Genomic DNA, 72,089 nt, shown 5'->3' with positions numbered 1-72,089 from the left:
AGGGGTTGGTCTGATGGGTGTGAGATGGAAGATGTTACAACACTATTCCTGTGTGTGTGATTGTACTTTGTCACTGTATGACAAGAGACGTCTAATTTGTTTCATTTTGATTGAAATCTAGAATATACGAGGTCTGTGATAAAAGTAACGGTCCTTATTTTTTTTTTCAAAAACCATATGGATTTGAATCACGTGTGATTACATCAGACATGCTTGAACCCTCGTGGGCATGCGAGAGTTTTTTCACGCCTGTCGGTTACGTCATTCGCCTGTGGGCAGTCTTTGAGTGAGGAGTCGTCCACCCGCTCATCGATTTTTCATTGTTTAGGAATGGCTCAGAGACTGCTGCTTTGTTTGATCAAAATTTTTTCAAAAATTGTAAGGCACAACTGAATGGACACCATTCGATAAATTCAGCTGGTTTTCAGTAAAAATTTTAACGGCTGATGAGAGATTTTGGTCTGGTAGTGTCGCTTTAAGGACGGCCCACGGCGCCTGACGGCGATCTGCGCTTCGAGGTGGCAGCGTCTCACCGTTTCCAGTTGAAAACTTCCACATTTCAGGGTCTGTTGACCCAGTAAGTCGTCAGAGAACAGAGAACTTTCAGAAGAAGTCGGCATGAGGAGTTTATTCGGACATTCCATTGTTAACGGACATTTTGTAATGAAAGAACGTGCGGGCAGAGTCGCATGTTGGGCCGGACCCGACCGCGGGGGGTTGCGACAGGAAAAACACCTTCATGGAAACCTTAACGGGCAAGTTGGAACATGCCCAAGCTGTTAAACAATTCCTCAGTTACTCACTTGTTGAAAGCCATCAAAAGCCACCTGAATTTTACAAATGGTTTTCAACACGGAGGTGTTTTTCCTGTCGCGGGAAGTCCTTAAAGCGACAGAAACACCCCATAATCTCTCATCAGCCGTTAAACTTTTCTGCAGCGGCTATTCAGACAAAGAGATTCTGACCGGCGGGGTGGAGCACTCCTCACTCAAGGCCTGCCCACAGGCGAATGACGTCACCAATGCGTGAAAAAACTCACGCATGCGCACGAGGGTTCAAGCTTGTCTGACGTAAAAACATATGAATCAAATCCATTTATTTTTTGAAAAAAATAAAAAGGACCGCTTTTTTCATCACAGACCTCGTAAGTTGCGTCCAGCAGACAATTGCACCCTTAATGAAAATCATCTTTTTCAACAATCACTGATGCAAAAATGTGCATGCACATTATTACTAAAATTAAGCTTAAATTTTCTAGGCAGTTTTGTGCTTTGTCTGAATGTCACATGTTGACAAAATGTTCACAGCAGTTATAAGCAACCTTAAGTTGTATGTACGGTATGATGATCATTAAAAAAGCAACCGTTTTTAATTTAAGGGCTCATGTTGTGCAAAACTGTATTACAGTTCCTGCAAATCAGCCTCAAAACCCCACAGTTCTAGAAACACTCCGAATGTCAGGGAAATTTACACCTAAAATGTTACAGACATCCATATCTGAACTCATGCTTTCTCTGTGATATTGTCTGTGGAAGAGAGATGGGGGGAAAATATGTTACTTCAGTGTTTATGGAGTATTTTTGGTAACACCAAATTTTGGTGCTTTGGCTAACTATGTAAAACCAGCTGTCAAGAATTTGGGAGTGATATTTTATAGCTGTTTGAGGTTCGATCAACAGATAAATTCTGTTGTCAAAGCTAGTTTTTTCCAACTTCGCCTTTTGGCTAAAATAAAGCACTTTCTCAGTAGACATGATCTTGAGACGGCCATTCATGCTTTCATCAGCTCCAGACTTGATTATTGTAATGCACTTTATTCGGGCATTAATCAGTCGTCTCTTGCACGTCTCCAGTTGGTGTTATGTGTCGACGCGGATTGAGGTTCGAACCTGCGTCAGACAGGACCCAGCGCTAAAAATAACCAGAAAGCGGTTCCAAACAAAAACTATTTATTATACACCTGTGTTTAAATGTGTAAAAACATAAAAAACAACGTCCCTCTGGTGGAGTGATCCGCGGCTCGCTCTCCAGCTCCCGCAAGGATTAAAGCCGGCGCTCCTGGACTTCCTACCACTGCCAAACACCCCCCAGGTGGACACGACAAACTGATTCTCTGTGAAGCAAAGAGACGGTGAGGTAAGTCAACAGATACAACTATATCTTCCAATAAACACACGCTGCCAGCAACACACTCAGGTCAGTGTCCTTTTTTTTACTTTATGCAAATGAGCAGCTTCTCACAACAAGTGGAGGATCACTTATCCTTCACGCCACAGCAGTGAGAAGCAAACTACGCAATTCTCTTTACAATTCCAGTATACTGTGTAACAAAACACCAAGTTACTATCAACAAGTACCTAAACACTTAATTACCTTTCGTGTGTGCTGACAGCATGTGTCCTCACCCCTCCCTGCTTCACGGGCTCGATGTGTCAAACCCAGGCGCGGTCCTCAGCGTCTCACAAACGAACGTCACAAGGTCGAGTTCCCGGCAGTTCTGCTTGAATCACACATGACTTAAATGCAGAACGCCATCCAATTATCTGCTTCAGCTGCAAGTCGTCCAGGTTGCACGTGAGCACCAAGCACAGGTGCTTTCCATGATGTTGATGAGGGTGAAGACTCTTCAGCCAGCACCTTCTTCACAGACAAATCAGCCCTCATGCCACCTGGAGAGCAAAGAAAAGAAAAGAACACCAAAACATCCAGCCACGCCCCCCCCAACACACAACAGTTGGTGCAGAATGCTGCTGCTCATCTTTTGACAAACACTTTTAGACGTGAGCATATTATGACCGTCCTGTACTCACTCCACTGGCTTCCAGTTCGTTTTAGAATTGATTTTAAAATTTTAATGTTTGTTTTTAAAGCTATTTATGGCCTTGCACCTCCCTACTTGTCTGAAATTTTAACTTTGCGCACCTACAGTAGGACATTAAGGGCGTCTGGCCAGCTTTACTTAGATGTTCCAAGGTCAAGATATAAACGCTGGGGTGATCATACTTTCGCGGTAGCTGGCCCGAGACTGTGGAATGAGCTACCTCTTGAGTTACGTACTATTCCTGACCTAGCACTTTTTAAATCTAAGTTAAAGACTTATTTATTTAAACTGGCTTTTAACACTTAGTGGGGAGGTGACATGTTCTGTTATTTTTATGTTCTTTTTTATGTGTTGTTTTAAAATTTTATTTTATATGTGTTTTATTTTTGTAAATTTGTGTTTTAAATGTTAAGCACTTTGGACACCAGTCGGTGCTGTAAAGCGCTTTATAAATAAATGTTGATTGATTGATTGATTGATTGATATTTTTGGCTACAAATTTTCATGTTTTTAAGACACACAGTTTCCCATATTGTCTTGGTGAAAAATTCAATACATTCATATAAAAATACTGACACATCTTACAGTGTTAAAATAGTTACAACTGAGTAATTGTACCCTAAGCAATTAGCTGCACCCATTACTTTAGATGAGCTTAAAAAGATGGTCTCTGAGATGAGGCATGGTAAGGCACCTGGATGGGATGGTATACCACATGAGTTCTACCTCACTTTCTGGGATCTGATGGGCCCCCTGTTACACTCAATAATTCTACATTCAGTAGAGGAAGGTTGTTTTTCTAGGGACATCAATTCAGCTCTCATCTCTTTGTTACTTAAGAAAGGTAAGAACCCGACTGAATGTGGTAGCTATAGACCGTTAAGTTTGCTCTGTGCAGACCTTAAAATCAATGTCAAGATGTTAGCCTGCCGGTTACAGAACTACATGACATTTCTGGTTCATTGCAATTTATTAGACAATCTCAAAATATTTCCCCTATTTTTATTAGTAGTACAGCTCCCCACTTAAATTTATATGCAGATGATGTGCTCCTTTTTCTGCAAAATCCTTCTGTTTCAGTCCCGCACCTTTTAAGCACTGTGGAGGACTTTGAGAATCTTTCCGGCTTCAAAGTCAACTGGTCAAAATCTGCCTATCTGCCTCTTACTGATGTTGCTAGAGCAGCTACCCTCCCTACTAACATCCCCATGATTGAGCATTTCAAATATCTTGGCATTGAAATATTTCCCACTATTAACCAGATTATAAAGTATAATTACTCTAAATTGTTTGAAAGTGTTCTTCGGGACCTCAACAGACGGTCTGGTTTACCTAACTCACTACAGGCCTGGTCTTCAATTATTAAAATGAATATATTACCAAGGGTTAATTTTATCAGTTCAATGCTCCCTGTGTCTCCCCCTGTTGGTTACTGGCAGAAACTTCAGTCAGCAACATACAGATTTATCTGGAACAATAAGCGGTCAAGGTTAAAGATGTCCACTGCTCAAAGGATGAATAAGGCAGGCGGTTTGGCGTTTCCAAATTTTAAATTATATTTTTATGCATTTTCACGACAACCTCTAATCACTTGGTTTGACCCAAAGGCGAAGGTTTCTTGGCGGTCTTTGGAGGAGGCACTCGTGTCTCCCCATAGGTTCCAAGATATTGTCTACGCTAACATTTCTGTTAAGCAATGCCAGTTGCGGTTTGGCCCCCTGATCACGCACGTTATTCAGGTATGGTGTGACATTCAGAAATCTTGTGCTGTGAGATGCGAGTGGCACTGTAACACCCCGCTGTTTAAAAATAATAAACTGCTGATAGGATGTCGGCCTATCTTTTTTCCTCAGCGGGAAAAGAGAGGCATTCATACCTAAGGTGATATTTTTAACACTACTGGTCTGCGGTCTTTTCGGGATCTTTCAAACTGGTATGGGCTCCCTGGTACCTCTTTCTTCTTTTATCTTCAACTCCGGACAGCATTGAAAGCTTATGGGGTACCTTGGGATAGACCGTTACAGTGACACCCATTTCATAATTTTTTTTTTATGATAAGGATACGTCAAGGGGTTTTGTCACTCAGTTCTATCATCAATTACTTGAGTCCTCTTATACCAATCTTAAATGAATGAATGAATGAATGAATGAATGAATGAAAACTGTTTATTTCGAACATTTGATACAACAACAATTACAAGATAGATCAGTGAAGACAACAACAAAAAAGTTCCTACTGTGTACCCAACATGTCCGAAAAGGGGTAGGGTGAAGCATCAGCTTATTTTTCCCTACCCCTTCTTCCCCACAACCAGTGATACCCTTTGCCACATATACACATAGATTCCTACACATATATTTACAAGCCGAAGCAAAAAACAAAAACACCCTAACCCTCATTACCCTTCCTCCTCCCTATACCTAGAAAAAAACATATTTTTGTACCGCTGTTTGAACTGGTTCATGCTTGGACATTGCTTGAGCCCCACTCCCAATCTGTTCCACATCCTCACCCCACAGACAGAAATACAGAAACCTTTTAATGTTGTTCGTGCCCAATGATGCTTTAAATTAAATTTCCCCCTCAGACTGCAATCCCCTGATCTGTTAAAAAACATATTTTTAATATTTGCTGGAAGTAAATTGTTTATTGCTTTATACATGATTTGTACTGTTTGAAAATGAACCAAGTCTGTGAATTTTAAGAATTTGGATTGTAAAAATAGTGGATTTGTATGATCTCTATAGCCAGTATTATGAATAATTCTTATAGCTCTTTTCTGCATTACTGATAGTGATTGTGTTGTACCTTTATAAGTATTACCCCATACCTCTGCACAGTACTGTAAATATGGTAAAACCAGTGAGCAGTAAAGAATGCGGAGTGAGTTGTGGTCCAGAATATGTTTCGCTTTGTTTAGAACTGAAATGCTTCTTGACAGTTTACTTTGTATATGTTTTATATGAGTCTTCCAGTTTATCTTATCATCTATTATCACCCCCAGAAACTTATTTTCATGTACCCTTTCAATATCTACCCCCTCGACTTGTAACTGAACCTGTATGTCTGTATTACAATAGCCAAATAACATGTATTTTGTTTTACTTAAGTTTAATGATAATTTGTTTCTGTCAAACCATATTTTCAATTTTCCCATTTCTATACTGATCCTCCTCAGTAACTCCTGCAAATCCCCCCCTGAACAAAAAATGCTTGTGTCATCTGCAAATAATACTAATTTTAATATTTTGTAAACATTGACAATATCATTTATATAAATTAGAAAGAGTTTTGGACCCAATACTGACCCCTGTGGGACGCCACAAGCATTGTCCAAGCATGATGACGTATATTCCCCCAACTTCACAAACTGTTTTCTGTTACTTAAGTAGCTTCTCACCCAGTGCAACACCAACCCCCTAATCCCATACTGTTCAAGTTTATTGATTAATATGTCATGATTGATTGTATCAAAAGCCTTTTTAAGGTCTATAAATATTACAACTGAATGTAATTTGTGGTCTATGGCGTTTGTAATCTCCTCAACTGATTCTATTAATGCAAGTGATGTTGAACTATGTGCTCTGAATCCATATCGACTATCAGTAAGTAATTTATGTTTATTTATGAATTTGTCTAATCTATTATTGAATAACTTTTCTAATAATTTGGAAAATTGTGGAAACAAGGAAACAGGTCTATAATTTGTGAAGTGGTGTCTATCCCCAGTCTTATACAGCGGCACAACCTTAGCTATTTTCATTTGATTGGGAAATTTACCGGTTTGAAATGATAAGTTACAGATGTATGTTAATGGTTCTACAATCCATTCAATGACCTGTTTTACCACCAAAATATCAATTTCATTTAAATCGGTAGATGTTTTATATTTACAATTATTCACAATGTCTATAATTCTTTTCCATCCACTGCTGTGAGGAACATTGAACAGGGATTTCTTTCTATGAGATTATTATCCCAATCCTCAGGTTGGGAATCGGGAATTTTTTCTGCCAAGCTTGGTCCAATATTTACAAAAAAATTATTAAAACCGTTGACTACCTCATCCTTATTTTCCTTCTTGACATTATTATCAATGAAATACTGAGGGTAACTCTGTTTTTTATTACCATTTTTGATAATGCTATTTAATATATCCCATATTCCTTTAATATTGTTTTTGTTATTATATAATATGTTACTATAATATTCCTTCCTACATACCTGTATAATATTAGTTAATCTATTTTTGTATTTCTTATATCTATTTTCTGCCTCTTTAGTCTTTAGTTTTATGAATTCTCTATACAGTGTATTTTTCTTATTACATGCATTTCGTAACCCTTTCATCATCCATGGTTGAGCTTGGATTTTTTGTTTTCTGTAGTCTTGTTTAATTGGACAATTTTTTATCATATAATGATGTAAATATTTGTAAAAAAGTTTCATATGCACTATCAACATCACTTTCACTGTATACCTTTTCCCAGTTTTGCTCCTGTAAATCCTTCTTTAGTGTGTTCATGTTTTCCTCTGTCCGCACTCGCCTGTATTTTATTTTCTCCTCTGGCTGATTCCGCCGATGGTTTCTATTATAACCGATGAAAACTGGTAGATGATTACTAATGTCATTGATTAATAATCCGCTCACAGTGTTATTCTCAATATCATTGCTGAATATATTATCAATTAAGGTAGCACTATGGGATGTAATTCTGCTTGGCCTGGTGATTTTTGGATATAAACTCATACTGTACATTATACTGATAAATTCATCTGTTATTTTATGCTTATTTGGATTGAGCAGATCAATATTTAAGTCACCACAAATGAACACAGTTTTTTGATTAGTTTTTGAGAACATTTTTCCCATACAGTCAGTGAATGTTTCAATACTAGATCCTGGTGCTCTATATATACAGCTGACTAATACATTTTTGCTTTTTTCTTCACATATTTCAATAGTTATACATTCTAATAAGTTATCAATCACAGTTGTCATATTGTCTACTATTTTATAATCCATGTTCTTATCCACATACACAGCCACTCCTCCTCCACTCTTATTCTTTCTGTTTACACAGTTAAATTCATATCCATCCAGTTCAAAATCCATTCCTTTATCTTCATTGATCCATGTTTCTGATATAGCAATTATGTTAAATATTTTTTTAAATTGACTTAAATATTCTTTAATGTTGTTAAAGTTTGCATATAGACTTCTGCTGTTGAAATGGATTATTGATAATTTGTTATCCGTTTTAATGATCCGATTAAACTGTTCATCTGTATAATAGCAACAACTGTCATTGATATTTGAGAAGAAATTATTGTCCAGGTCTATATCATGCTCCAAGTCCAGTACATTGTGGTCTGTGTATTTAAATGTTCTCAGTTCTACTTCTCCATGATCAGCAATCCTTTGAGTTATATCCTTCTTGTCTCCAGATGTAGATGAATAGGTAGTAGATGAATAGGTTCCTCTGGTCTGTGTCATGGTGTTGTGATGTGTTTGTGTCCTCATACCTTATTGGTCGTATTTGTCCAGTTCCTCGATGATCCTGATTACCATAACCTTCGCTTGTTCTGGTGTTCCATTCAATTTGATAAATGTTTTGCAGTTGGATGTCCATGTCTGTTGAATTTTTCCCTGCTTTTTTAAGAAACGAGCTTTCCTGGCGATGTCTGCGTTTCTTTTGGTCAGATGTTCATTGATGAATACGTTTGTTCCTTTGAGTTTCCATCTCTGTTTTAACAATGCCATTTTATGTTTTCTGTTGACAAACCTCATTATAACTGCTCGCTTGTCTCCATCCTCTCTCCTGGGCAGGGGGTGGCACGCTTCAATGTTATTACAGTCCATTTGAATACCTTTAGATTGCAGGAAGTCAGCCACCTGTTGTTCCACTGAGCTGGCCTCCTGCTTGCTGGCCTCCCCTCCGCTGTCTTCTGACACCGCCCGTGCGTAGGATCGAGGTTTAATATGAATTCCTGTAATAATAACGTCGTTCATCCTTGTGTACTGTTCCAACTCCGCAACACGGTTCTCCAGGTACACCAGACGCCGGTCTTTCTCGGCATTCTGGATCCGGAGAGCCTTCACTTCTTCCACCAGCTCCATAATGGATTTCTGCTGCATTTTAGATTGCAGCAGAGATTTCCTCAGACAAAAAGTCCAGGGACTTCTTGATATCGTCTCCCTCCTCCGCCGTCAGTGCCTTCTTCCGACCCATGGTCAGATAACTCCGCGCTGGCGCCTCGGGCCTCGGTAAAGCCGCGCCGGTGGAACTGCACTGACGCCTCGGGCCTCGGTGAAGCCGCACCGGTGGAACTGCGCTGACGCCTCGGGCTTCAGGTGGAGCCGCGCCGGTGGAACTGCGCTGGCGCCTCGGGCCTTGGTGGAGCCGCGCCAGTGGAACTGCGCTGACGCCTCGGGCTTCAGGTGGAGTCGCGCCGGTGGAGCCACGCCGGTGGAACAGCGCTGACGCCTCGGGCTTCAGGTGGAGCCGCGCCGGTGGATGTGCGCTGGCGCCTCAGGCCTCGGTGGAGCCGCGCCGGTGGAAAACAATCCTGCTGTGGATCAGCGAACTTCACACTAATAATGTGATTATTAACTGTCAGATGACAATGTAAAACCTCTTAATCATTCTAAAGTTGATTGTAAGCAGAAACAAGGCAGTTTAAGCGCAAACGGGGCGATAATCTCTTAATTGCTGCTAGCGCTCAGTCATGACGCTCCGACTGGTTCGCCTTCCACTGGACTCTGTTTGGAGAAGGGATATCCCAGAACTTCACCCTGAGTTTGACTGGGATTTGGTTTGGTATTATATACAGCTCTCCTCACATATTCCAGATCACCAACAAATTCATTTCAATTTTGCTCATAGAACTTATCTGACTCTCAGAAGGTTGCACATGATGGGTCTTTTACCAGATTCTTGCTGTACCTTATGTCCACTTGGTGTGCCTGGTACAATTATTCATATGTTCTGGGCGTGTCCGCCTGTAGCGTCTTTCTGGAAGAAGGTCTCCCGCCAGTTATCTGATATATTCGGTTTGAATGTTCCTCTATCTATACCTGTTTTACTGTTAAATGAGTTATCCAAAATGTCTGTCCCTCTGCATGAAAAGAAACCTATTCTGGCTGGGCTTACAACGGCTAAAAAACTGGTTGCCTCAAGATGGAAATGCCCAGATAAACTGTCTCTGACCAATTGGTTTCTTACATTCCTTGATGTCATCTACCTAGAGGTGTCCACTGCCCTTGTGATTGTGTGATGGAGTCTAAGATTGCTTTATGGTTGTTAGCAACTGAGCAATTGAAAAAGCGAGTATAGATCACTCAACGGTCCTGGGGTGGGTGGGGTGGTAAGGGGTGCGTGTTTGTTGCAAGGTAATTTTTGATTTTTATTTTTTTTTGGGGGGGGGGGGGGGGTGTTGTTTTGTTTTCTTTTATGTATGTATATATTTTGATAATTGATGATACATACGCATTTACCATTGGCTATTGTAATAGATTTGACTTATTACAACGTTTTTTTCTTTCTGCCTCCAAGATAATATAATTTAATAAATAATAAAATCCAAAAAAAAAAAAACTGAGTAATAGTACCCATGGGAAGAAAGATACTAGGGAGGGTAAGTAAAGTGAGGATGTTGTAACTTTTTTAGGCGATAATTTACTGGTAAACAACACAATTCCTTGCCTGGTGGAAATTTGACCTTTCACCCCAATGACCTTGTTCTTCAATCAAATGGCTGACCTTTGGTTGACATTACCAGGGCATTTCAGAAATCCAGCTACCATATTTTCCAGACTATAAATCGCACCAGAGTTTAAGTCGCATTTGTCAAGAAAGGCGCATCATGAAGACTGCCAAAGTCACATTCATTTTTTAAATATATTCAAGACAAACTAGTCTATAGAACACAGGCTAAATATATTTAATGTTGTGTTCCTTGTTTCACTGTACTTTTTGACATAGCCTCTTCAGATTACAAGTCACAGGACCTTCCAAATTAGTTAAAACAAACACACGATTTATGGTGCAGAAAATGTGGTACATGTGTGCCAAGTTTGGTCCAAATAGGGTTGAAAATCAAAGCCATCTTGTGTAATCCTGGGGTCAACCTCATTCACAGACCAAGTTTGTCAGAAATTGGCCAATACACGTGGAAGAAGTAGACCAACAACAGACAGACAGATTTAGCCGCATGTTCTCCTTGAATTGCTGGCTGTCTGAGTGGTGTCCAAAAAATGAGGTGGGCTTCATAGATAATTGGCAAAGCTTCTGCGGAAAACATAGTCTTGTTAGGAGAGACGGCATCCATCCCACTTTGGATGGAGCAGCTCTCATCTCTAGAAATCTGGCCAATTTTATTAAACCCTCCAATTCATGACTATCCAGGGTTAGGACCAGGAAGCAGAGTTGTAGTCTTACACACCTCTCTGTAGCTTCTCTCCCCCTGCCATCCCCCCAATACCCCATCCCCATAGAGACAGTGCCTGCTCCCAGACTACCAATAACCAGTAAAAATGTATTTAAGCATAAAAATTTAAAAAGAAAAAATGATATACCACCTTCAACTGCACCACAGACTAAAACAGTTAAATGTGGTTTATTAAATATTAGGTCTCTCTCTTCTAAGTCCCTGTTAGTAAATGATATAATAATTGATCAACATATTGATTTATTCTGCTTTACAGAAACCTGGTTACAGCAGGATGAATATGTTAGTTTAAATGAGCCAACACCCCCGAGTCACACTAACTGTCAGAATGCTCGAAGCACGGGTCGATGAGGAGGATTAGCAGCATTCTTCCACTCCAGCTTAGCCCACCCACCACTTTAACCACACTTTAGATCTTGTTCTGACATATGGCATAGAAATTGAAGACTTAACAGTATTCCCTGAAAACCCTTTTTGTCTGATCATTTCTTAATAACATTTACATTTACTTTAATGGACTACCCAACAGTGGGGAATAAGTTTCATTACAGTACAAATTTTTCTGAAAGGACTGTAACTAGGTTTAAGGATATGATTCCTTCTTTGTTATGTTCTTCAATGCCATATACCAACACAGTGCAGAGTAGCTACCTAAACTCTGTGAGTGAGATAGATTATCTCCTCAATAGCTTTACATCCTCATTGAGCACAACTTTGGATGCTGTAGCTCCTCTGAAAAAGAGAGCCTTTAATCAGACTCCATGGTATAACCCACAAACTCGCAGCTTAAAGCAGATAACCCATAAGCTGGAGAGGAAATGGCATCTCACTAATTTAGAAGATCTTCATTTAGCCTGGAAAAAGAGTCTATTGCTCTATAAAAAAGCCCTCCGTAAAGCTAGGACATCTTACTATTCATCACTAATTGAAGAAAATAAGAACAACCCCAGGTTTCTTTTCAGCACTGAAGCCAGTCTGACAAAGAGTCAGAGCTCTATTGAGCCGAATATTCCTTTAACTTTAACTAGTAATGACTTCATGACTTTCTTTGCAAATAAAATTTTAACTATTAGAGAAAAAATTCTTCATAACCATCCCAAAGACAAATCTTTATGTTCGGCTGCTTTCAGTGATGCTGGTATTTGGTTAGATTCTTTCTCTCTGATTGTTCTGTCTGAGTTACTTTCATTAGTCACTTCCTCCAAACCATCAACATGTCTATTAGACCCCATTCCTACCAGGCTGCTCAAGGAAGCCCTACCATTAATTAATGCTTTGATCTTAAATATAACCAATCTATCTTTATTAGTTGGCTATGTACCACAGGCTTTTAAGGTGGCAGTAATTAAACCATTACTTAAAAAGCCATCACTTGACCCAGCTATCTTAGCTAATTATAGGCCAATCTCCAACCTTCTTTTTCTCTCAAAAATTCTTGAAAGGGTAGTTGTAAAACAGCTAACTGATCATCTGCAGAGGAATGGTCTATTTGAAGAGTTTCAGTCAGGTTTTAGAATTCATCATAGTACAGAAACAGCATTAGTGAAGGTTACAAATGATCTTCTTATGGCCTCAGACAGTGGACTCATCTCTGTGCTTGTCCTGTTAGACCTCAGTGCAGCTTTTGATACTGTTGACCATAAAATTTTATTACAGAGATTAGAGCATGCCATAGATATTAAAGGCACTGCGCTGCAGTGGTTTGAATCATATTTATCTAATAGATTACAATTTGTTCATGTAAATGGGGAGTCTTCTTCACGGACTAAGGTTAATTATGGAGTTCCACAAGGTTCTGTGCTAGGATCGATTTTATTCACTTTATACATGCTTCCCTTAGGCAGTATTATTAGAAAGCATTGCTTAAATTTTCATTGTTACGCAGATGATACCCAGCTTTATCTATCAGGACACACACCAATTAGTTAATCTGCAGGAATGTCTTTCAGACATAAAGACATGGATGACTTCTAATTTCCTGCTTTTAAATTCAGATAAAACTGAAGTTATTGTACTTGGCCCCACAAATCTTAGAAACATGGTGTCTAACCAGATCCTTACTCTGGATGGCATTACCCTGACCTCTAGTAATACTGTGAGAAATCTTGGAGTCGTTTTTGATCAGGATATGTCCTTCAATGTGCATATTAAGCAAATATGTAGGACTGCTTTTTTGCATTTGCGCAATATCTCTAAAATTAGAAAGGTCTTGTCTCAGAGTGATGCTGAAAAGCTAATTCATGCATTTATTTCTTCTAGGCTGGACTATTGTAATTCATTATTATCAGGTTGTCCTAAAAGTTCCCTGAAAAGCCTTCAGTTAATTCAAAATGCTGCAGCTACAGTACTGACGGGGACTAGAAGGAGAGAGCATATTTCACCCATATTGGCCTCTCTTCATTGGCTCCCTGTTAATTCCAGAATAGAGTTTAAAATTCTTCTTCTTACTTATAAGGTTTTGAATAATCAGGTCCCATCTTGTCTTAGGGACCTCATAGTACCATATCACCCCAATAGAGCGCTTCGCTCTCAGACTGCAGGCTTACTTGTAGTTCCTAGGGTTTTTAAGAGTAGAATGGGAGGCAGAGCCTTCAGCTTTCAGGCTCCTCTCCTCTGGAACTAGCTCCCAATTTGGATTAGGGAGACAGACACCCTCTCTACTTTTAAGATTAAGCTTAAAACTTTCCTTTTTGCTAAAGCTTAAAGTTAGGGTTGGATCAGGTGACCCTGACCCATCCCTTAGTTATGCTGCTATAGACTTAGACTGCTGGGGGGGTTCCCATGATGCATTGTTTCTTTTTATTCACCTCTTTTTGCTCTGTATGCACCACTCTGCATTTAATCATTAGTGATTGATCTCTGCTCTCTTCCACAGCATGTCTTTTTCCTGATTCTCTCCCCTCAGCCCCAACCAGTCCCAGCAGATGACTGCCCGTCCCTGAGCCTGGTTCTGCTGGAGGTTTCTTCCTGTTAAAAGGGAGTTTTTCCTTCCCACTGTCGCCAAGTGCTTGCTCACAGGGGGTTGTTTTGACCGTTGGGGTTTTTCTGTAATTATTGTATGGCTTTTGCCTTACAATATAAAGCGCCTTGGGGCAACTGTTTGTTGTGATTTGGCACTATATAAATAAAATTGATTTGATTTGATTTTATAACTTTCACCACAGACCACAGAGCTTTGCCATATTTGACCTCAGCTGGTTAATTTTAGAACCAATCTACATAATTTTGAATGAAAATCAAGATATATCCCACTGACCCCAATTTTCTTATTCTCAATGATTTGAACAAACCCTGTAAGGGCAACTTTGGTGGCGACACTTTATCCAACATAAGTTGCCCCAGTGTGACTTATCCATCTAAAAGGTTTGATAGAAACTGGCCAAAGGATCTTGGATGAGTAGAAGAACAAACAGACAAACAAATGTTGGAAAACAGATTCATACCCTGTATCTTAATGGTGTAGATACACCTGCTGTCTGTAGACATGAGAATGTGTACTGAGAGGCAATCACTCTCTTGGCTGCTTAATCCTGGTGGAGCAGGATGTCCTGGCTGTGAGTGCGTTGATACCAGGTGTACTGGATGCTAGTGCCCTTTGAACAGCTGCAGCGCACAGTCACATTCTGCCCCTGGCATGTGGGCCTGTCCACCAGAGAGCTTAAAGGCCAAATTCTGGGTTTGGACACAGGAACTGGTGACAACACATGTGAAGTCAGTCTTCAAGCAGGATAAAGGGAATGAATCTTGTAAAGGTTTGTGTGGTGTTCTTACCATCAGTGATAATCACGCTAACAGAAGTCCCACTGTCGGCATATATTTTGTCAATTCCAACCCAGTAGATTCCAGAGTCGTCTAACTGAAGATGTGTGATTTTCACAAACAGTCCTTGTCGTCCTGCATCTATAACGTGTGACCTGTGCGCAGCTTCAGACTTGGTAATTCTTTTTGAATCTGCTAAAACCTCACAGAACATCCAGGAGTCCCCTCGGCACCAGTACTTTTTACTGAACAGATAGCGGGAACTGTCATACTTGCAGAAAAGAATCAGTTCTTCTCCAGTACTTGCCTGGATCTTTGTCCGATCACATTGGAGCTGGAGACTTGCTGCTGAAAGAGAGTCTCATTAGTCTCATTATTTGCTTATTTCTCCCTCACCACTGCACAATACTGATAAACGATTCAAGGAATCTGGAGGAGGGCATCATAGTGACTTGGTTCGCACTGTTGCCTCAGAGCAAGAAAGTCATGGGATCGCTTTCTGCCTGTGGCCTTTCTGTGTGGAGTTTGCATGTTGTTCCCATGTCTGCGTGGGTTCCCTCCAGGTGCTCCACCTTTCTCCGACATCCAACGACATGCAGGTTAGTTGAACCAGACTCGTTAAGTATGCATGCAGGTATGAATGTGTTTGTCTGTTTATATGTGGTGCTGCATAGACTGGGGTCCTGTCCAGGTTGCACCCTGCATCATGCTCTGTGACTGCTAGGATGGGCTCCACCCCCACTGTATCCCCTTGACCCATAATTGTCATAAATGGGTGGAAAAAATGAATGAATGGAATTTCACTGCGTTTTTTTTTTCCCTCAAAATTCTATTCACTACACCCATAATGACAACATAAAAAAGTTTTTTGTTTTTTTTTTTAGAAATTTTTGCAAATTTGTTTAAAAAAAATAAGAAATCACACGGACAGAAGTATTCACACCCTTAAAACAGTACTTTGTTGATGCACCTTTGGCAGCAATTACAGCCTCAAGTCTTCTTGAATATGACACCACAAGCCTGGTGCACCTATCTTTGCAGCACCTCTCAAGCTCCATCAGGTTGGATGGGGAGCGTCAGTGCATAGCTATTATCAGATTTCTCCAGAGATGTTCAATCGGATTCAGGTCTGGACTCTGGCTGGACCACTCAAGGACATTCACAAAGTTGTCCTGAAGCCACTCCTTTGATATCTTGGCTGTGTGTTTAGGGAAATTGTCCTGCTGAAAGATGAACCATCACCCCAGTCTGAAGTCAAGAGCACTCTGGAGCAGGTTTTCATCCAGGATGTCTCTGTACATTGCTGTATTCATCTTTCCCTCAATGCTGACTAGTCTCCCAGTTCCTATCAGTGAAAAACATCCCCACAGCATGATGCTGCCACCACCATGCTTTGCTGTAGGGATGATACCTGGTTTCCTCCAAACACGACACCTGGCATTCACACCAAAGAGTTCAATCTTTGTCTCATCACACCAGAGAATTTTGTTTCTCATGGTCTGAGAGTCCTTCAGGTGCCTTTTGGCAAACTGCTGGCAGACTGCCATGTGCCTTTTACTAAGTCTTACATCTGGCCATTGTACCATGCAGGCCTACTTGGTGGATTTCTCCAGAAATTTTTGAAAATTCTTGAAAGTTCTCCTCTTTCCACAGACAAATACTGGAGCTCTGACAAAGTGACCACCAGGTTCTTGGCCACCTCCCTGACTAAGGCCCTTCTCCCTAATTTTCAGTTTAGATGGGTGGCCAAGTGGTTAATGCACTTGGTTTCAGTTCGGAAGGTTCTGGGTTCAAATCCCACCCCTGCCACATTTCTCCATGTAATGTGGAGTTGCGTCAGGAAGGGCATCCGGCGTAAAACCTGTGCCAAATCAACATGCAGATCCACCTTGGATTTGCTGTGGCGACCCCGAGTGCAAACAAGGGAGCAGCCGAAGGGACTTACTATGGGTGGCCAGCTCTAGGAAGAACCGTGGTGGATCCAAACGTCTTCTAGTTTGTGGATGATGGAGGTCACTGAGGTCATTGGGACCTTCAAAGCAGCACAAATGTTTTTGTACCCTTCCCCAGATTTGTGCCTCGAGTCAGTTCTCTCTTGGAGGTCTAAAGACAATTCCTTTGACTTCATGCTTGGTTTGTGCTCTGACATGCACTGTCAACTGTGGGACCTTATATGTAGACAGGTGTGTATCTTTCCAAATCATGTCTAATCACCTGGACTCACCCCAGGTGGACTCCACTTATGCTCTAGAACAGGGGTGGCCAAGTTCGGTCCTCGAGAGCCACCTTCCTGACACTCTTAGTTGTATCCCTGCTCCAACACACCTGAATCAAATGAAAGGCTCATTAAAAGTCTGCTAATGAGTCTTTCATTTCAACTAAGAAACCACACGTACTTATGTACGTGTGGTTTCTTAGTTTTTTATTTATTTATTTTAATAAATTTGCAAAAATCTAAAAAAAAAAAACTTTTTCACATTGTCATTATGGGGTATTGTGTGTATAATTTTGAGGAAAAAAATGAATTTCATCCATTTTGGAACATAATAAAATATGGAAAAATTGAAGCATTGTGAATACTTTCTGGATGCACTCATCCCAAACCCGCCTGCTGTTAATCAGTGAAATCACCTGGTGGTGGTTACAAAGAAATGTGCACCCTGTCTGCTCTTTCTGGAGTCAAGTTGATGCCTATGCACAGGCCAAATCATAGTAGCACTTAATCTGTCTGTTTTTTGATGCAACAGCATCTCCCAGAGACCACAAATTACACTCAACAAAAATATAAACGCAACACTTTTGGTTTTGCTCCCATTTTGTATGAGATGAACTCAAAGATCTAAAACGTTTTCCACATACACAATATCACCATTTCCCTCAAATATTGTTCACAAACCAGTCGAAATCTGTGATAGTGAGCACTTCTCCTTTGCTGAGATAATCCATCCCACCTCACAGGTGTGCCATATCAAGATGCTGATTAGACACCATGATTAGTGCACAGGTGTGCCTTAGACTGTCCACAATAAAAGGCCACTCTGAAAGGTGCAGTTTTGTTTTATTGGGGGGGGATACCAGTCAGTATCTGGTGTGACCACCATTTGCCTCATGCAGTGCAACACATCTCCTTCGCATAGAGTTGATCAGGTTGTCAATTGTGGCCTGTGGAATGTTGGTCCACTCCTCTTCAATGGCTGTGCGAAGTTGCTGGATATTGGCAGGAACTGGTACACGCTGTCGTATACGCCGGTCCAGAGCATCCCAAACATGCTCAATGGGTGACATGTCCAGGTGAGTATGCCGGCCATGCAAGAACTGGGACATTTTCAGCTTCCAAGAATTGTGTACAGATCCTTGCAACATGGGGCCGTGCATTATCCTGCTGCAACATGAGGTGATGTTCTTGGATGTATGGCACAACAATGGGCCTCAGGATCTCGTCACGGTATCTCTGTGCATTCAAAATGCCATCAATAAAATGCACCTGTGTTCTTCGTCCATAACAGACGCCTGCCCATACCATAACCCCACCGCCACCATGGGCCACTCAATCCACAACATTGACATCAGAAAACCGCTCACCCACACGACGCCACACACGCTGTCTGCCATCTGCCCTGGACAGTGTGAACCGGGATTCATCCGTGAAGAGAACACCTCTCCAACGTGCCAAACGCCAGCGAATGTGAGCATTTGCCCACTCAAGTCGGTTACGACGACGAACTGGAGTCAGGTCGAGACCCCAATGAGGACGACGAGCATGCAGATGAGCTTCCCTGAGACGGTTTCTGACAGTTTATGCAGAAATTCTTTGGTTATGCAAACCGATTGTTTCAGCAGCTGTCCGAGTGGCTGGTCTCAGACGATCTTGGAGGTGAACATGCTGGAGGTGGAGGTCCTGGGCTGGTGTGGTTACACGTGGTCTGCGGTTGTGAGGCTGGTTGGATGTACTGCCAAATTCTCTGAAACGCCTTTGGAGACGGCTTATGGTAGAGAAATGAACATTCAATACACGAGCAACAGCTCTGGTTGACATTCCTGCTGTCAGCATGCCAATTGCACGCTCCCTCAAATCTTGTGACATCTGTGGCATTGTGCTGTGTGATAAAACTGCACCTTTCAGAGTGGCCTTTTATTGTGGGCAGTCTAAGGCACACCTGTGCACTAATCATGGTGTCTAATCAGCATCTTGATATGGCACACCTGTGAGGTGGGATGGATTATCTCAGCAAAGGAGAAGTGCTCACTATCACAGATTTAGACTGGTTTGTGAACAATATTTGAGGGAAATGGTGACATTGTGTATGTGGAAAAAAGTTTTAGATCTTTGAGTTCAGCAAAACCAAAAGTGTTGCGTTTATATTTTTGTTGAGTGTATGTAAGCATTCCAGACATAAAACTATCTTTCAGTTGTCAGCAAAAAAAAAAAAAGAAAAGATGAGCATTAATTAATAAACAAATCAACAATCCATTATCCTCAAAACCAAAATATAGCCAGGGCAAAAGCTTCATTAACAATGTAATTCGCCCATAACATCAGACAAACAAACTCAGCTAATCACATGTGTGCTTTTTCTTTTGGAGCAAAAGTTAAAAACAATAAAATACTGAATTCATGTCTGGGTTTTTCCTCCAAATGCAGGTAACTTGAGTGTTATTTAGAAATATTTATTGTACAGGGATAAAGAGCAAAATTTTCATTTCTTATTTTAGGCTTCAAAATGAAAAGTGAAAAAGCTGATTGTAAATTAAGATGAAATTAAATTCCCACTTGTCCAAGAAGCACAATGAGCAGACATCTCACAAATTCAAACATTTTAAAATGACAAAATCACAAAAACAAAGTGACTGCATCCAAATAATTTACTCACCATGAATAAGTAAGAACAAGAAACACAGTGTCTCCATTTGGATGCTTTTAATAGTCTTCTCATCACTCAGGAAGCTGAGACGGACTCTGGTTGTCGCTGCTTCCTGTACACTGTGGTTTACAGAAAATTATGCATCTGTTCTCTGGGGGTCTGACAACAAGCCAGTGGAACAAGGAAGGTTTAATCTGCCTTTGTGATGTCATTCAATTCTTGTTTTTTAATGCAGCACCAAATCACAGTATAAGTTACCTAAAGCGTTTCACGAGGGTAAAACCCTGAGCAATAGAACTCTAATAGTTTTCTATTTTTTATATTATGCTGGTGCTGGGGGGGGGGGGTATTTTATTGTTTTTAACTTTTGCTCCAAAAGAAAAAGCACAAATGCGATTAGCTGAGTTTGTTTGTTTGTCTGATGTTATGGGTGAATTACATTGTTAATGAAGCTTTTGCCCTGGCTATATGTTGGTTTTGAGGATAATGGATTGTTGATTTGTTTATTAATTAATGCTCATCTTTTCTTTTTTTTTGCTGACAACTGAAAGATAGTTTTATGTCTGGAACGCTTACATAATTTGTGGTCTCTGGGAGATGCTGTTGCATCAAAAAAACAGACAGATTAAGTGTAACTATGATTTGGCCTGTGCATAGGCATCAACCTGACTCCAGAAAGGGCAGACAGGGTGCACGTTTCTTTGTAACCACCACCAGGTGATTTCACTGATTAACAGCAGATGGGACAAGTTTGGGATGAGTGCATCCAGAAAGTATTCACAATGCTTCAATTTTTCCATATTTTATTATGTTCCAAAATGGATGAAATTCATTTTTTTCCTCAAAATTATACACACAATACCCCATAATGACAACGTGAAAAATTTTTTCTTTTTAGATTTTTGCAAATTTATTAAAATAAATAAATAAAAAACTAAGAAACCACACGTACTTATGTATGTATGTTTCTTAGTTGAAATGAAAGACTCATTAGCAGACTTTTAATGAGCCTTTCATTTGATTCAGGTGTGTTGGAGCAGGGAGACAACTAAGAGTGTCAGGAAGGTGGCTCCCGAGGACTTAGAACTTGGCCACCCCTGTTCTAGAGCATAATTGGAGTCCACCTGGGGTGAGTCCAGGTGATTAGACATGATTTGGAAAGACACACACCTGTCTATATATAAGGTCCCACAGTTGATAGTGCATGTCAGAGCGCAAACCAAGCATGAAGTCAAAGGAACTGTCTTTAGACCTCCAAGAGAGAATTGACTCGGGGGGGGGATTGATGTGTTTAAAAAAAAAGGTCAACACACTTGAATGTGTTTGGATGGACTGCAGATTTACACTACAAAAGCTCTTTGTGTTATTTTACCAGAAAGCCTCCAGGTGTCACTATAGCACTGCTGCTTTCATGTAGAACCTTTGTTGAATGCAGCCAGGTTCATAAATATTTGGACATCATTCTCTTTTGTCTACTATAATCTGACAACACGGCTGGTTTATAAAGTGCAGACCTGGCAACTCACCCAAAAACGAAAGTAAGGAGCTGCACCTTCTGTCAGAACCCCAACAACCCTGATGAAGCACGATCAATCAAATTTCAAGCTGTAATCACTAGGAATACCCCGCAGCTGATCTGCTCTGTGTAAGCCTGATCCCATCAGATCTCAGAAGCTAAGCAGTGCGGGACCTGGTTAGTACTTGGATGGGAGACCTCTTTGGAACACCAGCGGCTGTGTGTGTTTCTCCAGGTAATACTGAGTTGCGTCAGGAAGGGCATCCGGCGTAAAACTTGTGCCAAATATCAATGTGGATCTGGTAGTATCCGCTGTAGCGACCCCAAACACAAAAGGGGAGCAGCCGAATGGACAACAACAATCACTAGGAATACCCTGTTTAAAGACGTTCGAACATGATGAACACCCGGACGTTAGCACGCACTAAAGATTTTGTGAAGCAGGATGAAATTTTGGAACAGTTAGGGAGATGAGGCTGAACATTCAACTTGGGGCCCCCTAGTGGTTTGTGGGGCCCAGTGCATTTGTATTGTCCGCATACAGCAAGAAACAGCTCTGCCATGAGCTTGCAGTGTAGACTTAGATGTGATTCACTCATCACTCACTCATCTTCAACCGCTTATCCGTGACCGGTTCACGGGGCCAGTGGCTGCAGCAGTGGACCCCAGACTTTCCTTTCCTGGGTCACATTAACTACCTCTGACTGCGGGATCCCGAGGCATTTCCAAGCCAGTGTGGAGATATAATCTCTCCACCTAGTCCTGGATTTTCTCCGGGGTCTCCGCCCAGATGGACACGCCTGGAACACCTCCCTAGGGAGGTGCCCACGAGGCATCCTTGCCAGATGCTCGAACCACCTCAGCTAGCTCCTCTCAACATGAAGGAGCAGCAGCTCCACTCCGAGCTCCCCACAGATGACAGAGCTCCTCACCCTGTCTCTAAGGGAAACACCAGCCACCCTCCTAAAGAAGCCCATTTCGTTCCCTTGTACCCGCGATCTAGTTCTTTCAGTCATGACCCAACTCTCTTGACCATAGGTGAGAGTAGGAATGAAGACTGACCAGTAGATCAAGAGCTTCACTTTTTGGCTCAGCTCCCTTTTCAACGCAACAGTACAGTAGAGCTAATGCAATACCGCCCCTGCTGTGCCAATTCTCCGGCCAATCTCACGTTCCATTGTCCCCTCACTCCTGAACAAGACCCCGAGGTACTCCTTCACTTGGGGCAAGACCGCATTCCCTACCTGGAGTAGGCAATCCATTGGTTTCCTGCTGAGAACCATGGCCTCAGGTTTAGAAGTGCTGATCCTCTTCCCAGCCTCGTCACACTTGGCTGCAAACCAATCCAGTGAGTGTTGGAGGTCACAGGCCAATGAAGCCAACAGGACCACATCATCTGCAAAGAGCAGTGATGAGACCCTGAGCCCACCAAATTGGAAACCCTCCTCCCCCCGACTTTACCTCGATATCCTGTCCATGAATATCACAAACAAGATTGGTGACAAGGCGCAGCCCTGGCGGAGGCCAACCCCCACCAGGTGTAATTCAAGGGGTTTAAAAAAAATACTGCATAAAACACTGAGAAATTGCAGCTATTTGTATACACAGTGCCTCCATTTTTAGAAGCTATAAGCAATTGGACAAACTAATTATCAGGACAATTTCTAAGAGCAAAAAACAAAACAAAACAAAAAAGATAAACTGTCAGAATTAGAGTTACTCATGATTCATGACAGTACATTATACAATCATATAGTTCTACATTGCCAGTCCTAACATAAATGTATGTATGTTGATTTCACATATACAAGCATAAACATAAAGTTCTACATCTTGAAAGAGATTTGCTTTCATGTCAGAAGGGTCTAGTATGTTCAGTGAACCTATCCTGTAGCTCCATCAGAGTCACGTGATATACACAGTTTCATCACTGTTTTCCTGATGTAATGTAAAATTGGGTCTTTAGTACAGCTGGTGTTTCAGGTATCAGTTCAGGGTTGCTGTTGTCTCTGGACCTGGCAGACTGTTTGGACTGTCTGTCCGAAGCAAGGTGCCTGCTGTTGGCACCCTGCCTGTGCGAGTCTACGATCTCTACTGGCTTCCTCAGTACCTGCCCAACTACAGCACTCTTGGGATAATGCTGTCATGCATTCTGCAAAAAATAGTGAAGTATTAGTAAATCAAACCCACGTTGTGACACTGACAGACACGTTGACAAAGTGTCAGTCTGAGAATAGCTGCAGAATTTTCTGTCAACCACAGTGCACAGGAAGCAGCGACCACCAGGGTCCACCTCTGCAGCTTCCTGAGTGATACAGACTTTTAAAACCAGTAATGGAAACACTGCATTTCTTTTTACTTATTCATAGTGAGTGGATTATTTGGCTGTGTTATATTAGTGTCGAGGTTAAGCATACTTATAGAGTGTTCAAAATAATTAGAGGAACACTCTAATTATTTTGAACAGTGTAAAGTGAAGGCTGTGTGCATTTTGTGATAAAGCACCAAACCTTCAGGAGTGTTACATGGCATGAAGTTTATTTTCAGACATGGAGGCATCCTGGAGCTGACCTCTAATGGCCTACAGGGGTCAATGAGGAATTACACAGGGGTCAAAGCTGAAAAATGCACCAGTAGTATTGAAATTGTAACATTATTTGTCTGATCATAACATTTCCAAAAAGGTGCGGTTTGGACAACATATGACTGAATGTTATGGGGTAAAAATAGCATAACATAACAGATAGTACATAAAAGCACACATCAAAAGTTAAAAATCATAATAATAATACTGATCATACCTCCATTTTTTGCACTATTCCATAGTTTACAGTATATATACCTCTCTCTCTCTCTTTCTCTCTCTCTCTCTCTCTCTCTCTATGTGTATATAGATAGATAGATAGATAGATAGATAGATAGATAGATAGATAGATAGATAGATAGATAGATAGATAGATAGATAGATAGATAGATAGATAGATAGATAGATAGATAGATAGATAGATAGATAGATAGATAGATAGATAGATAGATAGATAGATAGATAGATAGATAGATAGATAGATAGATAGATAGATAGATAGATAGATAGATAGATAGATAGATAGATAGATAGATAGATAGATAGATAGATAGATAGATAGATAGATAGATAGATGAGTTCAGATGCAAAACCCAGTAAGTATTATTTTAAAATGGAGAAAAATGCAGTTGAAAATGAAGATTTAAAGGAAACCTTATGTGGAAATGCACAGATTTTCATCAATAAAATGAAAGCAGTTTGTTCAAATTCTTTCATATTTTGCACGCTGGTGGTTCCCTTGACAGCCAAGTACATGTTGGCCTCAACTAAAAATTTATGGTTTTGGAGATACTGGGTTTTGCATCTGAACACACTCTCTCTCTCTCTCTCTCTCTCTCTCTCTCTCTCTCTCTCTCTCTCTCTCTCTCTCTCTCTCTCTCTCTCTCTCTCTCCTCTCTCTCTCTCTCTCTCTCTGTGTGTGTGTGTGTGTGTATATAGTACATATTTTTGAACAGTACATATTTAAATATTAAATAGAATATGATTCCATTTTCTGATCACGTGTCAGGGTCAAACACCTTTAGACACCAAAGAAATGAATGGACACGGGACGCAGCAAATCTTTTCTGTCAGCTTTGCAAATCACAACAGAGTTGCCTCAAGGCGCTTCACACAGGTAAGGTCTAACCTTACCAACCCCCAGAGCAACAGTGGTAAGGAAAAACTCCCTCAGAAGAATTCATGGACGAATATACAAGAATTGCTGTTGGTGCACAGGACAGGAGGGTCGCCAACACAAACACAACTCCCATCTCTGGATGGAGCTGCACCTTAAACAGAGAAAAAACAGAATCAGGCATCAGAAACACAAAAAATACTGTATAATTTGCCAGCAGTAATCAACAAGAAAAACAGAAGAAATACTAAGGTGATCGCCGGCCACTAGCCCTAAGCTTCACTAAAAGACCCAGAATTTAGGTGAAGCTGAGGCCGCGGCCCGCTCCAATTACTAATAACATGAATTAAAAGAGTAAAAAGCATAAAACAAAACTGTACCAGTATGCTAGCCATATTAAAGGGAAAAGAAGTGCGTCTTAAGTCTGGACTTGAAAGTCTCCACAGAAGCTGATTGTTTTATTGAAGCAGGGAGACCATTCCACAGAACAGGGGCACGATAAGAGAAAGCTCTGTGAATCGCAGACTTCTTATTCACCCTAGGGACACAAAGTAGTCCTGCACCCTGAGAACGTAAAGCCCGGACTGGTACTTAAGGTTTAGTTAGGTCAGCTAGGTAGGGAGGTGCCAGTCCATGAATAATTTTATAGGTTAGTAGCAGAACCTTAAAATCTGATCTCACTGGGACAGGAAGCCAGTGAAGAGACGCCAAAATGGGTGTAATGTGGTCGAAAAAATAATATAGCACCTTCAACTGCACCACAGACTAAAACAGTTAAATGTGGTCTATTAAACATTAGGTCTCTCTCTTCTAAGTCCCTGTTGGTAAATGATATAATAATTGATCAACATATTGATTTATTCTGCCTTACAGAAACCTGGTTACAGCAGGATGAATATGTTAGTTTAAATGAGTCAACACCCCCGAGTCACACTAACTGTCAGAATGCTCGTAGCACGGGCCGAGGCGGAGGATTAGCAGCAATCTTCCATTCCAGCTTATTAATTAATCAAAAACCCAGACAGATCTTTAATTCATTTGAAAGCTTGACTCTTAGTCTTGTCCATCCAAATTGGAAGTCCCAAAAACCAGTTTTATTTGTTATTATCTATCGTCCACCTGGTCGTTACTGTGAGTTTCTCTGTGAATTTTCAGACCTTTTGTCTGACTTAGTGCTTAGCTCAGATAAGATAATTATAGTGGGCGATTTTAACATCCACACAGATGCTGAGAATGACAGCCTCAACACTGCATTTAATCTATTATTAGACTCTATTGGCTTTGCTCAAAAGTAAATGAGTCCACCCACCACTTTAATCATATCTTAGATCTTGTTCTGACTTATGGTATGGAAATAGAAGACTTAACAGTATTCCCTGAAAACTCCCTTCTGTCTGATCATTTCTTAATAACATTTACATTTACTCTGATGGACTACCCAGCAGTGGGGAATAAGTTTCATTACACTAGAAGTCTTTCAGAAAGCGCTGTAACTAGGTTTAAGGATATGATTCCTTCTTTATGTTCTCTAATGCCATATACCAACACAGTGCAGAGTAGCTACCTAAACTCTGTAAGTGAGATAGAGTATCTCGTCAATAGCTTTACATCCTCATTGAAGACAACTTTGGATGCTGTAGCTCCTCTAAAAAAGAGAGCTTTAAATCAGAAGTGCCTGACTCTGTGGTATAACTCACAAACTCGTAGCTTAAAGCAGATAACCCGTAAGTTGGAGAGGAAATGGCGTCTCACTAATTTAGAAGATCTTCACTTAGCCTGGAAAAAGAGTCTGTTGCTCTATAAAAAAGCCCTCCGTAAAGCTAGGACATCTTTCTACTCATCACTAATTGAAGAAAATAAGAACAACCCCAGGTTTCTTTTCAGCACTGTAGCCAGGCTGACAAAGAGTCAGAGCTCTATTGAGCTGAGTATTCCATTAACTTTAACTAGTAATGACTTCATGACTTTCTTTGCTAACAAAATTTTAACTATTAGAGAAAAAATTACTCATAACCATCCCAAAGACGTATCGTTCTCTTTGGCTGCTTTCAGTGATGCCGGTATTTGGTTAGACTCTTTCTCTCCGATTGTTCTGTCTGAGTTATTTTCATTAGTTACTTCATCCAAACCATCAACATGTTTATTAGACCCCATTCCTACCAGGCTGCTCAAGGAAGCCCTACCATTATTTAATGCTTCGATCTTAAATATGATCAATCTATCTTTGTTAGTTGGCTATGTACCACAGGCTTTTAGGGTGGCAGTAATTAAACCATTACTTAAAAAGCCATCACTTGACCCAGCTATCTTAGCTAATTATAGGCCAATCTCCAACCTTCCTTTTCTCTCAAAAATTCTTGAAAGGGTAGTTGTAAAACAGCTAACTGATCATCTGCAGAGGAATGGTCTATTTGAAGAGTTTCAGTCAGGTTTTAGAATTCATCATAGTACAGAAACAGCATTAGTGAAGGTTACAAATGATCTTCTTATGGCCTCGGACAGTGGACTCATCTCTGTGCTTGTTCTGTTGGACCTCAGTGCTGCTTTTGATACTGTTGACCATAAACTTTTATTACAGAGATTAGAGCATGCCATAGGTATTAAAGGCACTGCGCTGCGGTGGTTTGAATCATATTTGTCTAATAGATTACAATTTGTTCATGTAAATGGGGAATCTTCTTCACAGACTAAAGTTAATTATGGAGTTCCACAAGGTTCTGTGCTAGGACCAATTTTATTCACTTTATACATGCTTCCCTTAGGCAGTATTATTAGACGGTATTGCTTAAATTTTCATTGTTACGCAGATGATACCCAGCTTTATCTATCCATGAAGCCAGAGGACACACACCAATTAGCTAAACTGCAGGATTGTCTTACAGACATAAAGACATGGATGACCTCTAATTTCCTGCTTTTAAACTCAGATAAAACTGAAGTTATTGTACTTGGCCCCACAAATCTTAGAAACATGGTGTCTAACCAGATCCTTACTCTGGATGGCATTACCCTGACCTCTAGTAATACTGTGAGAAATCCTGGAGTCATTTTTGATCAGGATATGTCATTCAAAGCGCATATTAAACAAATATGTAGGACTGCTTTTTTGCATTTACGCAATATCTCTAAAATCAGAAAGGTCTTGTCTCAGAGTGATGCTGAAAAACTAATTCATGCATTTATTTCCTCTAGGCTGGACTATTGTAATTCATTATTATCAGGTTGTCCTAAAAGTTCCCTAAAAAGCCTTCAGTTAATTCAAAATGCTGCAGCTAGAGTACTGACGGGGACTAGAAGGAGAGAGCATATCTCACCCATATTGGCCTGTCTTCATTGGCTTCCTGTTAATTCTAGAATAGAATTTAAAATTCTTCTTCTTACTTATAAGGTTTTGAATAATCAGGTCCCATCTTATCTTAGGGACCTCGTAGTACCATATCACCCCAATAGAGCGCTTCGCTCTCAGACTGCAGGCTTACTTGTAGTTCCTAGGGTTTGTAAGAGTAGAATGGGAGGCAGAGCCTTCAGCTTTCAGGCTCCCCTCCTGTGGAACCAGCTCCCAATTCAGATCAGGGAGACAGACACCCTCTCTACTTTTAAGATTAGGCTTAAAACTTTCCTTTTTGCTAAAGCTTATAGTTAGGGCTGGATCAGGTGACCCTGAACCATCCCTTAGTTATGCTGCTATAGATGTAGACTGCTGGGGGGTTCCCATGATGCACTGTTTCTTTCTCTTTTTGCTCTGTATGCACCACTCTGCATTTAATCATTAGTGATCGATCTCTGCTCCCCTCCACAGCATGTCTTTTTCCTGGTTCTCTCCCTCAGCCCCAACCAGTCCCAGCAGAAGACTGCCCCTCCCTGAGCCTGGTTCTGCTGGAGGTTTCTTCCTGTTAAAAGGGAGTTTTTCCTTCCCACTGTAGCCAAGTGCTTGCTCACAGGGGGTCGTTTTGGACCATTGGGGTTTTACATAATTATTGTATGGCCTTGCCTTACAATATAAAGCGCCTTGGGGCAACTGTTTGTTGTGATTTGGCGCTATATAAAAAATTGATTGATTGATTGATTGATTGAACTTTCTGCTTTGTGTCAAAACTCTGGCTGCAGCATTTTGAACCAATTGGAGACCCCTAATGCTAGACTGCGGTAAACCAGAAAATAGAACATTGCAGTAGTCTAATCTAGAAGAGATGAATGCATGGATCAGGGTCTCAGCATCAGCCATAGACAGGATGGGACGAATCTTCGCTGTATTTCACAGGTAGAAGAAAGCAGTCCTAGTAATAATATGGAGGCCAAAGGACAACGAAGGATCAAAAATTACCCCAAGGTTCCTCACTTTGTCAGTGTGATGTACACAACACAAGAGCCTAGGCTAAGTGTTAACTGGTCAAATTGATGCCGATGTCTCACTGGACCAAGAACCATCATTTCAGTCTTTTCAGAGTTTAAAAGTAGGAAGTTTCTAGACATCCAACTTCTCACTGCTGCAAGGCAATCTTCTAAGGATTTTATGTGAACGAGATTACCAGCAGTTATCGGCATATATAACTGAGTATCATCTGCATAGCAGTGAAAGGTAATCCCAAAACGCTGCAATATGTGCCCAAGGGGTGCTATATAAAGGGAGAAAAGCAGGGGGCCTAAGACAGACCTGTTTGAGTTGTTATGCAGACACACTGTTTCCTTCCTCTAAGGAAGTCCTCAAGCCACAAATTAAGTTTTCCATCAATACCATATTTATTTACCTTCTAAATTAACCTGGCATGTGGAACAAAGTCAAACGCTTTGCGAAAATATAAATACGAGGTCTATTAGAAAAGAAACCGACAGTTTTATATTTTAAAAAAACTATATGGATTTGAATCACGTGTGATTACATCAGCCAAGCTTGAACCCTCGTGCGCATGCGTGAGTTTTTTCACGCCTGTCGGTGATGTCATTCGCCTGTGAGCACGCCTTGTGGAAGGAGTAGTCCAGCCCCCTCGTTGGATTTTCATTGTCTGAGAAGTTGCTGAGAGACTGGCACTGTGCTTAATCAAAATTTTTTCAAGAACTGTGAGGCACATCCAAGTGGAGACCATTCGAGAAATTCAGCTGGTTTTCGGTGTAAATTTTAACGGCTGATGAGAGATTTTGGATTGTTTCTATCGATGTAAGGACTTCCCTCCGTGTTGATAACCATTTGTAAAATCCAGGCAGCTTTTGGTGGCTTTCAGTTGACTGAGTATCTGAGAAATTGTTTAACAGCAGGACATATTCCTACTTGTCCTTAAGGCTCCCAACGGAGGTGTTTTTCCTGTGGCAGGCGCGACTCTCGCATGCCCATGAGGGTTCAAGCTTGGCTGATGTAATCACACGTGATTCAAATCCATATGTTTTTTTTAAAAAAATAATAAGGTCGGATACTTTTCTCACAGACCTTGTACAAAGTATCAAAGAGTAATCCCTTATCATGTAAACTAGTCCATTCCTCTAAAGTAGTTAAGTTATTTAGGCATGACCTGCATTTCCTAAAACCATGTTGTTCGTCACAAAGGATATTGTTGCACTCAAGAAAATTAATTATTTTCTGCCTGATAATCTTCTCGCACAGTTTGCACACTTGCAATGTAAGGCTAACAGGTCTATAGGTTTCAGTGAGTGATTTGCCCCCTTGCTTAAATATAGGTGTCACATTCGCAACTTTCCATATGTCAGCTAAAAATTCATTATCTAATGATTTTCTAAATATATAATACAAGGGCAAGTACACAAAGTCTGCTAGTTCTTTCAACACCCTAGGATGGATATCACCAGGGCCCATGGCCTTATTAGGAATAATATTTCTTAACAAATTGTTAACATCTTCTGGGGTAAATGTCACATCTTCAATACTCGCAACACTTGGTATACTGAGGAAATTGAATGATTCAACAGTGTTACTATCAAACACACAATGTACAAAGTCATTAAAATAAATTAGATCCTTGTCTTCTTCATTTACATACACAGACTGAACAAAATTTGTTCAGCTCATCAGCAGTCTCAGGGTCATTACGTGTTGAAAATCCATCCCTACCTTTAGCTCTTAATGCAGAAAATTTACCCTTTGTCTTACTGTTGATATATATGGAAACGCCTTGGAATTCTTATTTTTCTTACACAAATTCTTTTCATACTCTTCCTTTATCCTTCTTAAACGTTTTGATACTCTATTTCTCACTTGAACATAAGTTTTGTATCTAGCATAGGATCTTGTTTCTTTATACCACCAAGCACAATACTTTCTCTTAACACATCTTTTGGCTTCCACATTGAACCAAGGTGGATTTATTCTATTTCCAGTTGTGATCCTAATTTTAAGGACACATTGATGAGCAACATCAAGAACCTTCTGATGAAAATAATTCAATGACATCTACATTATGACAAGCCATAACAGTTGACCAGTCAACACATGACATTAACTCTCTTAACCTGTTATAATCAGCTTTGTAGTCCCATACAATTACACAATGATCCCCCTTTACCCAAAGAAATGCCAAAAACTGTGACAAATGTCAGTTTCAGTTTGTACAGGGGTGAAAAGTTAAAGTTGCTTCAATTTTGGTAAAAAGCGATGCAAATTATTGGCTGAGCAAATAGGATTAATAAATGGAATAGTTTTGACTTGTGTTGAATGTTTGGTTTCCAAGAGAAACTGCACACAGTGTAAGTTTTAACTGTTGCATCACCAGTTACCAGTGATGCCGGTAACGTGTTAGTAACGCGTTACTCTAATCTCACCACTTTTTTTAGTAACGAGTAACACAATCTTTCCAAATCAGTAATCAGATTAAAGTTACTTCTCCAAGTCACTGTGCGTTATTATTTTTGCATTGTGGGTCGATAGCAGCATTAAACTTGGTCCGTGGGCAGGGGGTTGGGGTTCGACTGAACTGCTCACTTTAAGCGAGCTGCAAGCTTTTCTCATGTGGTTTTCTGCAGCAGCTACGACTCGTCCTCACCTCTTAAAACACGGTGACAACAGCACACCTGCACTGAGCTTTACAAAGACATTTTTATGCTTTTTTTCTCCTTTATTTAGAATTCTGAGCTGTGCCGCTCCATATCTGCTGCTAAAAACAGTTGATCCTCCTCACCCTGGATCTAGCCTTTTTGACCTCCTCCCCTCAGGCAGGAGGCTACGGTCCCTTCGGACCAGAACCTCCCGCCATAAGAACAGTTTTTTCCCCTCTGCTGTCCTCATCAACAAGAACTTTTAGAACTCTAGATTGTTGCTATCACCATTTATCATCACCATTTATTTATCTTAGCTCATACATTCTGTACATTTTGTAACATTGCTATAGTGTTAAGTTTTATTATTACTTGTTTTACTACTCTTTTTTTTTTAATGTTAGCACCAAGTACCGCAGCAATTTCCTAATGTTTTGAACTTGTTCACTCATATGGCAGTAAAACTTTTCTGATTCTGATCCTCCACGACGCATCAACAACTAACACTATTTTCCACTCAAATGCACCTAAACTCTTTCTGAGAAGAACATGCTGTAAAACTTTACCTGTAAATCTGGTCATGTTTTCTGCATAAATAAATGTTATCCATTCTTTGTGCTCAAACGTCAATGCAGTGGCGAATCCAGATGGAATGGGGGCGTGGGGCAAGGATGTGCCCCCCCCCCACACAACACCCCTAGATTAAAGGTCCAGTTTTGAAGCCTTTTTTTACTACAACTACTAATACTACTTATAATAATTTCGACAAGTAAAATGTTTAGAGAGAATTTAAATGTTAGTAAAATGTTAGAAAGAATTTAATAGTTACATTTATAAACAATGTAGGTTAGAAATTGCAAGTTTTTGTTGGGAAGGTGTCGTAGCACGGACCCACAACAGGGGGCGCAAATGAACGGACAATGAATAAGCCAAAAGTAACAATTTAATGTGACAACACACAACTAAATACACAAAATTTGTAAAGTCAATTAACACCAGGTGACGTGTGGGCAGGCTCGAAGATAGAAGACCCCCGATGAGAGAGAAGCCGCGTCCCACACGGCTTCCACCACCAACGGTCTGAAGAACACCGGAGCCGCCAAGTCCCGAGTCCCCAGGTGGCCTCTTTCTTCGGCTGTCGACCCTGGTACTGCTGGCAGAAAACAAAGACAAGATGAATGAGTGTGAGTCCGCACACTCAGTAATCCACAGTCTGCACTCAGGAGGGAGCACCTCCACCTCCAATCACACACTCGTGCAGCTCCTGTTTAAACCACTTATCTGGTTTGGGGTGTGAGGCGAAGCCGTCGCTGTCACACCAAACGCCAATCCCACAGATAAGGACGAACACCACAGGATAACGGCTGCAAAAGAAGTCCAAATTATCACTCAACAATATGAGTCGGCAGAGAAAATTACCTCTTCGGTAGTCGATTTCTCGGCAAGGAGGTGGAGTTGCAGTCCGGCCTTTATGGTGATGATGATGAATGAGTGACAGCTGGTACTGAGGATGAGTGACAGCTGTCACTTCTTCTGGGTCTGGCGCCCTCTCGTGCTTGGAGCCCGCACTCCAAGCAGGGCGCCCTCTGGTGGTGGTGGGCCAGCAGTACCTCCTCTTCAGCGGCCCACATAACAGGACCCCCCCCTCAACGGGCGCCTCCTGGCGTCCGACCAGGCTTGTCCGGATGTCTCTTGTAAAAATCGGCCAGGAGGGCCGGGTCCAGGATGAAGCTCTTCTTCACCCAGGAGCGTTCTTCAGGTCCATACCCCTCCCAGTCCACCAGATATTGGAACCCCCAACCCTTACGACGGACGTCCAGGAGCCTGCGGACTGTCCAAGCAGGCTCCCCGTCAATGAGCCGGGCAGGAGGCGGCGTAGGTCCCCGAGCACAGAGGGGTGAGGTGTGGTGTGGTTTGAGACGGGACACATGAAACACAGGGAGGATCCGCAGTGAAGCTGGGAGATGGAGCTTCACTGCGGCCGGGTTGATGATCTTGAGGATTCTAAAGGGTCCAATGAATCTGTCCTTCAATTTTGGGGAGTCCACACGGAGAGGGATGTCCTTAGTCGAGAACCACACCTCCTGCCCGGGCTGGTATGTGGGGGCCGGGGAACGCCGGCGGTCCGCATGGGTCTTGGCCCTCGTCCGGGCCTTTAACAGGGCAGAGCGGGCGGTCCGCCACACCCGGCAGCACCTCCTGAGGTGGGCCTGGACCGAGGGCACACCGACCTCTCCCTCCACCAGCGGGAACAATGGGGGCTGGTACCCCAAACATGCCTCAAAAGGGGAGAGGCCGGTAGCAGATGAGACTTGGCTGTTATGGGCATACTCGATCCAGGCCAGATGGTGACTCCAGGCTGCCTGGTACGCGGAGGTGACGCAGCGAAGGGCCTGTTCTAACTCCTGGTTAGCCCGCTCTGCCTGGCCGTTTGTCTGGGGGTGGTACCCGGATGAGAGACTCACGGTGGCCCCCAGCTCCTTACAGAAACTCTTCCAAACCTGCGAAGAGAACTGGGGACCACGATCTGATACAATGTCCGATGGTATCCCATGCAGCCGCATGACGTGGTGGACCAGGAGGTCTGCCGTCTCCTGGGCCGTCGGGAGCTTCGGGAGGGCCACGAAGTGGGCCGCCTTGGAGAACCGGTCCACTATCGTGAGAATGATGGTGTTGCCCTGGGACGGCGGGAGGCCCGTGATGAAGTCCAGGCCGATGTGAGACCAGGGGCGGTGAGGCACCGGCAGGGGTTGGAGGAGTCCCGAGGTCCAACGATGGTCTGCCTTGCCCCTGGCGCAGATGGTACAGGCCTGGACGTAGTCCCGAACGTCAGTTTCCAGGGACGCCCACCAGAAGCGCTGCTGGACCACTGCCACGGTCCTACGCACTCCGGGATGACAGGAGAGCTTGGACCCGTGACAGAAGTCCAATACAGCAGCTCTTGCCTCTGGTGGGACGTACATTCTGTTCTTGGGGCCGGTCCCCGTGTCCGGGCTCCTTGCCAGGGCCTCCCGGACAGTCTTCTCCACGTCCCAGGTGAGGGAGGCCACGACAGTGGACTCGGGGATGATGGTCTCGGTGGGGTTCGACAGCCCCGCCTTGGCTTCTTCTTCATGCACCCGGGACAATGCATCCGATTTTTGGTTTTTGGTCCCGGGGCTTGGAGTGCGGGCTCCAAGCAGGGCGCCCTCTGGTGGTGGTGGGCCAGCAGTACCTCCTCTTCAGCGGCCCACATAACAGTTTTACTGTTACAGTGCTGTCAACAGTTAAATATGAGGTCAAGAAAGAGGTCTTTATTTTACTTTTTATAAAACAAGTATTTATTTTCAATGAAATCAAGAAAGGGTGACTATAAAGTGAGTTTTGGCAAAACAAGTATCATTGTCATGTTGAGGTGGCAGAGGGTTGTTGTCGGCAGCTGGGGAAAGTAACTAAAAAGTAACTAGTAATCTAACTTGGTTACTTTTACAACTGAGTAATCAGTAAAGTAACTAAGTTACTTTTTCAAGGAGTAATGTAATTGGATTACTTTTTCAAAGTAACTGTGGCAACACTGCCAGTTACACAGCTTCATGGTGGAGTGGCACAGAGAAGGATTTTCTTAAAAAGATGTGAAATTTCAGCTACAGTTTGCTAGAAGGTACACGAGAGACGCAAGCCTCGATTTGGTCTGTTTTGTTGTATGAAAATCCTTTCTGATATGAGGCTGTGACCGGTGGTGCAACAGACAAAAGTTGCACTATGCACAGTTTCTCCAGTCACAGCCAAAGAAGCCTATCAGTTCTTCAGAGTCGTCTTGTGTGTCTTGGTGTCTTCCCTCACTAGTCTCCTTCTTGCACGGCTACTCAGTTTTTGAGAACTACCTCCTTCAGACAGATTTACGGTACAGTACCATAATGTTTGCATTTCTTAAAGATTGATGGAAATGACATTCAAGACATATTCAGTGGCTTGGAAATGTTCATGTATCCATGCCCTGACTTGTCTAAAGAAAACTGCCTATAAAAGTGCAATTTTGGTTCCATACATTTTGTACCATTGCACGCTGCGACCACTTCAACATAAAACGACGGTGCTTAGTTTAAAAACAAACATGGAGGGGTTTGTTTTGATGACAGACAATGATTTGAATGAGCTCATTCTGCTAACACAAAAAACAAATCCACTACGCCATAAGCCATCTGGAGGCATTTGCAGTATTCGCTGGAACGTGACGTGAAAGCACTGTCGGATAAAGAGCTCAAAAAATTTCTGTCGCAATTTTTCACTGGAATGAGGAAAGCAGATGTCAGTCTGTACATGAACAATTTTGGATTGCATTGTTTTTGAACTATCTGGTTTGCAAGTTGACTGAGAACAACTTTGTGTTATGTGTCGACGCAGATTGAGGAGCGAACCTGCGTCAGACAGGACCCAGCACTAAAAATAACCAGAAAGCGGTTCCATCAACAAAAAAACACAATTTATTTTTCACCTGTGCCTAAATAAATTATACAAAAAACCCCCAACCCAATGTCCTTCAAGAGGAGTGACTGCTGGCACGCTCTCCAGTGTTCATGGAGAGAGCAGTCCGGTGCTCCTGGACTCACTACCATCAAACAGACACCCCCCAGGTGGACACGACAAACTGACTCTCTGTTGAAGCACAGAAGATGTGAGGTACGTTAGCAGTTATAGCAATTTCTTTCACAAAACACATGCTATCAGCAACACATCAAGGTCTGTACTTTTTATCTTTATACACATGAGCAGCTTCTCACAATAAGTGGAGGATCACTTATCCTGCATGCCACAGCAGTGAGAAGCAAGCCACACCATTCTCATCACAATTTCACATATACTATGTAGCAAAACATCAAGTTACTATCTACAATTAGTCCAACAGTTAATTACCTTTACTGTGTGCTGACAGCATGTGTCCTCACCCTTCCTTGCTTCACAGGCTTAATGTGTCAAACCCAGGTGCGGTCCTCAGCGTCTCACAAACGAACATCACAAGGTTGAGTTCCCGGCAGTTCTGCTTGATTCACACATGCCTTAAAAGCAGAACGCCATCCAATTATCCGCTACAGCTGAAAGTCTTTAGGGCTGCACGTGAGCACCAGTCCCAGGTGCCTCACATGATATTGACGAGGGTGAGGATTCTTCAGCCAGCACCTTTTTTCCACAGACAAATCAGCTTCCATGCCACCTGAGGAGCAAAGAAAAGAAAACAACACCAAAACCTCCAGCCACACCCCCCAACACACAACACTTTGGGTTGGATTAGACTGCTATTTAAAGTTTGTGTTGGACTGTTTGGAACCTGTTGACTTCAAAGGACCAGTGACGCACACCAAAATGTAAGTCCCTTTTCTCTTGTTTATGAATTAATAAAATATCAAATGACAAGGATCTATTTTAGGTGTTATATAAAACAAATAATGAATGTTTATAAGTGCAATGGTAAGAATATTTCATGAGGTGAAAGATGAAATATTCTTACCATTACACTCCTAAACATTCATTATTTGGATACTGAACAGATGTTATGAATGCTATATCTCATTCCTGATAATAAACACCCTTAAAACCTATATACTGTAATCAGACTGAATGCTTTGAGTGCTTGTGAGGTGTTTTACCATTCAACTTTACCATACAAGCATACTGTCAGTAACAAACACATGACCTTTTGGATAGGGGTCATCCTTTGCTGCATCAGGATTTTCTTCACCACTCCCCCGTCTCTTCTTCTATCCCTACCCATATCCCTCTTCTAGTTCTCTCATGTGCCCTGAATGTTGCCCAACAAGCTGCACAGCTTGTCACGTAGCCTGGAACACTTCTCTTCTCAATCTGTGCATCAATGCATGGCCTTTTTTTTATTTGTGGGTGTTTCCCAACCATTCCCTCTTTGACACTGTCATGCGATCCTGCACTCGGACGACTTTAGGACCCAGTGAGACACACATGGTGGTGCTGCTGCAAAATATTTAATATGACCACAGAACCTGTTAGCTCACTTTCACACTTCCTCTAAAGAGTTCACATGTTCCCTCACAATAGTTCCTTGATGTGACAGTTGCAACAGAGAAGTGCTTTGTGAAGCAGCGACAGAACTGCTCCAGCACCAGAGTCAACGCCTTCAGACATCTAACCCCCGCTGACCTCTGTGTCCTGACATGCCGGTGAGGGGTGTCCCATCCCAGGTATTGTACAGCCACCCATGGAGCAGCAGCAGGCCTGGATACTGAGGAACCTCCTGGCCCAGTTGGAGAAGCAGCTGGAGGCTTTAGACGAGGACGAGCGGAGCAGCATTACAGAGGAGTTTACGGTGAGTCGTGTTTCCTCTTTATGATAAACGTTCACTTTAAACTCCTAAAAAGATATGCCTGTATTTGACCTGTTTTTGGAATGTGTTTATGTACAAAAAGAGTTAAACTTCATAGTTTCACACTCACAAAAATTACCCAAAAGGCTTCAAACTGAGGGAAGTGATATGTATTAGTCCCTCCGCCACATCAGTGCTTCCTCTTTGAACCAATGCTTGTTATTGAAAGTACATGAAGAAGGAAGGCTCGTGCACATCGTGCATTGCCGCTTCTTGTCGGTTCTTCTTTTTCGCCCTGCATATGTGCAACAATGCACAGAACGTGCATGCTCACACAGACTGTACATGCATTAGAAACGACATTCTGAGCTCCCAGGATGACACCGTCTGCTGCCACGGTGACCTGTTCCACTCCACGCCTCACATGGTGCTTCCACCGCGACCACTGCAGAGCAAAGGGGTCTGTTGCATCACTTCCTTTAAGAACAAGAACTACTGTGTCGTTTTAGCACGAGGGCTGTGGACAGAGAGTCAAGTGTCTCTGCAAATTCTACATGTGTGCGGTGCGCGCGTCATGACTGTACTGTCAAACCTTCCGTCCAATCTCAGCAAGCACGTCTACTTTTAGACAAATGAGTCATGGATTTTTGTCATGTGCTTGTGACTTATGTAAATAACTGACTATATGTGACCAGTGTACATCTGGTCACATGTCATTGCACTGTTTCTAGTCCTGCATGAATGAAAACTTGCAAAAAAAAAAAAAAAATTTGAACACCGCCACACTTAAAAACAACCCTGGAAAATATAAATAACTTTATACTGTAGCACTCACAACCTGTAAGTACTGCAGTATAAAAATGCTGTAATTTAATTTGATTATTAAACTAAACTAAATTGGGCAGGGGTGGTGGTCATGCAGTTACATCTGCTTGTTTTCAGCGTGGAAGGTGCCTGGTTTAAAACCCACCCCTGCACTTTCTCCATATAATATGGGGTTGGATCAGGAAGGGTATCCAGCATAAAACCTGTGCCAAATCAACATGGAGATCCACCTCGGATCAGCTGTGGTGACCCTGATTGAAAACAAGGGAGCAACCAAAGGGATTTACTATTACATAACATTTAAACACACACACACACACATTTTCAACTGCTTATTCCAGTTGAGGTTCATGGAGGGGCTGGAGCCTGTTCCCTCAGTCATAGGGCGTGAGGCGGGGTACACCCTGGACAGGACTCCAGTCTGTACAATTTGTTTAACTTAAATGACAATTAAACAGATGCCATTTAAATTGCTTAAAGCAACTGAATTATACAGTAAAATTAACATGTTGTTGTGGTCTTCCCATACAAACACACACACTTTTTAAAAAAGATTATTAAACAGAACTGGTCTGGTAACCTACGGAAGCGTATTGCAATCACTTGATAAATTTATTTTTTGGTTCGTTTTTCGGAGTAATTATTTTCTGAGTAATTTATTTTTTGTCTGTTTTTTGGAATAATTATTTCTGTTTTTCTGAGCTTTTTTTTTTTGTTGTTTTGTTTTTTTGGTTTGTTTTCTGAGTCTTTTTTTTTTTTTTTTTTCTGAGTAATTTATTTTTTAGGTTTGACTCTTTTTTCTGTTTTTTTTTTTTTTGTTTTGTTTTTTGTTTGGTTTTTGTTTTGTTTTGTTTTTACTACGTATTTCTTGAGTCACCACGTAGCCAGCCTGAATGCATTTCAAATGCGTCATCCTGTATCCATGGAGCATACTGTATTTGTCCAACTGATCCTGGAGAAAAACTGCTATGTCTAGCAGATCTGAAGGGGCTTTCCTTCTGAACAGCCGCAAAGTCCTCAGGTGCCTGCGTAGAGTCAACAAACTAATGATAATACCATCTATATGACTTAAAGACAGGACAATCTCCCAGTGTCTTAAACCCAGATCAAAGTAAAACTTGATTAAACTGAACAATGTCATGTTTGTCACCAAATCAAGTTCTTAGTGAATGAATGCATCTTCAAATGCTCTCTAAACTCAGAAAAAATGGTCCAAAAAAACAGAAGAAAAAAAAAATTCAGAAAATCAGGAAAAAAAATTACTTTGAAAAACCAACCATAAAAATAAATTACTCTGAAAAACAGAAAAACTCATAAAAACAGAAATAATTATTCCAAAAAACAGACAAAAAATAAATTACTCAGAAAAATACAAATAATTACTCAGAAAAACAAACCAAAAAATAAAATTATAAAGTGAATGCAATACTCTTCCGTAGGTAACCAGAGCTGCCATTTTTTCTATAAAAACAATAGTTATATATTTAGCCTGTATTTATTTATTATTTATTTATTATTTAATAACATAAAGATATTTTGTGAATTCATGCCAGTTGTTTCTGTAGTTTCTTTTTCTTTCAGTTAAAAAATCTTACCAGAAATGTGACAGTATGAAGTTTTAAGCGCATTTAAAAAGGTATTTTTTTTCCCAATTCTGTTGTGTCATACTGAATTATTATTATGAAGGTTCACAACATTTTTGTAGGAATTTGCACTTTTTGAGATTAACAGTAGACAATCAGCCATACAAGGTGATCATATTATTGCCACCCTCCTCCACTGCAGGAAATTGGGTGAAGGTCATATGTTGTATTATTCTATTAGACCATTCATTCATTTTCTGCCGCTTATTCGGGTCTGGGTCGTGGTGGCATTAGACCAAGCGTGGTCTAGTGGTTTATTGGACCATTGCAGAGGAAAAGACAAATATTCATATCTCGGCTAATTTCAATACACCTGCAATAGAACATCTACTAAAAGTTCCTACTCTTCTATCTAGCTACGGCCGTCTGTCAATATATACCAACATTACAGTTAAATACACCACAATTTCTTTCTAGTCTGAATTCAGATTTCCAATACCGATTCATAATGACCAAACTAGATTCATCTCTGCCAATAATGTCAGCAGTTTCTTTCATCTCATTAACATACCTGAATGTAACAAAAAAACAAGGTCAACAAATTTCAAGCTCAACAGTTCTTCTGCTTTACTGTTTTTGAAAAATCTGAATTTAGAGAGCCATATTGCCTGGGTTAAAATAGTGAATAATAATCCAAATGCATTTTATGTCAAAGAGATTAGCGGGCTGTCCACTCTCACATGTTTATTCTTCAAGCTCAGAGCACCAAATTAATTTATATGCTGATGATATACTACTTTATCTCCAGGAATCTTTCAAATTATTACAGAAGGTGTTTCATATTTCATGACCATCACACAATGGTCAAATTATTCCATTAATGGGACAAAATCAATAATAATTTCATTAACAGAAAACTCTTGGAATACTGTAACTCAAGACCTGCATTTTGGAATTCCCTCAGGTTTTCCATATATTTTTCTCCTGCCGGCCATAACTCCTGGAATTGGGGGGGTATAGCGTTGGACTCTGTTCGTACATGTGTCAGCCAATCTTTCTTTTAAATATGCCATGACAATGTGATCTGGTTTTCACCAAATTTAAAATGAATTTTCTGAATGTGAATCTCAAACCAGTTCAAATCTGAACAAGTCTAAGGACATACACTTTAGTGAACTGACTGTTTATTATTTATTCATAAAATTTACCCCCAAAAAACCCCAATACAGTGTAGGAATGTGAAAAGCAGTCAAATGCAATATTTGTGTGGTATCTACAGGTGATTCCAATCCCTTTTGGTTTAACCAAATCTAAATGTGGTAGCGTGGTTAGGCCAGTAACACAACTGGTCATTTTTATTTCCAAAGACAGTATCAGAAGACCAAAACATGTCCATTGATGAGTTATCTACCAAACGGATCAAGCCAGCAGCACTAATCCAGTTGAATGTCATGGTGCAAATTACAAGTGCTGGATACTCAGTGCACGATTGTCTTGGGGTTTTTTTGTGGTTTGTTCTCTTTGTTGATTTGGCTTCTTGCATGTACTCAAAAATTCTCACAAAAAGCATTGTCAATGATATATACACATAAGGGTGTGAGCCAATTGCGATTCACCCGAGAATGATGTATATAAAACCAAAAAAAAAAAGCTAAACTAATATGTTCATAACTACGATCAAACTGCAGTCCAAAATAAAAGCTCTCATTGTGTGCTTTGTGAGCATAAGATACATTTCTGAAATCTGATGGAAAAATTATGCAGCGCTTGGATGGTGTCTGACAATGTTTCCTTTTGTTTTACAGAGGTTGAAAAACCAGTCAACTCAGTACCGAAATGACAAGACCTACCCCACCAAGTCTGCACAAAAACCCGACAACTTCAAGAAGAATCGCTATAAAGACATTGTTCCCTGTATGAATGCCTTTCTAAACTTTTCTCAAGACAGAATTGTTGGAAAATAATGCAGTTTATACAAAAGTTTTTAACATGCTAAATATACAGAACAAAATTTAATCTGCAGTTATGTCCCTGTAAGTGTAACAACCGCTAATCATTACTTTTGCAGACGAGTCAGGAGATGGATACATGAACATTTCCAACTTCCCATACGTTACCATAGAATACAATAATATTTATATGTCTTAATGGTTGCTATGAAAGACATGCACAGCCAGCGCACACTGAACCTTTCAAAGACTTTTAATCAGAGGTGGAAAACCCTGGCTTCAGTGAGTAAAAGTCCTGCCATGTATGACTTCTACTTGTGTGCCTACACAAAACAGGTGATTTCACTGATTAATTCACCAACCTGTTTGAAGAGATGGACTAATGAGAATCAGCTGGTTTAGTGGGTTTGTGGAGCAAATATGCAGGATGATGTTTGTTCTCTGAAGCCGGGGTTTTCCACTTCTGTTTTGAATGAATAAAAATAGTCATAAATAAGCTCATTGTTCCTTTAAGGTCACTTTGCAAGTATTTCTGCTTTATAATTGCAGTTTTTCCTTTCTTCATAGTTGACCACAGCAGAGTAAAACTCACTTTCACCACTTCTAAAAATGACACTGATTACATCAACGCCAGCTTCATCAAGGTAACGTCAACCAGCCTGTTTGAGTCATATATCGCATTTAATGCAGTTTAATGTATGATAGATGTGTGTCTATGTGAATTACACTAAAGTTTACATTAAACTATGAATTCAACTGCACCTCATTAGACTGCACCTGCACCTCATTAGACTGCACCTCACTGGACTTCATCCACTGTACCCTATTGGACTACATTTCATTAGACATTAATACATTGTGTGTCACTGGACTACACCTCATTGCACTACATCTGCACCTCATTAGACCACCTCATTACACTGCACCTCATTAAACTGCATCTCATTGGACTTCACCTCATTAGACTTCGTTACACTGCACATCATTACAGTACACCTCATTAAACTGCATCTCACTGGACTTCACCTCATTAGGCTTTGTTACACTGCACCTCATTACAGTACACCTCATTAAAGTGCACCTCACTGGACTTCATTACACTGCACCTATTAGACTCCATCTTATTAGACTTCATTACACTGCACATATTAGACTTCACCTTATTAAACTGCACCTCATTAGACTTCACTGCACTGCACCTTATTAGATTGCACCTCATTAGACTATGCCTCATTAGACTTCATTACACTGCACCTCATTAGACTACGCCTCATTAAACTGCATCTCATTAGACTTCATTACACTGCATCTCATTAAACTTTATTACACTGCACCTTATTAGATTGCAGCTCATTAGACTACACCTCTTTAGACTTCATTAAACTGCATCTCATTAGACTTCATTAGACTACACCTCATTAGACTCCATCTTACTAGACTTCATACACTGCACCTCATTAGACTACACCTCATTAAACTGCACCTCATTAGAATTCATTACACTGCACCTTATTAGATTGCACCTCATTAGACTACACCTCACTGACTTCATTACACTACATGTCATTAGACTCATCTTATTAGACTTCATTACACCGCATGTCATTAGACTACACCTCATTAAACTGCAACTCATTAGACTTCATTGCACTGCACCTTATTAGCTCGCACCTCATTAGACTATGCCTCATTAAACTGCATCTCATTAGACTTCATTAGACTACACCTCATTAGACTACACCTCATTAGACTTCACTACACTGCACCTCATTAGACTACACCTCATTAGACTCCATCTTATTAGACTTCATTACACTGCACCTCATTAGTCTACACCTCATTAAACTGCACCTTATTAGAATTCATTACACTGCACCTTATGAGATTGCATCTCATTAGACTACACCTCACTGGACTTCATTACACTACACGTCATTAGACTACACCTCATTAGACTCCATCTTATTAGACTTCATTACACCGCACGTCATTAGACTACACCTCATTAAACTGCAACTCATTAGACTTCATTGCACTGCACCTTATTAGCTCGCACCTCATTAGACTACGCCTCATTAAACTGCATCTCATTAGACTTCACTACACTGCACCTCATTAAAATTCATTACACTGCACCTTATTAGATTGCTCCTCATTACACTGCACCTCATTAGACTACGCCTCATTAAACTGCATCTCTTAGACCTCATTAGACTACACCTCATTAGACTCCATCTTATTAGACTTCACTACACTGCACCTCATTAGACTACACCTCATTAGACTCCATCTTATTAGACTTCACTACACTGCACCTCATTAGACTACACCTCATTAGACTCCATCTTATTAGACTTCATTAGACTACACCTCATTAGACTCCATCTTATTAGACTTCATTACACTGCACCTCATTAGTCTACACCTCATTAAACTGCACCTTATTAGAATTCATTACACTGCACCTTATGAGATTGCATCTCATTAGACTACACCTCACTGGACTTCATTACACTACACCTCATTAGACTACACCTCATTAGACTCCATCTTATTTGAGTTCATTACACTGCACCTTATTAGACTACACCTCATTAAAGTACACCTCACTGGACTTCATTACACTGCACCTCATTAGACATCATCTTTTTGACTGTGTTCTGCCTTCAGGGAGTTTCAGGTTCCAGGGCCTATATTGCAACTCAGGGTCCTCTACCCCACACAGTACTGGACTTCTTAAGGATGCTTTGGGAGTATGAAGTTGAGGTAAAGTCCAAAACAAATGTTGTTCTCTTGTAAAATCTCCATATGAGCTCCTTCATACACACAGCTTGAATTTGCTAAAATTATATCGAGGCTGATCTAGTTCCAGGTGAAAGGTGGGCAGGACTTGGTGTGGTGTGCCACCACGAAGGGTTCTGGAGGCATGGACACCACCACCACCACAACCCCCTTCCTTCCTGGAAAATTTTTAAAACCTGCAGTCTTTTTCCTGCATTATTAGACAATTTGGGAAGTTAAATCCTGACTCTCATCATCCATTTTTAATAGACTTGTTTTTTTTATTTTGAACCCTGGAGATCTTCTAATTCTGCATGCAGAAGCTTTCGTCAATCAGCCTTTCTTCCTGCAAGTCTTTTCCCTTATTTTATGACACCTTTGGTCAGCGGCTAAAGATACTGGCGTTGGTGTTGGGGGGGGGGGGGGGGGGGGGGGGATCCACTGCTGTAGATTTGTGTCTCTTACACACTTGTCTTGTGCTAGGTCGTTGTGATGGCCTGTCGGGGAGTTTTGAGATGGGAAAGGTAACCTCATTATCCTCAAATGTACACTGTCACACTTTATAAGTTACTTCTCAGGTTGCCGTGTATTTTGGATCAGTGTGTACACTGAAGGTGTTTTTGTCATGTTCGATACCTCTCAGTGCAAACAGGCCGCCTGCAGGAACCTGCACTTCATTTTTTTTTTTTTTCCCCAGAAAAAATGTGAGCGCTATTGGCCACAGGGGGAGGAGGAGTCGTTTGTCTGTAAGCCTTTTATAGTTTATTGTGTGAGTATTCGTGTTCACACACCTGCACGGTGCTGACGGTAGCATGTCACTCTGTTTTCACCTCAGACATAATGTCTTTACAAAGGAGATCCATATCACTTTCCATGTGAAACATAAACAATGCCGAAGCACTTCAAGGTTCTACAACTGCACTGCTGGCTTTTTTTTTTTTGTTTTGTTTTGCACAGGATTCAGAGGAAAATAAAGGAGACTATGTGACGAGGATGTTAAGAGTGACTTATCACAACGTAAGCAATGTTCATCCTTTGACTTTGGACTGTCAGTGTCATAGACAAAACAGTTTATCATCTGTGGGGGTGTCAAGTGCAAAAGAAAATATTTCATTTTCTACACTAACAGAGTGACGTCTTACAAAGAAGGGGAATTTAATACCGATATAAATTGTAAATTTATCAAAATACATAGAACATCAAATCTTCACAGTCCTCTTAATGAATTAATCTTCAGTAGTAGATTGAATTTAAAGCTATTTTAATTGAGGGCTCTGCCCATAAACACATATAGTGTATGCTAACAGGTGATCTCACACAACAGCTACATGTCTTTGATCCAGTCTCTATGGAGGACCCTTGAGTATCACTGGAAGACTTTCAGTCCAGTTCCTGTAGCTCAAGTTTGGGTTACTCACATTGTTAGAGGGTGTCAGCTCTGTCGTTTTGGCCATTCGATGCTTTTCTCGGGGTTCGGTCCAGCACACAGGTGCCTCAGTGTTGAGGACCCCAGAGCCTAGAGAAGTGGACGTCCACATTTCACCTGGCTGTGGTCGATGGATGGTTAGTTTTAAGATGTGAGGATGGACTGGTTGTCTGCCTGAGTGGCTGCCATCCAGGACCCAAGGCGGTTCCGTGGTGTGGTGGATGGACTTTTCCCTAACAAACGGCAATCGCATACTGTTGTTTTGGTGCCGAGATACTGATTTTCAGATTTAGGCTGTTAATCTTTATTTTGGCTGATTGATATTTAAACGTGGCCCGTATGACCACCCAAACAGCAGCCGTGTTGGCTTTCTTTGAAGTCTTACAATGTTCTGACTCCATCTAAATCAGGTGAAATAAGTCCATTTATTTCTGTTATTTTAATTTTTTTTTTTAATGTGAGCAGTGATTGGACAGAACTTTTGGATATTGGAACTCTGTTCAAAGGTTATAAATGTGAAACTAAATCACTTTTTTGTGCAGTATCTTTGAGATAGTGTGAAACAGTCCAGTCCTGTGTTTGTGTGCTGCTCTTACTTCTGTTGTAGAATCAGTCGCTTTTGTGCCCAACAGTTTTGTGTCCAGTGACCTCTTGATTTGATTAAGATGTGTTCATCAGTTTGCAGGAAATGACCTCCATCCGCTGTGTTTTGAACACCGAAATCCCTGTTGGTTTTGTGGAGATCAGCTGAAATAAGGTTTTTGAGTACTGAAGTATAACAATCTAGAATGGCACTCAGCAGAGCGCATTACCAAGACTGAACAATCCTTGTTACATACGAGGGCTGTCAATAAAGTATAGGTCCTTTTTATTTTTTTCAAAAACTATATGGATTTCATTCATATGTTTTTACGTCAGACATGCTTGAACCCTCGTGCGCATGCGTGAGTTTTTCCACGCCTGTCGGTGACGTCATTCGCCTGTGAGCACTCCTTGTGGGAGGAGTCGTCCAGCCCCTCGTCGGAATTCCTTTGTCTGAGAAGTTGCTGAGAGACTGGCGCTTTGTTTGATCAAAATTTTTTCTAAACCTGTGAGGCACATCGAAGTGGACACGGTTCGAAAAATTAAGCTGGTTTTTGGTGAAAATTTTAACGGCTGATGAGAGATTTTGAGGTGATACTTTCGCTTTAAGGACTTCCCACGCAGTGGGACGTCGCGCAGCGCTCCCAGGCGCCGTCGTCAGCCTGTTTCAAGCTGAAAACCTCCACATTTCAGGCTCTATTGATCCAGGACGTCGTGAGAGAACAGAGAAGTTTCAGAAGAAGTTGGGTTCAGCATTTTATCCGGATATTCCACTGTTAAAGGAGATTTTTTAATGAAAGACGTGCGGACAGGTCTGCGTGTTGGGACGCAGCCGGCGCGGTGCGGCGGCACAGGAAAAACACCTCCGTGTTGATAACCATTTGTAAAATCCAGGCGGCTTTTGATGGCTTTCAGTGGAGTGAGTATATGAGAAATTGTTTAACAGCTGGACATGTTCCAACTTGTCCTTAAGGCTTCCAACGGAGGTGTTTTTCCTGTGGCGGAGTGTCGCAGCGGCTGCGAGCCGACGCTGCAGTCCGTCCGCACGTCTTTCATTAAAAAAATCTCCTTTAACAGTGGAATATCCGGATAAAATGCTGAAACCGACTTCTTCTGAAACTTCTCTGTTCTCTCACGACGTCCTGGATCAATAGAGCCTGAAATGTGGAGGTTTTCAGCTTGAAACAGGCTGACGACGGCGCCTGAGAGCGCTGCACGACGTCTCGCACCATGGGAAGTCCTTAAAGCGACAGTATCACCTCAAAATCTCTCATCAGCCATTAAAATTTTCACCGAAAACCAGCTTAATTTTTCGAACCGTGTCCACTTCGATGTGTCTCACAGGTTTAGAAAAAATTTTGATCAAACAAAGCGCCAGTCTCTCAGCAATTTCTCAGACAAAGGAATTCCGACGAGGGGCTGGACGACTCCTCCCACAAGGAGTGCTCACAGGCGAATGACGTCACCGACAGGCATGGAAAAACTCACGCATGCGCACGAGGGTTCAAGCATGTCTGAGGTAAAAACATATGAATGAAATCCATATAGTTTTTGAAAAAAATAAAAAGGACCTATACTTTATTGACAGCCCTCGTATGTGGAACTGAGGAGGACAAAATGAAGAAATAAAATTCTCTAACAGTGTAAAAGCAACCCACCCTCAATTCAGCACCATTGTGCTCCCACATCCTGTGGACGGCCTTTTGTGCTGTGACGCTCTAACTGTCTGAGTTCTTCTTTCTCCAGTGCAGCCGGACTATGAAACAGCTGCACTATGTCAACTGGCCTGATCATGGTGTGCCAGACTCCATCCCTCCCATTCTGGTCATGCTGCAGGAGATGCGTTCCTATCAGAGCCACGACCACATACCAATCTGTATCCATTGCAGGTAACACCTCTGATAGACGAGAATGTCGGACTGAGGTTGTTTTGATAAGACGTCATACTGATGCACTGGTTGTAGATGACGGGCAACAAAATGTGCAGGCCAGTAACTTGTTGTGTGTTGTGAACCTGCTTACAGTACATGCAGAAAGAATTTACAGTGACTCACCTTTTCCACATTTTCTTATGTTACAGCCTTATTCCAAAATGGAGTAAATTAATTTCTCCCCAAAAAATCTACTGAAAAAATCCTTTGCAAATTTATTAAAAAAAACTAAGAAGTTTGCTCAATACTTTGTTGATGCACCTTTGGCAGCAATTATAGTCACATGTCTTCTTGAATATGATGCCATAAGTTTGGTGCACCTATCTTTGGGCAGTTTTGCCCATTCTTCTTTGCAGCACCTCTCAAGCTCCATCAGGTTGGATGGGGAGCGTCGGTGCACAGAAATTTTCAGATCTCTCCAGAGATGTTCAATCAGATTCAGGTCTGGATTCTGGCTGGGCCACTCAAGGACATTGACAGAATTGTCCTGAAGCCACTCCTTTGATATCTTGGCTGTGTGCTTATGGTCATTGTCCTGCTGGAAGATGAACTGTCGCCCCAGTTTGAGGTCAAGAGTGCTCTGGAGTAGGTTTTCATCCAGGATGTCTCTGTACATTGCTGCATTCATCTTTCCCTCAATCCTGACTAGTCTCCCAGTTCCTGTCACTGAAAAACATCCCCACAGCATGATGCTGCCACCACCATGCTTCACTGTAGGGATGGTGCCTGGTTTCCTCCAAACATGACACCTGGCATTCACACCAAAGTGTTCAATCTTTTTCTCATCAGACCAGAGAATTTAGTCTCTGATGGACTAAGAGTCCTTCAGGTACCTTTTGGCAAACTCCAGGTGGGCTGCCATGTGCCTTTTTATGAAGGGGTGGCTTCTGTCTGGCCACTCAACCATACAGGCCTGATTGGTGGATTGCTGCAGAGATGGTTGTGCTTCTGGAAGGTTCTTCTCTCTCCACAGAGGAATGCTGGAGCTCTGACAGAGTGACCTTTGGGTTCTTGTCACCTCCCTGACTAAGGCCCTTCTCCCCCAATTGCTCAGTTTAGACGGGCGGCCAAATGTAGGAAGAGTCTTGGTGGATCTGAACTTCTTCCATTTATGGATGATAGAGGCCACTGTGATCATTGGGACCTTCAAAGCAGCAGAAATGTTTCTGTACCCATCCCCAGATTTGTGCCTCAAGACAATCCTGTCCCAGAGGTCTCCAGACAATTTCTTTGTCTTCATGCTTGGTTTGTGCGCTGACATGTACTGTCAACTGTGGGACCTTATATGTAGACAGGTGTGTGTCTTTCCAAATCATGTCCAATCAACTGAATTACCCCAAGTGGACTCCAATTAAGCTGTAAAAAACATCTCAAGGATGATCAGTGGAAACAGGATGCACCTGAGCTCAGTTTTGAGCTTCATGGCAAAGACTGAATATTTATGTCCGAGGTCTGTTAGAAAAGTGTCCGACCTTTTTATTTTTTGCAAAAACCTGATGGATTTGAATCACGTGTGCTTGCATGAGCTAACCTTGAACCTTCATGGCATGCATTAATTTTTTCACGCCTGTCGATTGCGTCATTTGCTGGTAAGCAGCCTTTGTGTGAGGACATGTGTTGTGCTCTTGTCGGATTTTCATTGCAAGGAAAAAGACGGAATGACTAGAGCAGCGCTACTGCATCAAATGTTGCCAGATACTGGGCGACAGCCAGGTGGAAACCATTCAGAAGATTCAGACGGCTTTCGGTGATGATCCTATGGGCATCACACAGATTAAGGAGCGGTACAACCGGTTTAAAGACATCTGCACAACGGTGGAGAGCAAGCCACACTCCGGTCGGCCATCTTCTTTGTCTTTCGGCTGTTCCCGTTAGGGGTTGCCACAGCAGATCAATCGTTTCCATCTCACCCTGTCCTCTGTATCTTCCTCTGTCACACCAACCACCTGCATGTCCTCCCTCCACCTCTCCATAAACCTCCTCTTTGGCCTCCCTCTTCTCCTCCTGCCTGGTGGCTCCATCCTCAGCATCCTTCTCCCTATACACCCTGGGTCCCTCCTCTGCACATGTCCAAACCATCTCAATCGGCCTCTCTGACTTGTCTCTAAGCCGTCCCACCTGAGCTGTCCCTCTGATATGTTCATTCCTAATCTTGTCCATTCTTGTTACTCCCAAAGAGAATCTCAACATCTTCAGCTCTGCCACCTCCAGCTCTGCCTCCTGTATTTTTGTTAGTGCCACCGTCTCTAAGCCGTACAACATAGCTGGTCTCACTACTGTCTTGTAAACTTTCCCCTTCACTCTTGCTGATATTCTTCGGTCGCAAATCACTCCTGCCACCTTTCTCCACCCACTCCACCCTGCCTGCATTCTCTTCTTCACCTCTTTACCACACTCTCCATTACTTTGAACAGTTGACCCCAAATATTTAAACTCATCTACTTTCACCACTTCTATTCCTTGTAACTGCACTATTCCACTGGGCTCCCTCCCATTCACACACATGTACTCAGTCTTGCTTCTACTGACTTTCATTCCCCTTCTCTCCAAAGCATATCTCCACCTCTCCAGACTAGACTCAACTTGCTCTCTACTCTCACTACAGATCACAATGTCATCTGCAAACATCATAGTGCATGGGGACTCCTGTCTGATCTCATCCGTTGACCTGTCCATAACCACTGCAAACAAGAAAGGACTCAGAGCTGATCCTTGGTGTAATCCCACCCCCACCTTGAATGAGTCTGTCATTCCGACTGCGCATCTCACCGCTGTCACACTATTCTTTATATCTTTCCTTTTTGAAAAAGCTTATTGTTAGGGCTGGATCAGGTGACCCTGAACAATCCCTTAGTTATGCTGCTATAGACTTATACTGCTGCGGGGTTCCCATGATGCACCAGTGTTTCTTTTTATTCACCTCTTTTTGCTCTGTATGCACCACTCTGCTTTAATCATTGATGATTGATCTCTGCTCTCTTCCACAGCATGTCTTTTTCCTGATTCTCTCCCCTCAGCCCCAACCAGTCCCAGCAGAAGACTGCCCCTCCCTGAGCCTGGTTCTGCTGGAGGTTTCTTCCTGGTTAAAAGGGAGTTTTCCTTCCCACTGGTGCCAAGTGCTTGCTCACAGGGGGTCATTTTGACCGTTGGGGTTTTTCTGTAATTATTGTATGGCTTTGCCTTACAATATAAAGCGCCTTGGGGCGACTGTTTGTTGTGATTTGGCGCTATATAAATAAAATTGATTGATTTATTCTTGTACATGTCCTGCACTACCCTAACATACTTCTCTGTCACTCCAGACAATACCACAGCTCTTCTCTTGGCACACTGTCATAAGCTTTTTCTAAGTCCACAAACACACAATGTAACTCTTTCTTCTCCAACAGTATTCTCAGAGCAAACACTGCATCTGTAGTGCTCTTTCTCGGCATGAAACCATCAATTTCCAACTTCACACTCATCACCCTGTCAGACACTCGCTTAACACACTTTTAACATACTCTTCCTTTAACTCCTTCCTTTCTCTTCCTGTCCTCACCATGGTACAACAACTTGTACCCACCGCCGATGCTCCTGCTCTTACTTCCCTTCCACTTGGTCTCTTGCACACACAATATGTCTACTTTTCTCCTCTCCATCATATCAGCCAGCTCTCTCCCTTTACCAGTCATACTACCAACATTCAAAGTCCCTACTCTCATTTCCACCCTTCTAGTTTTCTTCTTCTCCCGCTGTTTGTGGAAATGTTCTCCTCCTCTTTTTTGTCGTCTTCGCCCAGCAGTAGCCCAATTTGCACCGGCACCCTATTGGGCAACGGCACCGGTGGCAGACGTTGTTAAGCCGGGTATGGAAATTCGATTCTTAGTCTGCATAGTTGGGTTGGCTTGTTTTACGTTGGATGCCCTTCCTGACGCAATCCTCCTCATTTATCCGAGCTTGGGACCGGAACTCAGAATGTACTGGCTGCACATCCCATGTGGCTGAGTTAAATACATCAGTAAGTAAGTCCCTTCGGCTGCTCACTTGTTTTGCACTCGGGGTCGCCGCAGCAAATCCAAGGTGGATCTGCATGTTGAATTGGCACAGGTTTTACACCGGATGCCCTTCCTGACGCAACTCCACATTACATGGAGAAATGTGGCAGGGGTGGATTTGAACCCGGAACCTTCTGTACTGAAACCAAGCGCATTAACCACTTGGCCACCACCCCTGCAGCCATCAACATGCTGAAATGACCAGATCATTTCCAAAGTGAACGCTGTGGTGATGTGGGACCTTCGTGTAACTATCCGAGAAATTGCGGAAGAGGTGGACATCAGCACTTTTTCGGCACATTCCACTGTGACAGAAGATTTGGTCATGAAAAGAGTGGCTGTGAAATTCGTGCCGAAGCTGCTAACGGCGGAGCAAAAGCACCTCCATGTTGAAGCCTCACAGGACATGCTGGACTCCGAAAAATGATGCCCACCTGTTCCACCATTCGGAAGATTCAGACAGCTTTCGGTGGCTTTTCAGTCGTGTGACTATCCGAGAAATTGTGGAAGAGGTGGGCATGTCACAGCATGTCCTGTGAGACTTCAACACAGAGTTGCTTTTGCTCCGCCGTCAGCAGCTTCGTGCCGAAGCCTTCGGCACAAATTTCACTGCTACTCTTTTCATGGCCAAATCTTCTGTCACAGTGGAATGTGCCGAAAAAGTGCTGATGTCCACCTCTTCCGCAATTTCTCGGATAGTCACACGACGGTCCCGCATCACCACAACATTCACTTGGGAATGACCCGGTCATTTCAGCATGTTGATGGCCAAGCAGAGAGTGGCTCGCTCTCCACCGTTGTGCGGATGTCTTTAAACCAGTTGTACTGCTCCTTAATTTGTGTGATGCCCATCAGATCGTCACCAAAAGCCATCTGAATCTTCCGAATGGTTTCCACCTGGCTGTCGCCCAGTTTCTGGCAAAATTTGATGCAGCTGCGCTGCTCCAGTCATTCTGCCATTTTCCTTGCAATGAAAATCCGACGAGAGCACAACACATGTCCTCACACAAAGGCTGCTTACCAGCAAATGACGCAATCGACAGGCGTGAAAAAATTTACACATGCACATGAAGGTTCAAGGTTGGCTCATGCAAGCACACGTGATTCAAATCCATCAAGTTTTTGCAAAAAATAAAAAGGTTGGATACTTTTCTAACAGACCTCGTACATGCTGTTGTTATTAATACATTTGCAAAAATCTCAGTTTTTTCACATTGTCATTATGGGGTATTGTGTGTAGAATTTTGAGAAAAAAATGAATTTCATTCATTTTAAATAAGGCTGTACCATAAATTGCGGAAAAAGTGTGAATACTTTCCCGACGCACTGTATTTATTAATGATTAATGTAAATGATGTGCAAGACATATTCAGTGAGTTGGAAATGTTCATGTGTCCATCATCTAACTGAAAAATGATGATTTAATATTATATTTACAATAAATTGCCCCCATCCCAACTTTTTTAGAATGTTTGTTGTCCTTAAAGGCATTAATGGATGTATATAACCAAATGCAATGAAACTCACCACATAAAGCACAAATTATCTTTCGTTCATACTGATCTGGGGTTCCATTTGTACATGATGGGGAAAAAAAAAACTTACATACTTTATGTGTGAGGGGAAAATACATGGATGCGTGAGTGGTAATAAATACGTAAAATGTGACCAATTTTCATCTTTAATAATATATCATTTCTGCTGGTGATGCTTGACATCACCACCCCCACCCCCCCCACCCCCACCCTCGAGCTTTGAGACAGGAAGCCGGCATGCGTGTAGGTGGTAGTCACCCACTGCGTATGTGGGCATTTCCCTTAATCTTCCATGGTTACTAAAACTCATATGTCCTGTGTTGCTGAATGTAGCAACAAATGCCAAATCAAGAAGGGTGAAAATGTGAATCACACATACTAATGTTACAAAACGGTTTGAGTCTTAAAAAAAAGTCTTATTAAAAAAGTCTTATTAAATGAGTCTTATTAAAAAACATTTAAGTTCATCTTTTAATTTAATCTAATTTTAATTTCATTTCATTTATATAGCGCCAAATCACAACAGAGTTGCCTCAAGGGCTTCACACAAGTAAGGTCTAACCTTACCAACCTCCCAGAGTAACAGTGGTAAGGAAAAACTCCCTCTGTGGAAGAAACCTCAAGCAGACCAGACTCAAAGGGGTGACCCTCTGCTTGGGCCATGCTATAGACATAAATTACAGAACAATTCATAAAACAAATATACAAGAAATGCTGTTGGTGCACAGGACAGGAGGGTCTCCAGCCCAAATATCACACCCATCTATGGATGGAGCTGCACCTTAAACAGAGAGAAAAAACAATCAGGCATCAGAAAGACAAGAAATACAGTATAATTTGCCAGCATTAAACATCAACAAAACAGAAGAAATACTAAGGTGATCGCTGTCCGCTAGCCCTAAGCTTCACTAAAAGTTGAGGCCATGGTACGCTCCAATTACTAATGACATTAAAAGAGTAAAAAGTGTAAAACAAAACTATGCCAGTATGCTAGTCTAACTGTTTAATTGACGCAGGGAGATCATTCCACAGAACAGGGGCACGATAAGAGAAAGCTCTATGACCCGCAGACTCCTTATTCACCCTAGAAACATAAAGTAGTCCTGCACCCTGAGAATGCAAAACCTGGGCCAGTACGTAAGGTTTAATTAGGTCACCTAAGTAGGGAGGTACCCGTCCGTCAACAATTTTATAGACTAGTAACAGAAGGTTGAAAACTGATCTCACTGGGACAGGAAGCCAGTGAAGGGATGCCATAATGGGTGTAATATGGTCAAACTTTCTGCTTCATGTCAATAGTCTGGCTGCAGCATTTTGAACCAATTGGAGAGCCCTAATGCTGGATTGCAGTAAAACAGAAAATAGAACATTGCAGTAGTCCAATCTAGAAGAGATAAATACATGGATCAGGGTCTCAGCATCAGCCATAGACAGGATGGGATGAATCTTCGCTATATTTTGCAGGTGGAAGAAAGCAGTCCTAGTAATATTTCTAATGTGGAGGTCAAAAGGACAATGCAGGATCAAAAATTACCCCAAGGTTCCTCATTTGTCAGTGTGATGTGTGACACACGAGCCGAGGTTAAGCGTTACTGGTCAAATTGATACCGATGTCTCACTGGACCAAGAACCATCATTTCAGTCTTATCAGAGTTTAAAAGTAGAAAGTTTCTAGACATCCAACTTCTCACTGATGCAAGGCAATCTTCTAAAGGTTTATATGAACGAGATTACCAGCAGTTATCGGCAAGTATAATCCCAAAATGATTTTCCAGCCTATCAAGTAGAATATGATGATCCACTGTATCAAATGCAGCACTGAGATCTAACAGCAACAGAACCGTAGTGGTGTCTGAATCCATTGTAAGCAGAAGATCATTCACCACTTTAGTGAGAGCCGTCTCTGTGGAATGATATTTTCTAAAAGCAGACTGCAGTGGCTCAAAGAGATTATTCTCAGTAAGATAGTCTACGAGCTGCTGTGACACCACGTTTTCCAGAATTTTAGAGCAAAATGATAGATTTGATATTGGCTGATAACTGATAATGTTTTAATCACTGCAGATTGAAACATTTAGGAACAGATCCAGAAGTTAAAGAAAGAGTAATAATTTCCAGCACAGTCGGCCAAGAGTGGGCCACAGGTCCTTAAACAGTTTTGTTGGTATAGGATCAAATAACAGGTTGTGCTTTTTGTTGACATTGCGAGTTTTGTCAGCATGTCTAGTGAGATACTGTCAAATTCTGTAAATCTAGGTAATACCTCAGTCATGGCACCCACCTCAATAGCAGGGTGTAGTGGCTTGGTTAAGGCATGCTGGGATATGTTTAACCTAATGTCTTCTATTTTCTTCTCAAAGTAATCCAGGAAATCTTGTGCTGTAAAAGGAGAGCGAACTACAGGTGGTTGTCCATGAATAAGTGTTGCCACAGTGTGGAACAAGAACTTTGAGTTATGCTTGTTTTTGTTGATCAAATCAGAGTAGTAGGTCCGCTTTGTAGCCAATAATGCATGCTTATAGTCTAAGATAGCGCCACGCAAGGTGGAATACTTCTAATTTTGAACGACGCCATTTCCGTTCTAGATCTCTTGCCATATGCTTGAGGTCACGCAGATAATCATTGAACCAAGGTGACTATGATTTGGGGGAGCACGGTTTTAACACAGGTGGCACAATCATGTCGAGTGTAGTTTTGAGCACTGAGTTTAAACTATCCACAAGTCTGTCTACTGACTGGGTATTTGCCAAATGTGAAGCTAAGACATCAGGCAGTCTAGCTTCGAGTTCAGACTTAGTTGAGGAGTTGATGCATCGCCGTAATGATATAAGGTTGTTGTTCACTAGTAAGGTTAGACCTTACTTGTGTGAAGCGCCTTGAGGCAACTCTCTTGTGATTTGGCACTATATGAAAATAAATAAATAAAACGCTAAACACGGCAGCAAAACTGTAAACTTAATAAGTGAGTGATCAGAGACCACTGATGTAAGAGGCATGATGTCAGTATTCATGACAGCAACACCACGTGCGTACTAATGTGCATCAAGTCCCGAATGCATTGCCAAAATCCTAATGCATCCACAATTTACATAAATGATTTGCAGAGGAGATCAGAAGGCTTATTTATATGAACGTTAAAGTCACCAATGATCAGAATGTTATCTGCACTAGTTGACAAGTAAGCAAAGCATGCCAATATTTTGTACTGCAACATGAGTTTATCAGTTGTGTTGGTAAAGGCCTGTTTAAGTTGGATACTTGAGGAATTGATTGACATTTGGTTCAAGTTGTTGGAGACTCAGGCATATGTGCTTTGAGGGACAGACCGAGTGCCTCTGAAAATCTGATGTTCACAAAAACCAGCAGACGCTGGTCTGATGCTTTCTGTAAACAATAAGCTTTAATAGATTTTCCTGAAGTAGTATGCTGCTATCGTTGCAGTGCTGGTTGTGGTCGGACAGGAGCTCTGTGCGTCATTGATTACACGTGGAACCTCCTGAAGAAACAGGTGAGATGTTACAGCTGCACCACAGTCTGACCCCCAGATGATAAAAACACAAAGTGTGATGCTTTTTGTGTTTGTTTTCAGATGATTCCAGCAGATTTCAGCATCTTTGACTTAGTTCTAAACATGAGAACCCAGAGGCCCTCGTTGGTTCAAACCAAGGTATTTGTGCTGTATCTCAACTGTACATTTTATAGTTTTGAGGACAACTGACGTATTCATGTATGACATTCCTGTTCCAACCAGCAGGGTCATATTTAGTTCATTATGTCGTGCCTGGGGGGTCATAACAGAGTCACTTTTGGATGTTGAACCTTAGGAACAATATGACCTGGTCTACAGAACCATCAAGTTACTCTTCGAGAGGTATTTGGAGTCGATGGAAGAACAGAGCAGCAAAGATGAGGTGAGCAACAAGGAAGGCATATACAGAGGTGTAGACAGTATGGGGGCTTACAATCCACTATCGCCACCATAGTGATTCAAGCATGACAAAACACGCTGTGGCTCCATCTTCCACATGGCACACAGCAGCACACCCAGCGCTACCTTCCACACTTGTCCTCATGTAAAAACGAGGTGTAGTCATGGTCAGAGCACGTTCGTATAGTCTGTCATAAGAAAGTTTTAAATGCTTCAGGCCACCAAAAAGCTGATCTCAAATCCAGTGCTGTGTATGTCTGTATTTATGGAGCACAGCACTCAGACATGCCTTACATAATTGGGTTCACAACACATGTACAGTTGCCTGCGCATGTTGTTGCCAGTCACGTGCAACACTGTATCAGTATGACACTGTATTGTGGTCAGTGTAAGGGAAAAAAAGAGTGGAAGGAATGAGAAAAATACATTTTATAAGATGTATACTCTCCCTTTGTCATGCACAGACACAATATATAGTCTACAAGGACACCATGTTTTACAAAATATTTGATACACTTATTAGATTTATACAGAAATAAGCTGTTTCAGGATGTTTTCCACCATCTTGGTTTATTTTGTTAGAGGAGCAGCAAACTAATGACACTGTGCCTTTCTCTATACTGGTTGTCGCCATGTGCTTCCCAGCATCCCTTTTCCTAGTGCAAGTCGGGGAAAGCCCCCACGTGATCTATGACTTGGCTACAGTCTGTGCCTGATGTGGTTCAAGGTCATGTGTTCATTTGAAAAGTGAAGTTTGCTCTTTAACGTCCTGCTTATTGTCCTTTACAACACTGTTTGTCCGGCTTGTTCTAAAGTAATATATGTCAGAAATTCTGTTTGCATTTATTAAATTCCACGCAGATTAAATTTAGCAGACACGGATTATTTGGAATTTTTGTTTTAGCAAGTTTTCAGGGTCTCATGCATGCAGTCTCTTATGATGAAAAGCATAAAAAATTACATTGGTACTATAATGTTCATTTGCAACTGTCGTCATGTGGTTTCTCAATGTTGTTTAGACTGCAGTGACTCTCTGGCATGCAAGGGATTATGGGATATCTCAATAGGGCGAACAGGGTAAATGGCAGGTGCCAATCACTGGTTGAATTTGTCAGGATTACAACGCACCTGCAACTAATGAACATAGAAAATCAAACCCACTTCTGCACAGCACCTGGTTTTGTGCTGTTTGCTCTGATCATCAAGGTAGAATCCTTAATTTTTAGTTTTTCCTGCACCATTTGGTTAACTTAGGTTGAAGTATTTAAAATGTGTGTGTGCATGCATGAACAAAACTGGTGGAATGATTCAGGGTCAGCAAAGAATAAAGTGATTTGATTTTGAGAGTCTATAAAGTGAAGTTCACAGGCTGAGGTGAACCAGACGTGCAGCTGTAGCAGGTTTTATTGTGGTTTCACTACCATTTCTTGTCAGTCATGTAGATCGTGGTCACATGATCAGAGTGGAAATGTTAAACCTTGATGTATGAGCCTATTGCTGGACTCTGTAAAGTTAAAAAGCTACTGTGGAATTTAATGTTGAATCATTGTATGAAATTAACATAAAGAAAAATTCTGAGTATTGATTTTATTTTTTCTGTTGTGATTGACACCCCTGCTAAACTGACCAGATGGCGATGGTGTCGTCGGTTAAAACAGCTGATGAAGCGGACGTGTACCTGTCTGAGCTGTGTGATGAGGCAGATTTGGAACCGGAATTCCAGCACCTTCCTGACACAAAGAGTGTTTCCTGCAGACACCTTTACCTCCACTTCAGAAAATCTTGCTTCCTCAAGCAACGAGGACAAGCAGACAGAAAACCAACACTGGCAACTTCTCCAGACCCTTCCTGACTCTCCGACCAGTACCCCGGACCTGCAGCAGGGGCCTTGTGACCCTGAGGTCACTGGAGCCTCAGTGCACACAAAGCAAAGAGCATCAACATTAGAGGAGGAGGCTCAGGAGAATGAAAACACACCATCACTAAAACCTGCACAGGACGTGGCAGCCATTTGTTTGATGGTGGAAGACCCTTACTTTGACACTCCGCTGAGCTCACCTTCATCTGAGGAGACGTGCATGAGCACAAGCAACAATGCAGTTAGCCAGGAGACAGGTAGCGATGCCTTCTGCACACCCGCTTTGTTTCTGAATGACCAGAGCTTGGACCAGCTCAGCTACTGTGCCACAGGAAAGTGTCACTGTGTTACACACACACACACACACGTAAAACAGGTAAAAACACATTATTAAATCTTGCAGTTAATAATATGAATTGATGCACACTGTAGGTACTAATGAAGGTCATACTGACAAGGACACGCCTCCTCCTCTACCTGAGCGAACCCCTGAATCTTATGAACTGGCTGTTGATGAAGGTTGGTGCTGTACATAGAAAACAGCATGAACATCAACTAATAAACACTTTCTGGCTTATACAGGATAAATTATCATCATTAACATTATGAAATCAAAGGTCAGGGTCAAGTTATCTTAAACCCTAAAGAATGTTTGTCTTCCCGTTTTGTGTTAGTCATCTTCTTACGCTCCAACTTCAATAATCTTCTGATTTTGTTTCAGAGTGCTGGCAGCACCGTGAAAGATTAACCGTCATCCATCCTCCAAACACTGTCACGGAGCACGAAGGTGAGCACATGTTAAAGACAGTAAAACATCTGGAACAGTCACCTGAAACTAGAAGAACACTTTGAGGTCACATCTCCACCAATGAGCAATTATGGAATTTTACATCTGGATCAGTAACAAAAGTTGTTGCCCATTTCTTATAAAATGTATTCGCATTGCATTAGCATGAAATGTCATGCTAATGCTACAGCATATGTCAATATCATTTTTGAGAAATATTCATATCTGTATGCAAAAAAAAAAAACATTGAATTTACATTTGAATACCAGTCAGCACCTAAACTGAACCGGTTTTTCCTTTCGCTACGACTGATCACTCCTCCAAGTATTGACTGAAAATTGAGTGATTTTTGCAAAAAGTAATAAAAATCAAAACCGGTGCTCATATCACTACCCATTAGGGATAATCCTGATTACGGCAAAATCATTCCCAATAAGCCAAGTTGCAGTTTCCGAGTGTGTCTTTGTTTCCAAGTCAAGGGTAAGTGAATACAAACAGGGAACACACACCCATGATTTATTCAGCTGAATGCACATTATTGCTTTGTTGTTTTTGTGCCACTTTGTGGCAAATTGTGCCAAAATGTGCTGTGTTAAACCTGGACACTGTGCAATTGCACAGTGTGCAATTTTTGGTGCTCCCAGAAGAAAGATTAACATTGTGAAAGAAACGCGGTCTGTTTCCTGACAGTGGCAGGATGTTTTTTGCGTATTTTGATGATTTTGTTTCATTGTTGTTTTGTTATTGTTTCATATGACCAAAGACCGCCTCGAAAAAAAAATTAGCAGACCAGTGTTTGAAATTGTACGATCCACATTTAGAAATGGAACATGAAATAAGCCTGTCGTATATGAGATGAGATGAGATATACTTTATTGATCTCACAGTGGAGAAATTACATTTACACTCCAGTTACCTCAGACAGCAATTAGTCCACAATTATTACTTGTTTACTATAATAATGGTACACATCAGAATTAAAGACAGCACATACACATTTGACATTGTTTATGTGCACTAAGTTTGAAGAAGTCTGTTATCCAAATTGAAACAAGTGGGTGAAGGCCACGCAGCAACCCTGAGATGCGCCACCCACAGCTTGGGGGAAGAAGAACGGGGCTGCAGCTAAAACTGCCCGCCCCCGCCGACAGGGGAAAGGAGTGACATTAGCAGGCGCCGGTGTGGGGAGTGTTGATGGGGGATATGAGGCGGTGGGGGGAGATAATGGAGCATGCTTCAATTCTGCAGTTTACGAGGTCTGTTAGAAAAGTATCCGACCTTTTTATTTTTTCAAAAACCATATGGATTTGAATCACGTGTGATTGCGTCAGCCAAGCTTGAACCCTCGTGTGCATGCGTGAGTTTTTTTCATGCCTGTCGGTTGCTTCATTCGCCTGTGAGCAGGCTTTGAGTGAGGTGTGGTCCACCCCTCTCATCTATTTTTTATTGCGAATAAATGTCTGAACGTTTGGATCTTTGCTGCATCAATTTTTTTCCAGAAACTGTAAGAGACCTCCAGGTGGACACCGTTCGAAAAATTAATATGGCTTTCAGGGACGATTTTTATGGGGATTAACAGATTATGGGGTGTTACTGCCCCTTTAAGAGTGCAGCGCGCTCCCAGCGCCGATGGACAGGCTGACACCCTGCACAAACAACCAGATCATTTCAAACGTGAAAGCTTTGTTGATCCGGGACCTCGTCTGACTTTCACAAAAAGGCAGAAGATGTGGACATCAGCACTTTTTCCGGCACATTCCACCATTACAGGAGTTTTTTTTTCATGGAAAAAGAAGCCGAGGGACGCGCCAAGGAGCCGTCATTACGCGGGACAAAACCACCTCGGTGTTGGTCTCACAGGACGGCTTTCAGACGGATTCCGGTTGCTTTTCTGTCGTGTGAATATCCGAGAATATCCGGGCAATTTGACCTTCAGGCTTGATAAGCCTGTGATGTTATGGTTTGAGCAGTGAAAAACACTTTTTAACAGTTCCACTTGCACAACCAAATCCCAATTATGAATTAAGAATATTCACTGGCCTCTGAAATCTTCAACTTCAACTGCAAGACACGCATCTGCTCCAAGATGTCATCGCAGTCTGAGAATGTACTGCCTTGCCAACCTCGTTAATCATGACAGACAAACGAGGGGCCGTGGTTCTTGATGCTGCCGTCTTGCCAATTTTCTGGTAGATCAGGGCAGCACATAAGCCACAAAGTACCAGCCCTGCTACCATAAAACCAAAAATGAATAAATCCTCGACGTCCTCAATGGAGAAAGGCGCCAAACATGCCACATGCCAGGAACTCCAGGAGTCGAGAACATAGCCCGCAGGATACGTTCCATCTGGGCAGGTAGGATCCCCCAGTCCTGACCTTGTAGAAAAAATGGTGTTAATAGCGTTCAGAGACCAGCTGATCAATTCCATGGTTAATCCAATAGTAGTCCAATAGATCCAGAATCCAATATAATTTGAGGAATTCACAGTCTGGTGAAGTAGGGATTTGAAGGTTAAAAACAGAGAACAGAGATAAGGGAGAGTGGAGGAGATGCGACCGCCCTCGTCGGAGTCCCAAGCTGAGTGTGTACAACACTAAAAGTGAAATGAGCTATTAAGTAAATAATTATTCATGGTGCTGTAAATGACATTTTAAACATAGATAAATCAGCCAAGAACTATATTTGATGGAAAGATTTGATGGCTTTTTGGTATCCTGTGCAGAGTGCAAAGAAACACTCCCTCTGGATATGTTGTCAGCTAAGCTTTTCTATTCCTTGTTTGCAATCTAGATCTGGCTTCTCACTTATGTTTAGGGGTTTAAATTCCTGCCTGCCATGTTCAGAGGTGAAACATGCATCTGACCAAGAACGCAGTTCACACTGTGGGTGTTCACATGCTCCACCTAACCTTCCTTCTGCTCAGTGTAGAGGATGGAGGAATGGGGAGGAGTGGCCAAGGAGATAAACTTTGGTTATGATGTTGAGCTAATGTGACAGCTAGTGTTAGAGAGTCATGTTATACATGTTTTAGGATGCAGACATAGGTCAATGAGTTTGTTAGAGATAGATATTAAACTTTATAGCAAAAAAAAAAGAAGAAAAAACACATAAGTTGTGTTGCTACTGCATTCAATGGAAAAGGCATGCTGGCTGTGTCCCGCCCCCACTGCAAAAAGAGGAAAGGGGGAGCAATGAGTGCATGTGGCACAGAAGAATAAGAGGTTCATATCTGGACTAATGTGAGATAAGTTACAAAAGTCTGAAACCAATTTTGTTCACAATGGGAGAATTTCTGCATGCACTGACTTAAAATTATGGGATTTATTATCCCTTCATCCTTTTTGACTGTAAAAGGCAGAAACGCATGAATCTCAATAATCACCAATAATCACTTATTTCTATGTTCCCAGGCAGTCCGCCGCCACCTGTTCCCCCTCTTCCAGAGCGAACTCCAGAATCCTTCGAGTTGGTGATTAATGAAGGTGACTTCATGTTTTCAGCTTTAAGAATATCAGTATTCACACAAAGTACTTCATAACCAAATGATTCTAATCCCCATTCAGCTCCTGTGGAGCAGAGCTTAAAGGTCACGCCGGCGGTGAACTTGAACAAAATAGGAACATCTTCAGAATGGTTCGGCAGCTCAAAGCAAACTGCAGCTCCATCGCTGTTCACGAGGAGCAAAGTGAGGACAAAGTTTCAACAGTGGCGCCTTTTGATGTTCATTTCTACTGTTGATTATCTTCATAGAATCTCTGAACAAACCCAGTAAACAGTCATTTTAGACTAAATATAAAACACATCATCATGACGCTTGTTTAACTGCAACATTCTTCTCTTTGTAGAGTCTGAAGACAAAATCAGGTAAGATTTACAGAATGTGTCAAAGGTGATTTTCAGCTCTAATTTTGTTGGATAGTATATAAAGTCATAAAATGTGCAGCTGATAAACTTTATACAGTTACACGTAACAAAGAGCAACAACACAATGAAGTGTTGACAATGCAAATTAGATGGAATAATATTATGTCAGCAGTTAATACCACATTAATTTGATGTAATCATCATTGGTTAATGATTTGGTTAACGATTCCTAAACTGTTCTTCTTGTTTGTTTGTTTGTTTTTTTTTTAGGTTAGTTTAGTTAATTAGTTAAGCTCGACAATTAAATTCATAAAGTTCATTCATGAAGTTAATTAATATGCAAAGGGCTGTAAAAAAAATTCCATTTAGTTTTTTTGTTGTTTTTTTTACAGATTTTATGTAAAAAAAAAAAAAAAAATTTATGTTAACACCATAACACAGCCGCCACTTAAACAGGAACTATGCCTATATGTGTTGCATTATGGGTCTCCAAAAGACCGAATGAAATTTTGAGAAGAAGAAGAAAAAAAAGCAATGCACACAACATTTTATATCTAAAGTTTTAAAAATACCACACATTAATTTTGGATGTCCTAGCAGGTTTAAGCAATAAGTATGAACCTTATTTTGCCATTAACTTCCTGTTTTTGGTTTCTGATCATTACACTAAACCACTGCAGCCGCCTGCTCTGAGCTCCTGATTCCTGTCATCAATCAACCAGAGTGGGTCCTGAAAGGTGCTTGGTGGGAGACCCCTTTTAATTTAATTTAACCCACTTGAAAAGGCTGCGTGCATTTCTCCGTGTAGAAACGGAGTGCGTCATCCGACGTAAGACTCCCAACACAGACCTGTCCTGGATCTGCTGTTGATCCTGAACAATCCCCGCCTGACTGGAAAGTCAATAAGGCAAGGCCTTTAATCCCCTATTGCTCCCGGTGTGTAGTGAGCGCCTTGTATGGCAGCACCCTGACATCGGGGTGAATGTGAAGCATAATTGTAAAGCGCTTTGAGCATCTGATGCAGATGGAAAAGCGCTACATAAATGCAGTCCATTTACCATTTAACCAGAGACAAACAACTACTACTAACCCTGGAATCAAATGATTTGCCAACAAATGACAAAACAGCACATTTTAATGATTCCTCAACAAAATGTTACTTTCTACCACCTTAAATAACTTTTAATGGTCTCAAAACATCTGAGAACCAACGGTTTGCTCTGATGATGTTTGAATGAATCATTTTGAGCCTGTTTTTTTGTTGTTGTTGTTGTTTGTGCAATATCTAGTAGAAGGAGGTCATCGTAATTTCACCCAAATCCAACTTCAGGCCTCTGCACTTACTACTCCCCAGAGGAACCTCAAACTCCTCCGCTGCTGCCGCAAGGTAAAATCATCAGCCTGAAGGATGGATCATTATTATTATTATTATTATTATTATTATTCGTAGTAGTATTGGTATTATTATATTCCTATTATGCTCTGTGTGAGTAAAACTGCACACTTCACACAGAAGGACCACATCTGTTTCAAACATGAGCTTGGACTCCGGCCCCCTTCCTGATCAGGACGCCACAGGCCTTCGTCCTCACCCGCAGACCAGGGTGAGTTTGTCATCACAGTTTCCTTGTTGCTGCATTTGTGTTTTAGTCTCTCACGTGTGATGAATAAGGACAGAGGAGCCAGCTGGCCTCAGTCCACTCTGCCAACATTTCATGATAAATCTGCCCCCTGCCTGCACCCAGTTGTCAACTACACACCCACCATCAAGAATCGGCATCTCATCCGAGTGGGACGGCACCGCTCAGCCGAAACATTCATGATGTCATGACCAGGAGCAAGGTAATGTGTTTATGTCAAGAGGCGGGGGCACACAATATGTGTTAACCATTAATTCCATGTGCCCTCAAGTCTCCTGTGTGGTGAACACGATGCGCTATTTTAAGAATTTAACACTTTTGTATGATTTCACATGTTCCCTCAGAGTGTTCGAGTCAAAAGTTTCAGAGAAGGTACGTTTTATTTTGTCTCATGTGAAGGCACTTTCCTCCTAAAAAAAAAAAAAAAAAAAAAAAAAAAAAAAGCCCAGATGTACATCTGGAGAACCAGCAGGAAGGACATCCAGTCAAAATAAACTGCAGCTCCATACAGAATCCAGTCTGGCAACCTGAGAAAAACAGGAGCAGCCAAAATCTAGACTTAGAAAGTCGATTTCTCTTCCACACTACTCACAACAACAAATTAGAAAGCAGTGGTCAGATTCAGGGTTATAGTGTCACCAAATTTCTAACATTTGTTGTTTGACTGCTGCTAAAATGGTGCTACCCAAGCATCTGTGTCAAAAGTAAGTGCTAGTTTCAGTCTTTGCCTGTTTAGATGATGAGGGGCCACATTAAACCCTCATCGGTGGTTTGGATGTAAGTGTCTTTTACAAATAGAACAAAACATTACCTACCCTAAGCCCAAATCCTCAAAGGTGCCCTAAATGAAATGAATACATGAATATAACAGCCAACAACTATTTTCAGTGTAAAGCTTTAGTGGCTTAATAGCATCCTGTGCAGAGAATAAAGCAACACTCCCTCTGTGCTCTGAGCTTTTCTCTTATTTTTAGTCTGGCTGTACATGCATATTTCAGCCTAGTCTCATTTTTTTTCGTCCTTCCCTCCACTGCTTTTAATTACGTGCAGCTGTCACGGAATGAATTAGAAGATATTGTGCTCACATGATGAAAATTTTGCACTTTCTGTGACAATGTCATGACCAATAGATTAATGTATATTCGTGCTGCTGAATCACGACAATCCGTGAGACTGGGTTGCATATTTAGTGCATGAGTTTTCTGTGTGTGTGCGCGTGCATGTTAGCGCATGCGAGTCCCACCCTGTGGAACTCCTCCTACATAGTATATGAAGAAACAGCGACAGTCATTACTCACCATAGTGTTTTTCAAGATAGCAAACAGCAGCAGCTTTCCAGAAATACATCCAACACTAATGTTTAGAAGCTAAAATGCCTCTATCCAAGTACATGGCCAAACTACTGTAGAATCCAAGTACATCTCCCTTTTCAAACAGGGAGCCATAAGACATTTTGAAAGGCTCCAAATGCAGCTCCTTCTGCTCCATGTGGAGGAGGAACTCTTGGGAAGGAATGGCCAAGAAGTGGAAGATTGTTTTCAGTCTGAAAATAGTGACGGTACAACACCTAGTGGTAGCAAACATAATTTAGGGGCACCTTTAAATTGACATAGGTAAGACATTTAGCGCTCAGTGGTGGTCAACCATCATAACTATCAATACAAAAAATGCTCCTTGGAGAGTCTCCCACAAATAAACACGAATGGAATAGAACATGTGCAGTGGACACTTGACACTTAGTGAAGCTTGTGAGCTTAGGACTTAGAGGGCCGACTCAGTTTTATTAAAGTAGGATCAATGGGACCACTTGCATTGAACTTCAGGTTTCATCCAGATTTCTAATTTTTTTTTATTTTACAGAGTTGGCATTTGACCTGTTGATCCTATTTTTTTATTTGTTAGTTTTTTTACTTGGTGGGCAACGTTACTTTGGTGGTCAGTAAGGTACTATAGAAGTTTAAAAAGTAATAAGAATTTTTGTGTAAACCTTTTTTTATTGAACGGAACAGACCATTTTTATTATCATAACAGTAACTGTATGTTACAAAATGACTTCCTCTTTTGAGAGGAACAAAGAAATTTCAGTAAATGATCCCTGCACTCCCCCAATTCCTGTTTTGACTAACACTTATAACAGCAGATGCAGGTGATGACACGTCTTCAAAAGTGGTACAAGTAAGGGCAGTTTAAACAAACTATTTTGTAAATTCAAATTTTTGTACGGGCCGAGTTCATTAAAGATGAGAGCCGTATACAGCCTTTGTGCCGCCAGTTGACCACGCCTGATCTCCACTGTGTGTCTGTGCAGAGCGTCTGTCTGCAGCCCAGCAGCTCGTTCCACCTGCTGTGGTCATGGCTGCAGGAGGATGTGGTGAGTTGACATTAAAATGTCTGCACACACGTTATTAAACATGTGCATTCTGACATGTTAAAATCCTCAGTGTGGAACTCCAGGTAATAACCACGTCATGTAACGTGCATCTGGCAGTCATCCACAGGGCAAATGCATGTTTAGAATAATAATTTCTGGTGTGTTAGCCCAAGCGGGACAGCCTAACGTGAACCACACTGAAGCATCAGGACATAAAGCAGACAAAAACAAGGAGAAGGGCATGTCCAGAGCAATGGTAAGACACTTAAAAACAAAAAAGCTACACACAATTAGACTGACACTCAGGAATTCACAAATAAATCTGCGGTTCTTCCTTTTGTGCAGAGCTTGAAGTTTTTTAGACACAAATTTAAACGTAAGTAAACGTAAACTGGATGAGGATGCAACACATGCATTGATGTGCACAGCACAAGAATTAATACTTCAAACTGTATTCTCAGTTAAACCTGCATCCCCGCTGCCCCCCTCAGAGTCTGAGTCACGGCCTCCTTCATACAGCAGCTCGTTTTCAGTCTTCAAACTCGGTAAGTTGACGTACGTCTGTCATTTTCTCCCAGGATGTGATCGGTTACGTTTGTGACACGCTGGATTATCTGCCTCTCTCAGGATTTGGGAATCGCTTTGGAAAACCAAAAGGCCCCAGAGATTACCCCGACACGTGGGTGTGACACAGACATGAGGACACGATCGTCTTCACCGGATTAGAATATTTTGCATCCGTTTTGGATGTTTATTGCAAGAGTCCAATGATGAAGGAAGACTGTTTTCTCAGGACTAAAGGAAAACCCTCAAAGCAGCTTCAGCGTCCAGCTCGGAGCTTCTCGCCACCATCTGTGGTGCATTTGTGCATCAGCCAAAGAAGGTGGCTGTGAACTCCTGATCAGTGCCTCATTGGAAAAACATGGAGCAGCTTGAATGTTTGACTGACAGCTCAGGAGAATAATCTGCTAGAACTGGGAGCCGTTTGTGTGTTTGTTTGTGTGTGTTCACTGTATGAAAGAAGAAAACTGCTCGGGCAGCTGAAAATCACAAATCACTGTTTCATAATTGGGCGTCGCCTTGACAATAAATTCATGATGAAATACAGGGGTCTTGACATGACTCCCTGGAGAGTCATTTATCTGGACAGTAAGGTATGTCTTCTATAATATATTCCAGTTCTAAGGTAGAACTATACTAGTATATACTAACGTATACACACACACACACACACACACATATATATACGAGGTCTATTAGATAATAAACCGACCCTTTTATTTTTTTTTTAACTATATGGATTGAATGACGTGTGATACACCAATCATGCTTGAACCCTCGTGCGCATGCGTGAGTTTTTTCACGCGTGTCGGTGAAGTCATTTCCCTGTGGGCGGGCCTTGAGTGAGATGTGGTCCCGCCCTCTCGGCTGAATTCCTTTGTTTCACACGCTGCTCGAGACGAAGCGCGTTGCTTTATCAAAATTTTTTCTGGACCTGTGAGGAATATCCGAGTGGACACTATTCGAGAAATTAAGCTGTTTTCGGTGAAAAGTTTAACGGCTGATGAGAGATTATGGGGTGTTTCTGTCGGTGTAAGGACTTCCCACGGAGCAGGACGTCGCGCAGCTCTTCCAGGCGCTGTCGTCGGCCTGTTTCGAGCTGAAAACATCCTAATTTAAGGCTTAATTCACGCAGGACGTCGTGAGAGAACAGAGAAGATTCAGAAGAGGCCGGCATGAGGACTTTATGCGGACATTCCACTGTTTAAGGACGTTTTTTAATGAAAGATGTGTGCGCAAATTCGCCGAGTCGTCACGGAAACGACTCGGCCAATCTGTGTGCGCCGCGACAGGAAAAACACCTCCGTGTTGCAAACCATTTGTAAAATTCAGGCGGCTTTTGATGGCTTTCAACAAGTGAGTAACTGAGAAATTGTTTAACAGCTTGGGCATGTTCCAACTTGTCCGTTAAGGTTTCCACGGAGGTGTTTTTTCCTGTCACGACCCCCCGCGGTCGGGGTCCTGCCCGACATGAGACTCTGCCCGCACGTTCTTTCATTACAAAATGACCGTAACAATGGAATGTCCGAATACACTCCTCATGCCGACTTCTTCTGAAAGTTCTCTGTTCTCTGACGATTTACTGGGTCAACAGAGCCTGAAATGTGGAAGTTTTCAACTTGAAACGGTGAGACGCTGCCGCCTCGAAGCGCAGATCGCCGTCAGGCGCCGTGGACCGTCCTTACAGTGACACTACCAGACCAAAATCACACAGTGAGGAAAATAAGTATTTGAACACCCTGCGATTTTGCAAGTTCTCCCACTTAGAAATCATGGAGGGGTCGGAAATTTTCATCTTAGGTGCATGTCCACTGTGAGAGACATAATCTAAAAAAAAAAAAAAAAAGCCGGAAATCACAATGTATAATTTTTTTAAATAATTTATTTGTATGTTACTGCTGCAAATAAGTATTTGAACACCTACCAACCAGCAAGAATTCTGGCTCACACAGACCTGTTAATTTTTCTTTAAGAAGCCCTCTTATTCTGCACTCTTTACCTGTATTAATTGCACCTGTTTGAAC

General features: G+C 41.7%; 2 protein-coding genes across 3 annotated transcripts; both read left to right on the top strand.

Moving 5' to 3' along the window:
- The first annotated feature begins 38,006 nt into the window (after positions 1 to 38,006).
- Positions 38,007 to 60,984, top strand: LOC117512856 (tyrosine-protein phosphatase non-receptor type 12-like). The gene is given in 13 exon segments (XM_034173089.1): positions 38,007 to 38,408; positions 42,619 to 42,727; positions 43,330 to 43,406; positions 45,433 to 45,528; positions 46,027 to 46,047; positions 46,050 to 46,067; positions 46,241 to 46,312; positions 46,501 to 46,560; positions 49,298 to 49,440; positions 58,496 to 58,562; positions 58,644 to 58,721; positions 58,879 to 58,965; positions 60,613 to 60,984. Coding segments are annotated over 13 exon segments (1,158 nt in total). The 5' UTR covers positions 38,007 to 38,300; the 3' UTR covers positions 60,835 to 60,984.
- A 54-nt stretch (positions 60,985 to 61,038) lies between these two features.
- LOC117512857 (tyrosine-protein phosphatase non-receptor type 22-like) lies at positions 61,039 to 70,678 on the top strand. Of its 2 annotated transcripts, none has more exons than XM_034173090.1 (8): positions 61,039 to 61,359; positions 61,562 to 61,627; positions 65,040 to 65,111; positions 65,193 to 65,314; positions 65,475 to 65,493; positions 66,783 to 66,880; positions 67,007 to 67,097; positions 67,239 to 67,335. In XM_034173090.1, exons 1-7 carry the CDS (start codon positions 61,260 to 61,262, stop codon positions 67,055 to 67,057), a joined length of 528 nt encoding a protein of 175 aa, XP_034028981.1. In that variant the 5' UTR covers positions 61,039 to 61,259; the 3' UTR covers positions 67,058 to 67,097; positions 67,239 to 67,335. The 2 variants fall into 2 exon arrangements, with proteins under 2 accessions (XP_034028981.1, XP_034028982.1); XM_034173091.1 differs by lacking the exons at positions 61,039 to 61,359; positions 61,562 to 61,627; positions 65,040 to 65,111; ... (1 more) ...; positions 65,475 to 65,493; positions 66,783 to 66,880 and adding exons at positions 67,478 to 67,505; positions 69,442 to 69,504; positions 69,672 to 69,760; ... (1 more) ...; positions 69,966 to 70,049; positions 70,132 to 70,678.
- Positions 70,679 to 72,089: the final 1,411 nt, after the last annotated feature.

The sequence above is a fragment of the Thalassophryne amazonica genome, chromosome 6 (assembly GCF_902500255.1).
Source record: "Thalassophryne amazonica chromosome 6, fThaAma1.1, whole genome shotgun sequence".
Lineage (NCBI taxonomy): Eukaryota > Metazoa > Chordata > Actinopteri > Batrachoidiformes > Batrachoididae > Thalassophryne > Thalassophryne amazonica.
The sequence above is the reverse complement of the archived record's forward strand: the minus strand, read 5'-3'. Positions and strand labels throughout refer to the sequence as shown.

Coding starts and splice junctions, on each gene's coding strand:
- LOC117512857 (XM_034173090.1), top strand. CDS start 61,260: ATGCACACTGTAGGTACTAATGAAGGTCATACTGACAAGGACACGCCT. Junction 61,360..61,561: donor TGAACTGGCTGTTGATGAAG/GTTGGTGCTGTA, acceptor ATTTTGTTTCAG/AGTGCTGGCAGCACCGTGAA. Junction 61,628..65,039: donor CACTGTCACGGAGCACGAAG/GTGAGCACATGT, acceptor CTATGTTCCCAG/GCAGTCCGCCGCCACCTGTT.